Source organism: Triturus cristatus, chromosome 4_2 (assembly GCF_964204655.1).
Source record: "Triturus cristatus chromosome 4_2, aTriCri1.1, whole genome shotgun sequence".
In the NCBI taxonomy this organism is placed as follows: domain Eukaryota; kingdom Metazoa; phylum Chordata; class Amphibia; order Caudata; family Salamandridae; genus Triturus; species Triturus cristatus.
This window is the reverse complement of record NC_140586.1, coordinates 190,067,147-190,139,235: the sequence shown is the minus strand read 5'-3', so window position 1 is coordinate 190,139,235 and position 72,089 is coordinate 190,067,147. Positions and strand designations below refer to the sequence as shown.

General features: G+C 47.7%; 1 protein-coding gene across 1 annotated transcript; it reads right to left on the bottom strand.

Moving 5' to 3' along the window:
* Window positions 1-13,322: 13,322 nt before the first annotated feature.
* Window positions 13,323-71,578, bottom strand: PHETA2 (PH domain containing endocytic trafficking adaptor 2). Its single transcript, XM_085601096.1, has 3 exons — window positions 71,415-71,578; window positions 46,588-47,442; window positions 13,323-14,487 (listed from the first exon to the last, which is right to left on the bottom strand). The coding sequence occupies exon 2, from the start codon at window positions 47,419-47,421 to the stop codon at window positions 46,630-46,632; it is 792 nt and encodes a 263-aa protein (XP_085457222.1). The 5' UTR covers window positions 47,422-47,442; window positions 71,415-71,578; the 3' UTR covers window positions 13,323-14,487; window positions 46,588-46,629.
* Between the last annotated feature and the right edge of the window lie 511 nt (window positions 71,579-72,089).

Below are 72,089 nucleotides of genomic sequence, written 5' to 3'. Positions count from 1 at the left end.
GAGGGCCAACAGCGATCGGAGGAGATAGTCCACCTCCAGCAGGACGTTCTTCGCCTCCGGGAACAGTGTGTGGAGCTCCAGGCCCACTCTGAGGACCTTGAGAACAGATCTCGGAGGAACAACATTCGAGTGCGTGGTGTGCCGACTGCAGACGAGGGGTCCGATCTGGGGGGCTACCTGCGGGCCCTGTTTCGAGAGATCCTGGGGGAAGCTGCGGACTTTCCCATCAGCATTGACAGGGCGCATAGGGTTGGCCGGCAGCGCCAGTCATCGGCACCTCCACCGGACATTCTGGCCTTCCTGCCCGACTTTCCACTAAAGGAACGCATCATGGCTGCGGCCCGCAGGAAACAGCCCCTGACTTTCCGGGATCGGCCGGTGGCGCTTTACCAGGACCTCTCCGCCATCACTCTGCAAAAGCGCAGGTCCTTTAGGATTGCCACTGACTTTCTGCGCGAGCATGAGACGCCGTACTCTTGGGGTCACCCCTTCCGCCTGATTTTTCGGTGGAACGGAGTGTTACACCAGCTACGCTCCTTGCAAGACATTTGTGGGGTTCTGGGGCTCACGGCGGCGGAGGAAGAGGGAGCTACGCCGTCGTGGAGGTCCTCGGAGAGACGGAACCGGCGGAGGTCATCGAGGCGGCGCTCAGCGACCAGTGTGGGGCGCCCGGACTCCCCTACCATCAGAGCGGACATGGCAGACGCCCTGAGGGCGGCGGCCGGGGACTCGACCGGCTCCTCTGGCGTGGCCTTGACGGCCTAACACACACTCCGGGGGGAGATGTCTTTAGCTTCTTTACTTGCTTGGTACGGGGCGGGGGGGTTGGGGGGGAGCGGTTGGAGGTGAGTGGCTGGACGTCCACTTTGCTCTTTCCTACGGACTTGCCCGTTTTGGGGCTTGACTGAGACTATGGGGTGTTTGAGTTTGGGGGTGGCTAGTTGCCAGGGTTGTGTTTTGGGTGGGGGGGGGGTTGTTTTGGGGTTGAGAAGGTCCCGTCCGATGTTGTCTATGCCCGCTTTGTTCTGGCTTGTCCTGCGCTGCGGCCTCGCGCGCCCCACCCGTTGATTCCCTGCCCATTGCATGGCGCTCCCGACCCCCGCGAGGAATGCCGGGCCTAAAGGTTGTGACCCTTAATGTTCAGGGTCTGAACAACCCGGTGAAGCGCAGAGCGATCCTGTCGTTGCTGGAGAGGACGCAGGCGGACATTTGCCTTTTGCAGGAGACACACTTATTGCCCCGAGATTGCCACAGGATGCGCTCTGCTAGGTTCCCTACCCAGTTCTTTTCCTCGGCAGCGAACAAGACGGCGGGGGTAGCTATTCTCCTAGCGAGCTCCTTTCGGGGGGAGGTGTTGCATAAGTGTGCTGAACAGAAGGGGAGGCTCCTTGCGTATCGCATGCGCCTGGGAGGCATAGCATTTACGGTCGGCTCCGTTTATAGCCCAAACGATCACCAAGAGCGCTTCCTAGATTCCGCGCTGGTGGATGTCACTGCTTCCCCCGACCGCCACGTTATCTTGGGGGGAGACCTCAACATTGTCTTTGACTCTATGATGGACAGATCGGCGCAGCGCTTCCCGCAGACGGGGGAACTGTCCCAGGCTGGGAGGGCCCGGATTGCGGAAATGGATTTGCACGACCTCTGGCGCTTCATGCACCCCACGGATAGGGACTACTCTTACTTCTCGCACGCACACCGCACCTACTCACGGCTGGACTACCTCCTGGTGAGTGGACCGATGCGTGCCGCTGCCACGGCGGCGGACATCGGGGTCCTGACCCTGTCTGACCACTCCCCAGTCACCGGCGTTTTCCAGTGGCCGGCGGCCTCCCCCTCTCGGGGGGTGTGGCGCCTCCGGGATACACTTCTACACAAAAAGTCGGTGGTGCAACGCATCGGGGAGGTCATACAGGACTATCTCACCCACAATAGCAACACTGACACCTCGCAGGCGACACAGTGGGCAGCATTGAAGGCCGTCCTTCGGGGGGAATTCATCTCTATCTCTGCAGCTGAGAATAAGGAGCGGCAACTGAAGAGGGAAGAGCTGACGGCTCAAGTCCGGGAGCTTGAGCAGGTCCACCGCCGTACGGGGGCGCCGAGGGTGTGGAGGCAGCTGAAGGCAGCGAGGAAGCTCCTGTCGGCTCTGGATCTTGACAGGGCGGAGTACGCTGCCCTACGCTTGAAACATGCCTACTACACCGGGGGGGACAGATGTGGCAAGCTCCTAGCACACCGGCTCCGGGTCGCGCAACAACGCAGCGTTGTGAAAGAATTGGTGGGCGCGGACGGGGGGGTTGTCTCCGGGGACGCGGAGGTAGCGGAGTCTTTCCGCGGCTTCTACGAGGCGCTGTATGCTGAGGAGCCCTCCTCGCCACGGGATGCCGACGGCTATTTGGAGTCGGTGACCCTCCCGGTACTGGATCCGGCTCAGGCTGACCACCTGGAGCGGGACATCCAGGTTGAGGAAGTGATTTCCGCTATCGCGCGGCTGAAACATGGAAAGGCCCCGGGCCCGGACGGGTACACGTCGCTATTTTACAAGACTTTTTGCACGGCCGTGGCCCCTGTCCTTACTCGGCTATTTAACTCTTTCGCCGAACCGGGAGCCATCCCTCCGGATCTCCTGAGAGCGACGGTCGCAGTAATCCCGAAACCTGGGAAGGACCGGGCCCTCTGCGGCTCGTACCGACCCATTTCGCTTTTAAATGTCGACCTCAAGTTGTACACGGGGATTCTCGCGTCCAGGCTGAGTCCACACCTCCCCGATCTGGTGGAGGCGGACCAGGCTGGTTTTGTGCCCGGCAGACAGACGGTTGACAACACCAAGAGGGTGACGCATGTTCTGGAGAAGGCCTCAAGGATCTCGGGGGAGCGGATGTTGCTGTCCGTTGATGCGGAGAAGGCCTTCGACAGAGTTCACTGGCCGTATCTTGAGCTGGTCCTCAAGAAACTGGGAATCGGCGATAAGTTCCGCACCATGGTATTTAACTGCTATAAGCACCCTTCAGCGTCGGTGCGGGTCAATGGGTGTAGCTCCGGTGGCTTTGCCATCGAGCGCGGCACGCGGCAGGGCTGCCCTCTTTCGCCGCTCTTATTTGCCCTCTACATGGAGCCGTTTGTTCAGAGGATTCGTAATAATCCGGATGCAGTCGGGGTCCGGATGGGCCAGTACGTTCACACCGTCAGTCTCTACGCGGATGATGTCCTGCTGACTTTGGATGACCCTAGGAGGTCGCTGCCTGCTTGCCTCCGAGAGCTGGACACCTTTGCGGGGGTGGCCGGCTTCAAAATGAATATGAGCAAGTCGATGGCATTAGACGTGTCCCTGGCTGCGGAAACCAGGAGGGATCTTCAGCGGCTCTTCCCCATGCAGTGGACCTCGTCCACGGTGCCGTATCTGGGGATTCTGCTGGCGCCCACATTACCGGAGATGGTTACGGCCAATTATGCCTCCCTCAGCAGGAAGATCAAGGACGAGCTTGGCCGCTGGAACAAAGGCCTGCTGTCCTGGCTGGGGCGAATCGCGGCGGTCAAGATGACGGTGTTGCCCCAGATACTATATCTTTTTCGGGCCCTTCCGCTCCAACCCCCGGTGGGCTGGATACGACAAATGCAGGCTGACATCTCCCGCTTTGTCTGGCAGGGCCGCAGGCCACGCATGAAGAGGGTCCTCTCCACGCTTGCTCCGGAAGCGGGGGGTCTCGGCATTCCGGACCTCCGTAAGTACTTTCAGGCGGCGCAGCTTCGCTATCTGGTGGAGTGGAGCAGGTGGGAGTCCGATAAACATTGGCTCTTCCAAGACCAAGCAGTGGCGGGCCGCACCTTACAAGAGGTTCCATTCCTGCGCCGCGCGCACCGCCCCCCCAATCTTTACGCTTCCTTTGTTACGCGGGTCCCCCTGCGTGTGTGGGACGCGGTCTGTGAGGCCCGGGGCCTTACCACCTTCCCTTCGCCGCTCACGCCCATTGCGGGCAACCCGGACTTCTCCCCAGGGATGGAGCCGGGGGTTTTCTCCCACTGGGTGCAAGCGGGCTGCAGGGCACTCTTCCAGATTTATGGCCCGGAAGGAGTGGTTCCTTTTCAGCAACTCCGCCAGGAGTTCGGCCTGACGGAGCTGGACAGATTGCGCTACATGCAAGTCCGGCATTGGGCCCTCCAGCCCCAGGTGCGTGCCACCGCCGCCCGTCCAATTACACCGTATGAGAGGTGGTTGGCTACGCGGACCTCCGACGCTAAATTGATCACCGATCTGTACAAATACCTACAACCCCCGCCGTTTCACTATTACAACCCGGGGAGGGAGCGTTGGCACAGGGAATTGGGTAGGACACTTAGCCACAAGGAATGGGACAAAATTGCGTATCGGGCGCGGCACTCGGCATATCACACGGGCCTTACGGAGACCTTTACTAAGGTGTCCACATACTGGTACTACACCCCGGAGAGGCTGTATGAAATGCATAAACACACTGACAGGGGGTGCTGGCGGAGCTGCGGGCAGGAAGGTACCCTTACACACATTCTGTGGGATTGCCCAGTGCTGACCGCCTACTGGAGGGAAGTCTTGGACGAGGTGGATAAGCACTTTGAGATAGAGCTGCCGCGACTCCCGGCGTATGTCCTGTTGGGCCTCCCCAATGACCTAATGTATCCACTGAAGTCCCGTAGGGGTAGGCAGATCGCAATCGCGCTGGGGTCTGCGGTTCAGAACATTCTAATCCACTGGCGCACAACCACCGTCCCCTCCATCACCGGTTGGTTGCATAGGCTCTGGCATGTGCTGGGGATGGAGAAGCTGTCGCTGACGGTTGCGGGGGAGATAGACCAATTTGAAGAGCTGTGGCAACCCTTTCTAGCGCTGCTGTCCACTGAATTCCGGGAGCTCACCTGCCCGAGGTATCTTAGGCTTCTTAGGCTGACGCCGCCGGTGACCCCGGCGGACTAGCTTACATGTGAGACGGGGACCCCCCCAGGGAGGGGGGGGGGCGCGGGGCTTCCTGGTTAGGATCACTCTGATGCGGGACCATAGGACGGGGGGGGGGGGGAGTGTTGTTGTTTCGTCACTGGGAGGATGGGGGATGGGAAGGGGGGGGATTGTGTTCTGCTGAGGTGTTGATGGGGGGGGGGTTTTACTGCTTAGATTTGGGGTGTCGGATACGCGTGCGGGGATTCCACAGCTTGTATTTCTAGCTTTCATTTACTGTGTTTTTTCCCCTGACCCACCGCGCTACCTATTGCCAACCCTCTGGAGTTGCACCCTTTTTCTTTGACTGTATTCCATGTATCCTGCCCTCCTATCCCCCTCCCCCATGGTTTGTTTTTGTCTCAATAAAAACGTTTTAAACATAAATGTCAGATCTCTGGTTAAACATCAGGCGGAGATCTTTGACATGGTCACCAATGACTCCCCTGACGTGATGTTTATGACTGAGACATGGTTACAAGACGATGACACTGCGATTTTAAATCTTGCCTTCCCCCCTGAGTATACCGTGGTAACGCTCAATCGCGGTTCGAGAGGCGGCGGGATCGCTATGGCAGTGAAACGGCGCTTTCCATGCGATTGGAAAGCATTAACACTCCCAGGTTGTGAATGCGCTCGCTTCAGAATTTCGCTATCTCCTTGTTTTAGCTTTTCTGGTCTTTTAATTTATCGGCCTCCGGGCTGCGATGCGGCATTTAGGGCTGCTCTCCCGGACGTCATTAGCTTAGAAGCTCTCGGCTGTGCAAACTTTAATGTGGTTGGCGACCTTAATTTGCATTTCGACTGTCCCTCCCAAGCCTCCATCAGGAGTTGTCTAGCAGATCTGGAAGCTTTGCAGCTTACACAGAGAGTGATGTCCCCCTCCCATTCTGGGGGCCATATACTGGACCCGTTTTTTACTTCCTTAGAGGAGATTACTCTAGGCCACCCTGTCCAGCTGGCCTGGACAGATCATATGTTGGTGAAAGCAGTTCTCCCGGTGGCTGATCCTCTGCACGTGACTCAGAATAAAACTTCTTTGTCCCGCCAGTGGTGTAAATTAAAGCTTGATGATTTTTATAGTTTTTTAGGAAACACTCCCCTACCCCTCTTCGCTGACGTGGACAGTGGGTATGATGCATTCTGCACTTGGATTGAGTCTGCTTTGGACTCTCTTATTCCCTGTGTACGTTCCAATTGCCGGACTAAGGCCCATAGCCCGTGGTATGACGAGACACTGGCGTCTCTCAAGAGAGAATGTAGGCAAGCGGAAAGGCGATGGAGGAAAGCCTATGATCCCGCGCTTAAGATCAGCTACCTCACTACCTCCAAGGCATATCACAGAGCGGTGTGTCGTACACGCGCAGCTTTCTATGCGCAGGAGTTTCGAATAGTCCGAACCCCTCCAAATTAATATTTAAGGTCCTAAAGGACCTTATAAATAAGAGGACCCCTGCGGCTGAAATATGCACGGATTCCCATTGTGAGCGCTTGGCCTTGTTCTTTGTGCAGAAGGTGCAAGCTATCTATCAAACCTTCCCTATTGCCATGCACAGCTCCAAACCAGCTGATTGCCCTGAGTCTAAGGATGTGATCCTGGACTGTCTCGCCCCCCTATCAGAGGAGGGTTTTGACTTCTTGAGCCAGAAAATTAAATCTGGCTCTCCGGCAGACCCCCTCAAACCGGCCCTATTTAAAACCCTGCAGGATACTTGTCGTGCTCCCTTGCTTTCCCTCATTAATTTGTCCCTGGGGTCAGCGACTGTTCCTACCAAGTGGAAGGAAGCGGTAGTCACTCCCATCCTGAAAAAGCCTACCCTCGACCCCACTAAACCTGAGAACTACCGCCCCATCTCCTTGTTGCCGTGGGCTACTAAAGTCATCGAAACTCATGTGAATGGGATCCTGGCGGACCATCTGGATAAAGCTAATATCTTGGACCCCACGCAAAATGGTTTCCGTAAAGCTCATAGCACGGAGACTGCCCTGTTATATATGGTTGAACATCTGCGCTCCGTGCTGGACACCGGACACACAGCGGCACTCCTTCTGTTAGACCTGAGTGCCGCCTTTGATACGGTGTCCCATGACATTTTGCTGCGGCGGCTAGAGGAAGCTGGGGTTAGGGGTTTGGCATTAGGATGGTTCCGCTCCTTTCTCTCCAACAGATCCTTCCGGGTAGCAATACCACCCGGTAAGTCCACCTCTCACCAGCTCACGACTGGGGTCCCTCAGGGCTCATCTCTGAGCCCCACTCTTTTTAATCTTTATGTGAGGCCGCTGGCTGCTATTGTCAAAAGCTGGGGCCGGACAATGGTTTCCTACGCGGATGACACGCAGCTGGCGGTCACACTAAGCGGGGACTCAGCTATGGATGCCCGCAACTTCTGTGAGGGGCTGCGTTCGGTGGCCAATTGGATGAATCAGAACTGTCTCCAATTGAACACCAAGAAGACTGAGGTGATGGTGTTTGGTACGCGTCCGGGCTGTTGGAAGGAATGTTGGTGGCCTTCTGAGCTAGGTGTGCTCCCCTCTCCGGTATTGGAGCTAAAGAATCTTGGGGTATGGCTTGACCCGGCACTTAGTTTCACCTGCCATACGAAGAAGGTTGCTGCCTCTTGTTTTGGCATCATCAGGAGCATTAGGCCGGTGCTCAAATTTTTTGACGCCAGTACGAGACAGCTGGTGGTCCAGGCCTCGGTTCTATCTAGAATAGACTATGCTAGTGCGCTGCTCGCAGGCACGAACAAGGCTGAACTTGCGCGGCTACAAAGAGTGCAGAATGCCGCCGCAAGAGCAATATTTGGGTTGCCCAAACGCTGCTCAGTGTCCGGAGTGTTAAATACTCTTCACTGGCTACCTGTTGTGCGGCGTATTGAGTTTAAGGTGTTGTGCCTGGCCTTCAAAATTTTGAAGGGCTTGGCCCCTCCTATCCTTATGAATCTCCTTACTCCGTACATTCCCTCTCGCTCGTTGAGATCCTTGGGCCAGAATTTGGCGGTGGTCCCTCGCTTTCGGTTGACCAGGACGGGTGGCCGCTCCTTTCGAGTGGTAGCTGCCCAGCTCTGGAATGCTCTTCCCGTTGATATCCGTGCTGTGGATAATCTAACCAGGTTTAGAGGGGCTATTAAAACGTTTCTTTTTAATAAAACAAGGTAATCCCACTGCATACTGTGTTGTTGTGTTCACCTTTGGCGCCAGGACGCCCCTTTGCTGGGGCAGCTGTGCGCGATACAAAAATCAGTAACATAACATAACATAACATAACATAACACACCAATATGTCCGGAAGGCAAATAGAAGTTCACGGCCAAGAGACCCAAGAAGGGCAGAGATCCCAGAAGGGCCCAAAACCAAGAAATGAGAGTGCAGCAACCCAGACCCAACACAGGCCCGGAAACCAACTACCACCAGGCGAAGGACCCAGGAGCCGAGGATGGCGTGAGAACCAATCCGGCCGCTCACCGTGAGAGAGGCAGGATGAGGCAAAGGCATCGGGAAGGGCAGCACCAGAAGGCATATGCCGGGAGACTGCATAGAAGGAGTGCCACGGCCAAGACCCCACCCCCGAAAGGGCTGGGAGGAACCCTGCACAAGACGGGGGATGACCAAAGGCACGCCAGCATGAGCCTGTGTCACCAGAGGAACAACAAAAAACAGCTCTGTGGGGCCAAAGCCCCGACTCCATAGAGGAGGCAGCAGAGGTGCTACTGAGAGGCATCCGCCCCCAAGAGCACACCAGAAGGCACGGCGAGCGTATCGGAACAACCAGACAAACCCACCCCAGCAAGCCCGGCATGCGACAGCAGGACAGGGGCACAATAGAGGTCATGCTCCTACAGAGAGAGAGGAAATCTGAACCCGTGGAAAAAAACTCAGGACCAAAGGGACTCGCAGTAATGAAGCCACCACCACTGAAACACCAGGGAGCGAACACAAAACCAAAGGGGAAGAGTCAGAGACCACAAGGCCACAGTGACACAACGAGGTGAAGCAGACTGTGAAACCTGCAACAAAGCAATATGAATACAGAAGAAGCAGCGGACACCCAAAGCTGGATGAACCGGACTGAGAGAAGTACTCCAGGAGGTAGAGACCGTAAAGAAAGTATTATTGCCTGTAGTATCACCTCAGAAACAACAACCATTGAAACACCAGGATCTTAACACATAACCTTTGGAAGAAGAGTCAGAGACCTTAACCACTAGGCCACAGTGACTCATTTCCTGTGTGAGCCTGTGCTAATCACATGAAAAACAGCGCAAAAAGTAGCGCAAGGCCCCCTGACTGGGGTACGTGCGTGCACAAAGAGACAAAGCAAGGCATAATGTCCGGTGATTGCTAAATTTACATCAGAAACCAGAACTATGGAGTACATAGTCATTGGAGTAAGCTTCTTACATATATAAAATGTAACAGGATGGGATACAAGTCACAGGGATTTTAAGTGCTGAGACTCGAACCCGGCCTCCCAGGGGGAGGTCACAGCCCTAGCCGCTAGGCTGCATCCACTCCCCACTCTGGCAGGACGCGAACCGATACCCTGCAAGAAACCTTCACCATATTGGGAAGCTGCATGGGAGCCAATCCGACCATGGCCAGCCATGCAAGAATGCGGACCAACACCGAGCCAGAACCCAGTGGGACAGGCCAGAGTCAGCGAAGAAAGGCCATGTGGGAGGGCAAGCCCGCTCACCACAAATCCACGGGACAAGAGCCGAGGAGCCAGCCCCCGCCCCAAGCAGCACAGCCGCCTGCTGGGGGACCAACAAGACGCCCAGCATTCACGAGGAATGGAAAGGTGTGCCCCATTATGTTACAACAGATAAGTGCGTAACTTATCTCTGGGAGGCTATATGTAGATTATAGACATTCAGCCGAGACTCGCCCCGGGATGTTCCACTCCCGATCAGCAGTCCCGGCAGCTGAATCCGGATTTGAACTGGGGACCTCTTGATCTGCAGTCAAATGTCAGCCTCCATGAGGCAGTAAAATAAAACGCTCCAGATCGCTCAAGGGTAGGAGCGTTAAAAGCACCGCATGTAGGCGGAAAACGCCACCAACCCAGCACCGCCGTACCCCAGATGCTCAGCGCGGGAGTGGCAGTGCAAATACATTCAAAATGCCAGGTAAAGTGGACAGGCAGCTGCCCCCATTGCTCAGCGCGGGAGCAGCACCAAACAAAACCGCCGCCCCCTCCAAACAATTATGAAAGAAAGTAACACTTACTTCATAGTCCAAAAACTCACATCAAGTGAAATTCAAAAGTAGGAGGGGAGCGGCGGCTGTTATACAAACGTGGACGCTAGAGCAGACCACGGAAAATAATAAAGTAAAGATACATTACCGAGACCGGACAAACGAACCGCCTCGGACACTGTAGATGGGTGTTCTGCAGGAACACAGAGAAAAAAACAGGGTGTTTCCTGTGTTGGTCCCACCCTTATAGGTCAGGTGGCAGGTAGTTCCTGTCAAGCGGCCATATTGGGTGAGGACCTTTTAATTTATGGGTAAATGCTGTGCCTGGAACACGGGGTGCTCCTTAGTGACTGTGACGAGGAAGACGGACGAGGATGGTAATGGTCTCTTCCTCTAACGGCATGGACAAAAGGTCTGAAATGGGCTTCAGAGCACCCTGGTGGTAACACACTCAGCTCCATGACTTAAAATCCTGGGAGGTGTTGGAGTTCAGTTGAAACTGTGGCACAACGCACCCGTGCAGGAGAGCTATTTGAACTTTTTCAGATACAGTCTGACTTATTTGTTGCGTTTGTACCATCTGTCCTCATGAAGCCTTTGCAGATATTCTCCAGAGTAGTGGCAGGGGTAGCGCCTTCACTCAGGATGTAGGGAATTGATGCAATTTCATACTTGGTCTACTGGCTGGTGAATGCTGGGACCATGACGCCCGTCTCAGAAAATCATTGCAGACCATGACCCAGCTGCACAGTCAGGGCTTTACTATCAAGTGGCATCTCAGCCCTATGCAGAGGCTGCCTATTGAAGGTGCACTGTGGCACATAACCTAAATTAAGGTGTTTCTTTCTCCTTAAATGATTGCAGATATTCGGGATGTGATTTTGATGGTTCTGAATCTGACCCCACCTCTGGTAATGCAAGTCCTCTGCCTCTTAGGCCTGATAGCCTTGTGCTTCCTATTGGTGATGTATGCCTGTTGGCATATGAGGGCCATCCAGATACTTTAGCTGTTGCTGGCTCCAAGTACAAGGGATTCTTTTATCTCAGTTGTGGATGTTCCAGTCTACTTTCCTTGACATCCACTGGTCAAATTCAGCCTTACTGTGAGTCGCCCATTCAACTCTCCATAGTTGCAGGCTCCCGTGGTTATGGAAGCCTTTTCATTAGGCTGAACTGTTAATTTGGGTGACATTGCAGCGTGGGGCCTTTGTCCCCCTTGGCGGAGAGGCTGCACATAAATGTGTTTGAGCTCCGGGCATTCTTCCTTGTCTTGAAAGCTTTTTGCCCCTCCATTGAAGGGAGACCCAGCCATGTCATATCAGACAATGCAACCACCACCCACTATATCAACAGGCAAGGAATGTATATTTCTGGACCTTTTGTTGGGAGGCTTTATGCTTTATGCCCTGTGGCGGTGGATCCTACAGGGGTCGTCTTCCCAGTTGCTGCTCATCACGGGCACTGTCAGTGTCTGGGCAGCTGCACTGATCAATCGGTTTCTAGAGAACCACATATGGGAACTCTATGTGACCTACATGACAGTGTTCGGATTTAAATTGTCCGTGAGTGGATCTGTTCAACATGGCCCTGAAAGGAAGTGACCTTGGTTTTCTGGCATAAACTTATGCATTTTTAGATACTCCCTGATAATCGTAAAAGTAGACTATTCCCATCCATGTGCACAGATCTCAGGAGCACTTCATTTCCAAAATTAGCATGTACAGTCATAGGCGGTCCAAAGGTGTCATTTCCCTAATGCAGGCAAAACATGCATTGCATTAGAAGGCTTCTTGATTTCACTAATTCTTTCTTTTATTTTAAATAATAAATAAGGCAGGATGATCTCAAACATATTGCAATAAAGGAAATAGTCCATACTTATAGAGGAAAGAAAGCACATAAGGAAAATGTATTGCACCATAGGCTAAAAGTACAGAGAAATGAAAACATGCACTGTTCCAATAAGGAACCAGCAGCTTCCATATACAGCATGCATTTTACTGGCAGGTCACAGGGTCAGTTCTTTTTTCAGCTCATGTTGAGAGGAGCTCTGAATACTTCAGGGTTTGTCAACTTATTTAGTAATTTTATTCCTCATATTTCGATTTTATTCACTCATTTGACATCTAAAACATATTTAAAGACTTTTTACCCCCTTATTTCAACATCTGAAAGAGAAGGTTGTTGCTATGCCTTCAATTCTTGTAAAGCGTCCCTCTTGTGAGATGAACATGACAGCCCTGGCCCAAATAATTGATGTGTGGTTTGCTTACCACCTTTAGCTTCAGATAAAGTATGCACATCTTATTTTCTGATACTTTTGCTATGGTGCCATTGTGACTGGAATTTGCTGGGTGGCCAGTTGTTTTTCCTTACATACTTTTGCAAAACATTATTGCCTCAAAATCCAGACATGTTATAACAGATATCTTTCTTGCCAGGCTGTGTTGCATGAATTCCTTGGTTTATAGGCACTAATTAATCCTACCACCCGGAGGGTGTTGCTTTCTGACTCATTCATAAGGTAAGGAATCGTTGGGAAGAAGTATCCATGACAAGAAAAAGTTACTACCGTTGGTATGAATATGTCTTGTGAATTCTATATCTTTCCATAAATTCCTTACCGCCCTCTCCCCTCCATTGATGAGTTACTGGCGTTATTATTAAGATACGAGTACATGCAAGTTAGCGCTCTCTTGGTTTCTCCTGGCATGCCCTGATGTGGTGTGGCAAAAACATACTAGGACACTTGAGGAGGCCTAACAGATGGTTTTCCACTGACTTTGAAGACCACTTCTTGGTGCACATGGAGCAGTACGTGGTTTTAATGTGGATTTATGACTTTAAAAAACCTAAACTATAATGTCTAGCCAACTTTGACGATTCTTGGCTCCTTTTCAGGTGGCATTAAGTGGAAATAAAACAGTAAACAAGAGATTAACAAAATACAAAAATATAGGTGTGTTCCATCTGAGACTTCCAGCCAGACAAGGCATTTAAAATTGTATCTGTCTCGGAAGATCAATGCAAAGTAATAAATGTTGGTGCACAAGGAAAGGGCACAAGAAAGCTTGCTGCCTTCATAGATTCAGCGCTCAGTCCATCATCTCCTTGTGATTGCTTCATAGATTGTGCAGCACATGAGGATAGTCTGGTGAATTCTACAAAACTACGTTTAATCATTCAAAACGGTAAATATGTAAACTGTTACACAATACGGTAGATGTATAGACTTCACTGTACATTAGGGTATATAACAAGTGAAAAAGAACACTGGGTAACTTTAAGGAGGTGCACATTCATGGGGCTAGTTGTCAGAGTTAAGGAGGGGGGAAGGAGCACTCTAATACTGTGAGGCCTTTTCGCTAAACACACATGTCAAAATAAACACAGAGCAAGGGATAAGTGGAGTGACCTACCCACATCACCGGGCAGAAAACCCTTGGTAGCTAAAGGAGTTGGCTGGACATGCCCTGCTTTCACCCTCTCCCTCCTTTAATGTATATATGTACTTTTATATTTTCTAAAGTGTAAATATGGTTGCACAAGCACCTAAAGCTGTTTGTTAAGTATGCAGATATAAGGCACGTATCATGGCATAAGCTACCTTGGCCGTGAGAAGTGGATGTAGGCTTTTGGTATAGTCTACTCCCCTGAAGATCTCTCTGTGCCATCCTAGAAGATTCAAGGTTTGTGTGTGTGTGTGTGTGGATGGGGCACCTGGGAACTCCTAGCTCCCTACCCACAGTACTGCTGAATGTTTATAGGGGTTGATGGAGATGGTCAAGTATATCTCGTTAGTTACTTTTGAGTGACACACATCTATGCCGCCTCTTTGTTCCAGAATTTGTGCCCATTCAATATAGAAACCTCATTCTACCTGGGCAGGTGTCTGGCTTCTCTGTCCTACAGAGGGACATTTAGTTGGACAAAGATTCTTTCAGTGTGGCTAACACACTGGGTGGGAGCTGCTGATGCCCTGTGCGGCCATCCTGTAGAGTTTGTCTTCAAGTTTTGCCTATACACCCCATCCCTTAATCCATTACTGGGCCTGATTACAGATGGGGATCCGCCCTCATCCCTCCTGAGGCAAAATTATGCAAATCTCTCTGGCAGTAGGCATCCGTCAGTGCAGGGTAAGCTGCGAATAGTGTCTACGTATTTATTGTTCTACTGTATATCTGTGCTCACTCCAGGTTCTCTCAATACAAGTTTATCTTCCATTCCATCATCCATTTGAAGAACAGGGACATCACATCAGGGTCCCAGGACCCAAAGATCAGAATACAAGTGCCATCCTTTAATAAAGGTCTCTGTACCTGTTGTAAAAAAAGAAGAGTGGGTTACTAGGGTCTGCATCATGGCATCAGGAATCTCAGTTGTGACATAATGTACTATTTATCCCAAAAGGATTCTCTGTCTGATGCCCACCCCAAACCATCTTCTTGTATTCCTGAATTAACTCTGTAAATGACCTTGTGGTTGATCAGGTAGATCAGACTGATTGCTTTAAAAAAAATAAAAAGTGGGACTATCTTGACTTTTGAAGTAGTCAGGCGTTGTCATTACTCCGGGTAGTGTAATGTGCAAATTTCAGCACCTAACTGCTGCATTCACCCTTAGTTCTATAGTTTTTTTTTTATTTCTAAACACAAATAGTAGTTGTATATCAGAATATCATCAACAAAAATACTGTACTCGAAATATTTTATATCCTAAACATTGAATAGTAAATACAATATTGTGACCACAAGTATATGTTATAGATTTTCCTCTATTAATGATACATTATGTCATTTGAAGATATATAGGGCCTGAGTCACAAAGGTAACTTACACTTTTGAGTAAGTGTACTACTTTCGGTATTCACAAACTCCGAGTATAAACTTACTACAATAGTGTAAATGTGTAAGCTACATGGTTCTACCACCATATTAATGCAATTGGCTTACTCTTGTTGGGGAGGGGGGCATCCAGTGCTTAATTTGAACCAGTTGTTGCTGGTGGGGTGCCACAACACACATTTTTGGGGATCAGCACTTATGTTTTTTCCATCAGACATTAAGCTGAGGGAAAAAATCATAGATTTAAAAGACAGAGGAAAAGTAAGAGGGCAAGACCGTCACAGCGGGAGAAAGCAGAAACCTGCAAGAGTCTAGATAAAGAGAGTGTTTGGTAGTGGATTTAAGAGGCATGAAGTGGATTTAAGACTACCATCCCTGGTATTTGGCAGCCGGATGTATAATTGCACCGGCTGCATGCTTCTGGGCAGAGCTTCGGGCACCGGCACTCGTTCTTTTACAAGCTAAGCACTGGTGACGCCCGGCTCTAAATCCCTCCTTGACCCTTGGTAAACTTCTTTTACTCCTCCCTAATCTCATCCCCTTTCATAGTAAGTCTGCTCCCTTTTGCCACCCACTCCCTCCAGTACCACCCACATTTACTGCTAAAACAAATACTTATGTGTGCGTGAGCGGAAACTGCATTCGGGGGGGTGGGGAGAACTCCACACACGTAAGTATAGGTAAATAGATAATGCGGAGGCAGAAAAATCTGCACATAGCTTGTGAATTGCAATTTGTAGTACGTTTTTTAGTACTCCAAAACTACAAAGTACAGTTTGTGAATTAGTCCCATAGTGTTAAAGCACTTAGATGTGGAGTTAAGAATAGTAAACAGATACTTAAATATGCTTACTTCTATGATATTGTGTCAGTCTATATTCTGAAAATGATATTTTTATAGAACAATATTTAAAACATATCCAGACACACCTGCAGATGTCGCGAGAAGAACTGGAGAAATAGCAAATCCTTGGAAGACTGCACCACCTACAAGAACGCCATGACAGAATACCACCACTGCATCAGATCCACCAAAAGGACCTTCATCCAAGATCCTCACCAACGCCACCAACTCCAAGGAGCTCTTCAGCATCATCCAGGAATTCACCAAACCCCCCAGCGAAACCACAGACATCTCCGCTTCCCAGGACCCCTGCAACAAGCTTGGCTCCTACTTCCATCTGAAGATCAACGGCCTCTACGACAACTTCAGCGACCAGACACCTGACTCCAAAACCACTCCATCCTCCAGCAACATAGGCCAGTCCACCTTCTCCTCCTGGACCCCAGTCACCACTGAAGAAACCGCATCGACCATGAAAGACATCCACTCAGGATCCCCCACAGACCCCTGCCCGCCGCACATTTTCCACAGAGCTACCGCCGCCATAGTTCCAGAACTACTACGCACCATCAACGCCACCTTCGAAATCAGCACGCAGAAGTCAGGCCCCTACTCAAGAAGCCCTCAGCAGATCCCACGGACCTCAAAAACTACCGGCCCATCTCCCTCCCTCCATTCGTGGCCAAAGTCACAGAGAAGACCGTTAACATCCAACTAACGAAATTCATTGAAGACAACTCCACCCTCGACCCCTCCCAATCCGGATTCCGCAGCAACCACAGCACTGAGACTTCTCTACTCGCCGCCACAGATGACATTCGCACCCTCCTTTGCCAAGGACACACCGCAGCCCTGATCCTACTCGACCTCTCTGCAGCCTTCGACACCGTCTCCCACCACACACTCACCTCCAGACTCCACGAAGCCGGCATACAGGGAACTGCCCTCGACTGGCTCTGCTCCTTCCTCGCCGGCAGAACCCAAAGAATCAGACTTCTGCCCTTCCTCTCCGAACCTGCACTGGCTCCCGTCAAGAAAAGAGTAGCTTTCGAGATACTCACCCGCGCCTACAAATGCCTCTACAACACAGGACCCCAATACCTCAACAACAGAATCTCCTTCCACGTACCCAAGAAGAACCTCTGATCTGCCGACCTCGCGGAACCCCTGCACATCCGCAGAGCAAAAATGGGTGGAAGAACCTTCTCCTACATCGCGGCCGAGACCTGTAATGAGCTGCTGATCAACCTCAAACGCGCCCCCACTCTGCACATCTTCAGGAAGACCCTCAAGACCTGGCTCTTTGACTGACCGGAGCTGCCCCCCCCCCCCCCCCCCCCCCCCAACCCCAACCCCCGGGACTCTCACCGGTGAGTAGCGCCCTTAAAAGTTCCCTGATTGATTGAAAACACCAGTTTTTGGTAGTACACTCAGTGGTGCACCTTGCAATCCCTCATTTTCATATTATGACTGAGTAGGAAACATGATAGTGAAAGTGTTCCCACTTCTGATTAATTGACTTAATACTAAAGATAGTTATTTGCTTTAGTGCGTCAATGTGTGTTTTCTGCTTTTTAAAAATGGAGATTGCATATACCCCCTGCCCCTCCAGAATTAGATCTTGGATAGATTAAGATGCTTGAATCACTTCCTTTGCTCAGGCTTGGCATCGCCGGTAGTTTGAACATAGACAAAAGACTGACAATTATTTAGTAGCACATTCACTCTAATTTCAAACTGTCAAAACTCCAGCCACAGAGGTAAAATTACTATGCACTCTCCTCATTCTAGAGGTCATCATAGTACAGATTTCTGTAGCACATCAAGTGTATTGGAGTCCCTGGCGAAAGACATGCTCTACCTGCTTCATAGATAAGATCTGCCCTTTCAATTACAGATTTTTCCCTAGGATTAAAACTACCAGGTTCAGGTTTCACCCCGTAATTTTGGAGTAAGGGAGACCTTGCTTTGCACCGTGACTGACACCTCGCTGAGGATGAAGAAGTCCTTTTTAATGGCTATTCCACTTGTCATTTTGACCAATGATCCGAACTTAGTGCATTGACTCATTTCACCCCACCACATGGCATCAAAATATGACATTTGTAAGGCATTCTCTGCCAGGGCTATTTTATGTGGAGATAGATGTCTGGCCTTGTACTTTAAAGATCTTAGTAAATGGACACTCTCTTTGGGGTATGATTTACTTTAAAGTGCAACCCCTACCACTTCCACTAAAAAGTAGCAAAGACCAAAGCTTTAAGTGTTGCATAGACTGGAATTTTCAAAAGAGGTGCTGACTTTCTTTGGCTTCTTATGACACAAAATCTTCATCTCCTCAGATGTTTTGCCCAAAAACTCTAAAAAACAAAACAAACAAAAAAACCTTTGGACCCGCAAAAAATAATGAATAAATATAGTTCTGAGAGGTTTTACCAACTTTGTTGCAGAACTTGTTTATCCAAGGAGACCTCCGTCAGCACCTAAGAAGTCTAAAGCCATGTCCTCAATCCTGCCCTCATCAAGTAAAGGTGCATAATCCACAACAAAGTCTCATTTAGCAGCGGTCTATCAGTTGGTATTGTACTTGTCAACAACCCGCTTCTTTCGAGCCCAGGTTCATGCTCTGCTGCTGATGACTCAACCTCATCTCATATGTGGGAGTGCCGTAGTCCTTCATCATTGCGGAAATCTTGTTGAGTTGTGAAGTTGTTTGTGTTGATGATAATAGAGAAAGCTCAGTCCCTATAGCTTCCTTCAGGTACTAGATCCAGCAATCTCCCAGTGCTACCGGTGCCATGCAGCTACCTCTGAGTTCCGCAAACAAGATTACAAATCAGCTACTGGCCCAGATTCTGGATACAGAAGAAGAAATTGAGAATGGTAAGCATGAACACCACTCTGAAGCTGTCCACACTTCAGACAGACAATGTTCAAAATTTGCAATCAGGGTGGCAAGAATAGGCAGGAGTAGGAGAGCATCTACCTCATTTTGTAGTTATATATCTCATTATGTTACCCATCAGCAGCAGTACTGTGGTAACTATCTGCCTCCCCACAACCCAAGTCTATAACACCAAACCTTCACTGGTCCTCGTTCCAGTGGATTTTCTGCAGCCTCAGCTGCATATGATGGACATATTCTTTGACATGGTGAGGAGAAAGAGAATGCAGAATACAATGAACAAGGGAGGGATGATGTTCCATTGGTAGAAGAGGTGAATGAGGACGAGGACAACGATGCTAAGGCAGAGTGGTGATACTACATGGTTCTCAGGAGTAGCAGAAGATGCCGCTTCAGATTGACTCTTCTCATGGTAATATTATGAGATTTCATACATTGGTAGAGCCTACAAAAAAGTTTCCTTGCCTGTGATGTCTGAATAGGAAAGTGTTTTCCATACATTTGAAAAGTGCAACCTCCGGAATCGATCAAATTTGTTCCCATTTTAGATCACTTGAGAATTGAAGGGAAGGGGCCCGTGAGAGACTCCGCAATGATGCTGCCCATCACCTAGAGAAGAAGTATTGAGCCCCAGACAATACCCCAACATGCCGCAAAGGCCACCCAGAGTCAGGGTCAATTATCATGACGGTGGCTCTGTGTCGTTCATACAATTTTAGCGCTCCAGGCTCAGCACTGCCAGACAGATGGCAGGTAATTCAATGCTCGTTTAATTAGAGAGAATTCCCCTACTGCTGTCAGTCAAGTTTGAGAATCCTTTGGCTGTCACTGGGGAGATGCTGTCATCAAATGCGGAACATCTCCCCATTCATATTTTTCATTCCTGAAGGCAGGCGAGCCAAGGGGGAGGCAAAGGCAATCCTCTGTGGAGGTACAAATGCTTCTACTGTGATAATCAACACAGATTTAGACTTTTCAAGTGCAGGTTCCACCAGCTAGTGGGTGCTTCTTTCCTATGTGTACTAAATTACAAACACCAGACATTTATTTGGGCTGTAAGGGCAGATCCCGATATTCCTTCAGAGGAGGGTAATCTTACTATAAGTGTCAAACAGACATCAAAGGAACAGGGCTATTTGATATCAAGAGACAGTAAAAAGAGTTCTGTGGCTGTTCAATGCGGGAATGAAGAGGCACCTAAGACACTGCAAAACAAGTCTGGCTTCTCAATGCTGGCAACCACCCCCAGATCCCAGATGGTGGTGGCAGGATCTCGGACGTTGTTTCAGAATGGATAAAAGTCACTACTATTTAAATGGTGCTTCAAGTAGTGGAATTCATGCAGAAACAACCAGTGCAGAAAAAACACTTTTGTCTGGCAGAATTAAGGAAGAAATTATCATTATGCTTCTGAAAGTGACAATATAATTAGTCCGTTAATCAGAGCATCAAAAGGTTCCTTTCCTGATTTTGTTTCTCATTAAGGAAATGCCATGCCACTGTAGGCCCTTTCTGGCCATTAGGATGTTCAACAAGTTCCTCGAAAAGCAGGCCTTTATAACGGTCATCCTAATGGAGGTCAACATCTTGCTGGACAAATGAGTATTCAATTCAGCATGTGTATTTTCAAATAGTAATTCATTCCAAGCACTGACAATATCCTTGACAACATCCCAGACTCTCAGTGTATGGTCAACTTAACCAGTGCAAGGCCCTTCCCTTTAGCTGCAATCTGTCCTAAGAGTATTCATCAAGTTCCAGCTCATCTGAGGAAGAAAGATCATCACTTTTCCCCCTACCTAAGTGACTGTCTGTTAAAGGGGCCAAAAGCACATAAAGCACTTAAATCCAGAAATACCTGCCGGATATACTTTTGGCACCTAGGGTTTATCCTGAACTAGAACAAGGCTAACTCACAGCCATCCAAGAATATTCTCATTCTCAGGGTAGTCATAGGCATTAGATCTGTCATCCTGCTCATCATTAATTTCTGTCTGCCAGCTTTGAATGTGCCCTGTTCAGCAAGAATTGTAGCATCAATGGCAACACGCCTAGGGATATTTGGACAGTGTGATAGGGATAACTTGCCGTCTTCAGCAAGTTCTTCTCTAGTGACTGATGCCTCAAAATGTCTGAGTGGGGTGGCCCTTCCAGCCTCTGGAACCCTTGACCCTGATGACAATTGATGCCTGTGATCAGAAGAGGACAATATGTTTCACATCAATGCCATAGAGTTGAGACTAATACAGTGCAAACTTCAGGCTTTCCTTCTCCAGCTACAAGGACAGACAGTGTTGATAAGGAGAGGCAATATGATCTCAATGTTTTATGTCAACCAAAAAGGTCGAACAAGTTTGTACATCCTGCCCGAAGAGGCACAGGAATAGTGGGTATGGCAGACAACAAAACGTTGTTCCTCTCCACAAAACACGTTGGAAGCCTCAGCAACTACAGGGCAGATGTACCAAGCTGGTGAGTGAAAGACTGCTGCAAATGGGACCTGCATTTTGATCAACTTCATGCAATCTTCAGGTGATAGTTTCATCTTCAACTGGACCTTCTTGTTACTCAGTTAAACAAGAAATGGTGGCCAGCAGGCATGTGCAGTTGGACTTCAGCCCAGAAAGGAGGTGTCTTAGATATTTGTTTACGCCTTTCCTCCATTTCCTTCAAGCCCCTACGAGCCATAAGCAAAGTCAAGAAGGAATCTACACTCTGGCCCAGATAATATTGTTTCCCCAATCTGCCGCTTTTCTCTTGCTCTATATGAGCACCCTCAAAATCAAGAGGGCACGTCTTTCAAAACAGCAAGGCCGTCTCATCCAATGTGACCTTAAATCTTTAACCCTACCGGCATACCTCCAGATCACATTAATGTCTACAATATGGATATTTCACTGGAATGCAGGCTAAACTTAGTGTGGTCTTGTGCATCTCCACTACAAAAGTAATGTTACAAATTCATTCTTCTGTATTTGAGGGACACAGCCTGACTTGCATTCAGTATGTACACAGCCACACCTAATGATCTGTTACTTCTTACACCTACTTGAGGAAGATCTCAATTACGCATCATGATTCATGTTGCTGCCGTAACAACATACAGATGGAATTCTCAACAAAAATCTCTTTCATTAAAGGATTTTTTTTTTTTTTTTTTTTTTATAACAAACTTTATTGATGACTGTAGCAAATTTGAAATGTATCAGTCAGTCAACAGTGACAAATGCAAAAACAACAATTGATGGACAGAATGCAGAACAATGTCATACATTCACCCCAGTACAGAGATCTGGGCCTAAATCCATCGTTTTTTTGCTCACCATGCCATTCCAGTTTGAACCCAGCCATATGCAAATCAGTCTTGACCCTGTGCCCCATGGGAACAGTCCAGCCCGAACTGCCAAGCCAGGTCCTCCCTGGACTGGAAACAAGCATCCTAGGACCGGTTTCAGGCTTTCAGCCCTCGTCAGCCAGGATAGCTTGATTCCAGTGGCATGGAGAGCAAGGGACTCACGTCTGAGCATACCCTTCCCACTCGGGGTGACAAATGCAAAAACAACAATTGATGGACAGAATGCAGAACAATGGCTTGGCAGTTCAGGCTGGACTGTTCCCATGAGGCACAGGGTCAGACTGATTTGCATATGACCATGTCTGAACTGGGGTGGCAGAGTGGGCTAAAGAACGGTGATGGATTAAACCCAGATCAGTTGACTGGGGGTGAGTGATTGCAATGTTCAACACTCCGTCCATCATTTCCTTTGGTTTTGCTTTGTTCGCCATAAGTTGCCAGGGTATGCTCAGACGTGAGTCCCTTGCTCACTTTGCCACTGGATTCAAGCAAGCCTGGCTGAAGACGGCTGAAATGCCAGAAACCGGTCCTAGGAAGCTTCTTTCCGGTCCAGGGAAGACATGGCTTGGCAGTTCAGGCTGGACTGTTCCCATGAGGCACAGGGTCAGACTGATTTGCATATGACCATGTCTGAACTGGGGTGGCAGAGTGGGCTAAAGAACGGTGATGGATTAAACCCAGATCAGTTGACTGGGGGTGAGTGATTGCAATGTTCAACACTCCGTCCATCATTTCCTTTGGTTTTGCTTTGTTCGCCATAAGTTGCCAGGGTATGCTCAGACGTGAGTCCCTTGCTCACTTTGCCACTGGATTCAAGCAAGCCTGGCTGAAGACGGCTGAAATGCCAGAAACCGGTCCTAGGAAGCTTCTTTCCGGTCCAGGGAAGACATGGCTTGGCAGTTCAGGCTGGACTGTTCCCATGAGGCACAGGGTCAGACTGATTTGCATATGACCATGTCTGAACTGGGGTGGCAGAGTGGGCTAAAGAACGGTGATGGATTAAACCCAGATCAGTTGACTGGGGGTGAGTGATTGCAATGTTCAACACTCCGTCCATCATTTCCTTTGGTTTTGCTTTGTTCGCCATAAGTTGCCAGGGTATGCTCAGACGTGAGTCCCTTGCTCACTTTGCCACTGGATTCAAGCAAGCCTGGCTGAAGACGGCTGAAATGCCAGAAACCGGTCCTAGGAAGCTTCTTTCCGGTCCAGGGAAGACATGGCTTGGCAGTTCAGGCTGGACTGTTCCCATGAGGCACAGGGTCAGACTGATTTGCATATGACCATGTCTGAACTGGGGTGGCAGAGTGGGCTAAAGAACGGTGATGGATTAAACCCAGATCAGTTGACTGGGGGTGAGTGATTGCAATGTTCAACACTCCGTCCATCATTTCCTTTGGTTTTGCTTTGTTAGTCAACAGTGACAGTCTTTTACTTTTATATGAATAACATTACAGATATGACTTATAGTGGCAATGGGCGGCATTTCGTAAACGATGAAATCGAAGACAATGATCTCCAATGGCGTCGTTAACATCAAAGTAAGTGATCTGACAATATAAATCGACAATAAGAGACAACTACATTCCATGCAGCAAGCGAACTTCATGAAACCATCCCCTCCCTCCCTAGCCCGCCCACTCCCCACTCCTGGTCAATCAAGTTTTGGTTTCATCAACTATCACTCTGTGGCATTACAATAAAGGCCACAAAAATAGCATTATCCTCGGGTGTAGCACAGCTGTGTGACTGAGTCCTGAGATCTATCACAAAGAGACCGTATAGGACTCCTGTGTGCTACGGGGTGGGGATAGTCTGCGGGGGTAATAGATCGAGCGACTCCAGCTCGAGCAGCAGAGCCTCCCAGTCCATCGAAATGGGTTGTTTCCTGAGCCCCCTATCCTCTTCTCTACGAAGAGCTGCACCCTCCGCCTTCCCCCACTGCACCATGCCGCCCTGCCACGTGTACACCGCTGGGCTCCTAGGAGATTTCCATCGCATGGTAAGGACTCTCACTGCCACGATAAGGGCCAGGTCTACGAACCGTTCATTAAAGGATTTTAAAAGAGTTCACGAAGTTACTCTTTAGAACTTTCCATTCGGTATGTAGTCTACATATACATTGGGAGCTAAATACTGTTCCATATCCATGTCTCTTCCTTTTGAATCTATCTCTAAATCATAAATTAAGTTCCTATCCTGGAAACTGGTACTTTATCAAGCTTTGAAATCGTGAGGTAAATAGGTGAGAGTCAGGCTTTCACAATCTTTATTGCCCTCTACCAAGGAAAAGGACATGGTACTAAGAAGTCCTAAATTCTTGTCAAAGGCGCCATCTAATTTTCACTGAAGTGAGACAGAGGTGCTCTCCTTTGACTTTAATTGTAGAACATTATTTATGGTGTTTCGTTTCGAGAGGACCTTGTTTTTTAGTACCTGTCTCTGTGAAAATGTAAAACTCCATTAACTCGCATTAGTGTAACTGCAACTGGCTTCAGCCATTTTCTTGTTCATTCTAGCATTGCTCACAGCAAGGTCTGTCTCTGATTTTGAGCAGTTCCCACCCCTTGACTCCTATGGCATAAGAACAAGGGATAACGTGCTCAGCCAAAAATATTTGCATATTTATTTTACTATTCGAAGGTCATTTCAACCGTTCTCATGAGCTCACACTAGACACTGCTTGTTTATGAGCTTTGCCTATTAATTAATCATGTGTTCCCATTCAAAACATAGGAGCACTAGTGCACACGTGTGCTTTGCCGCTGTTACATTTACCAGTGCTAGGGGAAAATCTGACTCGTTTATTCTGTGATCCACAGAACAACATTTTTTTTAGCAAAAAACCTTTACAGGTTTCCATTGGCATGTATAGAGATTTTCTTTACCAATATCTTTGGAATACAATTGCTGTGCATTTCATAGTTTGCTGGATTCCTTAATCTGCTTCAGAACCCGTGCTGACTTCTGTTTCCTTTGCCATAGAGCACCTAGAGCCACTTGTTGGGGTGTGTGAGTGATTTATTTGGGAAGGACTTCAGGGGTTACTCAAAGGACAGTCCAGGATAGTCTTAGTAAGAATACTAAGATTGGTATCAGTTCCTAAAAAAGAGGAGACGCAAAGGGAGAGAGAGAAGACACACAACAACCAGGTCGGTTGTGGGTGTTACGGAATGTCTCCAAAGTAGGTATGAGTATGCAAAGAAAAAGAGAGTTACTCCTGTGAGGTGCTAGTTGTGCCCTCACACACCCTTGCGAGTGTTTAGCATCATCATTGGGCACTGCTCCTCGTGGGGGTGGCGCTGCAGTCCCTCACGGGCCCTACTAGAGGGCTCTCTGACGGAGATCTTTTAGGAGTTGCCGTATTTGTGCATGTGGGTGTGTGGGTTAAAAGGTGAAAGTGGGTGAAGAATAAAATAATCCAATAGGTACCCTAGTCTATTTATTCGGGGGTCCTCTGGATTAGACTAAAATATTATACACGGGGCTGGAGATGCAATTTATGCACAATGAGAGGGGAAAGGTAGGAAATCGATCCCGCTGCTCTCAACCCGTGTGGGAGTGTCCCTAGTGAGATAGATGTGAAAAAGGGGTCGACATGTTTCGCGCTGTGAAATGGTCCCTAGTGGATCCCTGAGCGCTTCATCAGGACCAGTATAAAGAGTAAGAGTATATGAGAATCCGAGAAGGAAACGCCCTATATTCTCATGACGCCTATTAGTTGAGGTTGTAGTTGAACAAGTACTGTTGCTGGGATACGTTCTTATACGTATATCCTGTTCACAACCCTCCCCAGATTCAAAGTGGGCTGCTTCAGCGGTTGCTCGGGTCTATGGATGAGATTCTCGCCTTCCTTCCGTAAACCGGAGACCCACCCGTCTTCCGGGAGCGCTGGTCTTAGTAAGACCCTTGTTCCTTCTTATTCCCAACTCCTGTTCTCACTTTGTTGTTACTTTCCATCCTGATACCTCATCGCAAGCCATCGTTTCTCTACATCTGTTTTGGAGAACCTCATAATCCAGCGACCAAGGCCAGTCGCTAAGTTATTTTTACTCAGGATTGGCATCGGAGTTGGGTGCGTATATTCCTGGGTTTCTGTGTCAGATAAGCGCCTCACAGCCTGAACCTGAATAAAGTGGCTGAATCTCTGTGGACAAGTAGTACTGTGTAATCTGTTTGACTAAAGGTAAACCTGCTTTCCACTTGCGTATTTGCGCAGTTACTACTGTATTTTGGGTCTAGGTACACAAATATATGAAACATCCAATGGTGGAACCGAAATGTTAATCACTTGTAGCTGCATTTCGGCATCGGAGGATGTTCATTGAAAGTCATAAATGCTGAATAATTCCCTGTTGCCTTTGTGGACCCCCGAACACCTTTGAAAACAAAGTTTAAAGTTTAATGGAATCAACAGTAGAATGTTCTACAACCAAGTTAATTTATAATGAAAATCCAATGTTAGACTGTCAAGAGATGTCATTTTCCTTCTGAATGAGGGTAAATCTTGATGAAGATGAATAACTTCTTGAATTTACATGATCTTCCATGGAAAGAGGCTACCTTTTAACATGTTAAGCATGAAGAGAATGTGCATTCTGATAGACGTACAATGAAATAAGAGAAAAAAGAGACTGTCCCTTTAAGAACCTGGGAGGAACCCCCTACCCACAATGCCTTGTACTGATAGTTGCCTTTGAGAATCAATTCTTATTTCCGGCCCCTTGAGGTAGGATCTCATAACACCTCAGATGCTTTTCATATCTCTGAAAAGGATTTTTTTCTATTTAAAAACCTTTTCACTTGCCATATTTCCATCTCTACTGTCGAGTAAACTTCCTCTGACACATTTTTGTATGTCAGAATGCCTTCTTTTTTTTCCAAATGTCCTTCTTGTGGAAGGAAGAAGGCATCTTCTAATGCACACAAATCTGTGGGTTATGCCTGTCACCATCTCATCAGGCAAAAGGATGTGACATTTGTAGCAAAATGTCATAAAGGACTCTTAAAGACAGAGAGGGCATCAGATTAAGAGACTTGATGCAGGATATGAGAATAGAAGAAGAAAATAAGAAGATTGGAAAGATCTGCCTCTCAACCTTTCTCTGTTAAAATTCACAGATCTGGTAAAGACTCCCACAGAGTTATCTACAAAAAAAATCACCTTTAAATCTTCGCCATCTACGTCATTCTCATCGACACTGGTCGCTGACGTCAAGACCAGTGACATTGCCATCAAGAGGTTCAGTGCCACTTGCTCTCCTTTGAAAGAAGATTCAACGTCGACACATCACCGGCAACGCTCGCTGTCAAAATAGACTTCAAGAATACCTGTGTCTCTATCAACGTTGATGCCGAAGATCTCAATGGCACCAGCTTGTTCACTGGACATTGTGAAAGAAAAATTTCTTAAACCATCCCCTGTTAAAGACTCTACTCCAAGGCATCTAAAGAAATTCAAACCACCCCAACAAGATCCTGATTTTCTAAGAATGGATCCCAAACCTGATTCAATTATTGTTACAGAGGTTAGACGGAAACATGTTTCTGCTCTAGAATCCACAGCTCTTCCTGACGTGGAGAGAGCAAGAGATTGGATGCTGTGGGGGAAAAAATCTGTGGTAAAGCTTCCACTTATTTAAAAAATGACAATGCAGCTGCTCTTCTAGCGAGATAACATAGAGAGATTTGGGATGGTATGAAATCTTTTGCCTCTGATTTATCATCACATAGGGAGCTGGATTTTCTTGAAATTGTTAAAGAAGGCTCTCTTATCTAGAGCCAATCTTTCAGTGCCGCAGTTGACTCGGTTGACCTCTCCGCTACATCATTCTGTCGTGGGATTTCACTAAGACTATTGTTCTGGATTTGTTTATCCTCCCTAAAACTCATTTAAAAATTGCAAATGTAACTTTTTTTGGTTCCTCCCTCTTCACACAAAACACTGAGGAAGAAATAATCAGAATGAAAAACAAAGCAGAAGCACTCAAAGCTGTAGGATTGGAGGAATAGAATTCTTTTTTTCAAAGAACAATACTAGCCCAGAGACAGGCAGTATTACTATCAAAGCGTTCAATCTCCTAAATGGCCATTCCAGCCGCAACACAATAAAAGCAGAACAAAAAACAATACTAGAGGAGATAGCAGAAAAGAAAGTCTACTCCTGCATAATCCTCCCATTCCAGAGGAAGAAACGCCTTAAGCAACAAACAATGAATATCTGATCCCCCTCCCCTACAGTTCCCAAATCCTGTAGGAGGAGCGATGACTATCTTTCTAGAAGTGTGGAAAAATATAGCCACGGACAAATGGGCTCTAAACATCGTACAAATTATCAAACCACACAGCTGTGGAATGGTTCTGACGCTACAATGAAAAACACTGGTGTTTTATCGAGCAGGCTGCCGCGGGCATCCACATTTGGAAGCTGCCCTGGCTCTCGAAGCCTCATAGGCCAGCAAGAGTCTATGTTCCCTTGGTGGTGCGAGCCACTGTGGGGGTTTGGGATAGAGTACAATTGAAACATGGCCTGTCTACTCCCTTATCCCCACAAATATCGTTGATAGGCAATCCAGATTCCCCGCCAGCTGCGAAGGGGACAGCGTTCACAGTCTGGCAGGAGGCTAACTGCAAGTGAATAGGTGATCTTTTTGATGTAGATGTTCTTTTGGTTTTCCCAATGCTTGAGTCAGTTTATGGTCTCCCCGACACGGCGCGCAGATAATATTTGTCAGTTTCTCAATAGGTGATGCAGCCCTGGCTTCGCCCACATGATAGCCGAGTGGTCACGCCATTTGAGAAGTGTTTTTTTACTCCCTCGTCCGATAAAAAAATTCTGTCTGACATATACGCCTTTCTTCTTACTCCTCAGACTCCTTTGAAATCCACCGTGCACACTAGATGGGAGGGGGAGTGTGACCGTACTTTTACAGACAAGGATTGGAATGATATTTTACACAGAGCTCGAACTTCCGCCCTTAACACCACTAGCAAGAAGATGTTCCTGAAGATTACCCACTACTGGTATTTCACCCCAGCGAGCATCTCTGTATGGGATCCAAGCAAGGACGGAAATTGTTGGCGTCAATGTGGCCAATAGGGTACCCTCATGCATTTGCTATGGCAGTGCCCCATACTGGAATATTTCTGGGGAGGGGTACTGGAGGCGATTAACACTATATTCAATACTGATATCCCTAGTTTTCCTAGCTACGGACTTCTGGTTGTCCCTAATCCGCTCATATATCCATTAAAATCCTGTAGAGGCAGAGCGATTGCCCTTACACTTGGAGCCACTAAACAAGTTCTTCTCTCTAAATGGGGCACGGAGGTCATACCTGCACACTTAGATTAGTTGCGCAAATTATGGGAAAAACGGAGAATGGAAAGGTTAATGGCAGTTGTCACACACCGCCTGCCCCTATTTGACAAAATGTGGCAACAATGCATTCAACACCTCTCTGAGGAATACTGTGAATTGTCCTGTCTGCTTCATTTGGGAATATTCTGAATAACCTCATCTGCTGACCCCTCTTCATAGTGAGTTGCCTTTGTGACAGCTATTACACTCATCTCTGCCAGTACAGGCCCTGAATGGTATCATTCCACTTTCTACACCCAGTACCCTTGCTGTCCTCCCCTTCTGGCTTCATCACTTTTTCAGTCCTCCCCTCCTATGATATATGTATGCCTTATAGTTCACTGAAACACCACTGGCCACTGGATGTAGGAGGGCTGCTATTGTATCCCCTACCCTTTCAGTTGATAATAATAAAAAGGATATAAAACCTACATCATACAAAATCGATATTCAATTTGATTTATACAAATTCCTCCGCCTGTCACCTTAAAACCAGCAACGAGCTGTCATCTACCTAATTTGCAATACTAAACTTGTATACTATTACAAAAATTAGATATTTTCTGGTCCAAAAGAAAAGTCAAGCCAGCCAATTTCGACCATTGCTAGATGTTCAGTTCGTCAACAAATGTATCTCCAAAGAAAAATTCTGAATGTTCACTCTTCATCAAATCTACCCACACATAAGAAAAGATGATTGGCTTGTGCGATTGATTTACAGGACGCTAATTTTCACATTCCACTTTCCCCATTCTCACCAGAAAGTTCTTAGATTCCTGGTAGGAAACAATCACTATCAGTATGCTGTACTCTCCTTTAGCCTAAAATCAGCTCCTCGAACCTTCTCAAAATACATGGCAGTGATCACAACTCACTTCAGAAAACACGGAATATTTGTATACCTGTATCTCAACTATTGGCTGATAAAGGCAGATTTATGGTCAAAGGCGAATCAAGACTTCAAATTGGCAAAAATATTACTGACCAGTCTATGTCTCCGAATAAATCAAGTTGATTACATCAACAATACAATGACTGACTTTTCTTGGCACAAAGATAAATTACCAAAAGGAAAGAGTCTATCCTTCAGAAAAGAAAGTATCATTCATACAAAAGAAATATGCAGATCTGATCCAGATGATCAAACCATCTGGTCATCAGATCTCATCAATCCTAGGATCCATGACGTAATGCATATTCGTAGTCCCAAATGCAAGACTATTCTTGAGACCTCTTCAATACTGTTGCCCAGAGGCCAGAAAGTACGGTTTGTGGTGTGACCGAGGGCCGCACTGATGCCAGCAGGATGGTGGTAGAGGGCCCGGGTGGGACAGGGATTGTGTAAGGAGCTCTAAAAAAAATTAACTAAATGGGCCAGCATTTATTTGCAGGTTAATAAATGCTTGCCCGTTTATTTAACATTTCTTTCTGAATGTTAGTGCTCAGCAACTAAAAGCAGCTTGTGCTGCTGTTCACCAGAGGGGCTGCATGTAAAGGTCAAAAGGGCTGCTTGTGCTCCCCGGGCCGTACTTTGTGTATCACTGGTCTACAGGATCAATGGTCACAGAAAACAGGAGACTGAGAAGATTATATTTACTTGAGAGACAACACTCGACAATCTCTGACCTGGTGGTCCAAAGCTCAAAATGTACTATTGGAAGTGCCTTCCATTGCAAACCATCATCACTGATGCCTCCCGATCAGGATGGGATGAATATATGAATCATCTAATAATTTAAGGTCTATGCTCACTCAAGGGCAACTCTTACCATTTAAATCTTTTGGAACTGAAAGTGATACATCTGGCTCTCAAAGCCTTTCTACCATCTCTTTCCCCGAAGAAATTTTAATTCAAACAAACACACAGTACAACGCCAGATGTACTTCATCAACAAACAAGGAGGAACAACATTAAGGCAGTTATCAATTCAAGCTCAAATAATGTGGAACTGGGGGCTAGCAAGAGGCTTGTCACTCACAGCTATTCTTATACCAAGAGTTCAAAATGTCGAGGCAGATTTCCTCAGTCGTTATCATGAAGAAAATCACAAATGGGTTTTCAAGGGGAACAACCTTTACAACGCAACTTTTACAACGCACTGCACTTACAACGCATTTTTTACAACGCAACATCCACTACAACGCATTCCATTACATAGCATGACACTACAACGCATTTTTAAAAACTACCTTTACAACGCATTCCATAACATCGCATACTACCTTTACAACGCATACCATTACAACGCATAATATTATACTACACTATCCAACACTTACCCTACTGTTGCACCCCCTGGAGTTAGAATAGTAATTTTTACCCCTATACTATCCAACACTTACCCTACTGTTGCACCCCCTGGAGTTAGAATAGTAATTTTTACCCCTATACTATCCAACACTTACCCTACTGTTGCACCCCCTGGAGTTAGAATAGTAATTTTTACCCCTATACTATCCAACACTTACCCTACTGTTGCACCCCCTGGAGTTAGAATAGTAATTTTTACCCCTATACTATCCAACACTTACCCTACTGTTGCACCCCCTGGAGTTAGAATAGTAATTTTTACCCCTATACTATCCAACACTTACCCTACTGTTGCACCCCCTGGAGTTAGAATAGTAATTTTTACCCCTATACTATCCAACACTTACCCTACTGTTGCACCCCCTGGAGTTAGAATAGTAATTTTTACCCCTATACTATCCAACACTTACCCTACTGTTGCACCCCCTGGAGTTAGAATAGTAATTTTTACCCCTATACTATCCAACACTTACCCTACTGTTGCACCCCCTGGAGTTAGAATAGTAATTTTTACCCCTATACTATCCAACACTTACCCTACTGTTGCACTCCCTGGAGTTAGAATAGCAATTTTTACCCCTATACTATCCAACACTTACCTTAAATGCAATTTAATATTATGCGTTGTAATGGTATGCGTTGTAAAGGTAGTATGCGATGTAATGGAATGCGTTGTAAAGGTAGTTTTTAAAAATGCGTTGTAGTGTCATGCTATGTAATGGAATGCGTTGTAGTGGATGTTGCGTTGTAAAAAATGCGTTGTAAGTGCATGCGTTGTAAAAGTGTGCGTTGTAACGACATACATCCGGTTTTCAACAATGAAATAACGCAATATATTTTTGCAGAGGGGGGTACTCCAACATTAGATTTGTTTGCCACAACCAGTAACGGTTTCTGCACATGAGCGGACAAGCGTCGCCCCCCTCCCCCCACTGCTGCAAAAGTGTGAAAAATAAAATGGTAATAAAATGATTTTATTACCATTTAATATATTATTACCTGTCTGCTGAACAGCGTGTGAGAGGCGGGGCCAGTGCATCATTGATTGGCAGCATTGAGGAGTGGCCCCTTCGGTTTGAAGTGCACTTGTGGGTTTTGCTGGCTGTCTTGCTACGGCCAACCCGACATGCGCAATTCAAAAACTCTTCAACCAAGCTGTCTTAGACAGCTGGGTTTGAGAGCAGACACAGGCCTCCAGTGCGTTTGTGGAGCACTAAGCCAGCCTGCTTTAGCCAATCCAGACCCTTTATTCATACTGATTACTATTATAAGCCACGTGATAGAAGCTCCTGGATTGGTTAGTTTGGGAATGGGGTTCTGCTCTGGGACGCACTATGGGAGCCACAGTCTGACGTCGTTGAACGTTTTCAATTGAACGTTTTCCCATATGGTCCTGCAAGTCAATATGATTTAAGCACCTTTAACAGCGCTTGCTGTTCCCTGTATAGCTATGTTGGAGAACCCACTCTGAAGATTTTCTTCTCCGTCAGCCACTCTTTGCTATTAGTTTCACCTTCTGCTTCTTGTGCAATGTCATCTAATCCTGACAGAATGTCTGCATTTTCAAGTGGGCTTCAAAAGCTCCCAGGCCGCATGACATTTGGGCAAAAAAACAATGGGTCGAACATTTTTATTGGGGTCAGCAACTCTGCAGGTTTTGATTTTCATCAGGTGGGTCAGCCTCACCCCTCCTCATCCGGTGGCCGATTACAATGAGTTTGACATCCAGCAGATGAGAGCAGCTCCATAGGCTCTCTGTTGGAGATGGTGTAGGTCTGCCTGTTCAGCATGTTCTGCTTCATCTTCTGCTACATGGGAAAAGAGTTGCCGGCCAACTACAATGAGGTGGAATACATACCCTCCAGCCTCCTTGTCTACTTCGTTGCTTGGATTGCCTTCTTCACAACCAAAGTAATCTACAAGGGTAAGTACATAGTGTCAAAGTCCTCACCATCCTGTGCAGTCTGTGTGGCATCTTGAGTGAGCGGTTAAGTAAATGAAAACTAATAGTGCCGCAGTGGTAATGAGAAAGAGTGAGCAATATCGGCACTTTAATGAGTGAAATGTTTGGGAGCATAAAACAAGTTCAGTGTATTTGTCACCTTTCTACAGAAAGCGGAATGCCAATTATGACCCAGTAATGCAGACTGTTTTCTTCACAATGAGGGTTGATTTTCTCTCTCCTTATCACGCACTGAGATAGCTTCATTACTGAGCCATTTCATTAACTGTTTTTCATAGCTGTCGGGGTGGGTTAGGCTTCAGTAACAGGCTGCATCTGACAACATTTTCCATTTTAATTCTGCAAGAATAAACAAGCATTTACAATGCAATAGGTCTCGCAACTGCGAGTTTTGGAGCTATTGGCATTGTAAATGGCAATGCCTTTAAAAAAATTAAAAGGCATTGTCATTTACAATACCAAAAGCAACACCAATTGCATTGCAGAGCGCGGTGTCTGTGAAGACGGCGCCGCGCTTATTAAAGTTAAAAAAAGGAAAGAAAAACAAGCGGCGGCATAAAATAATCAAAATAAAGCTGACAACATTCTTCTTCACAAGCATGTGCTGCATTTAAATGGCCTGAAGCCTCAACTCCCTGATGGGGCTGCCTCAGCCTGTGGTGGGCCTCCCCCAGCCTCGATCTAGGGCAGGGTAGAATGTCAGATGGAAGACGGTGAAAGAAGTTAAAAAGAAGGGGCTAGAGTTCTTTCCCCGTATATCTAGTGTTTAGGCGCTCTCGATGTCTGCCACACGCCGATGTTTTCGGCAAGTTCGCCCAGCCGGTTCCCAAGTCCCAAACTCTGACAGGGTCTGCGCCCCCCTCATGGAAGACATTAATTAAGCTGGGCGTCCTCTGCCCACTTCCGGGAGCTCTTTTAATTCTATATGTGTTCATTCACATGACTTCGGAGGGCAGCCCGGGTCACCCCTCTCTTGAGCACCGCGAGGAGAGACCAGTCACACTGCCGACAGACAGCCTTTATCGCCGACAGACTCCAATACCGCGGACACAAAACTATTTACATGCTGTATAAACGGGCATTTAGCAGACCACCCGCCTTACACTCAAATGAATGCGACACAAGTTGTGCAGAAAGTGCAATAAAGTGTCCAATTAAGTCCCTTACTATGATGTTACACGTAAGAAGGGGGTGGCATCCTGAGCACCGCGAGGAGAGACGGGTCACACTGCCGACAGACAGCCTTTATCACCGGCATACTCCAATACAGCGGATACAAAACTATTTACGTGTTGTATCGTGGCCCTGACCACACAGCAGAGGAGACCAGAAGACGAGCAGGAGCACCAGAGCACAGCAGTGAGCAAGGGACACAGCTACACTTGTGACTCTCAGCAGTAGCTGCACCAGATCCTCGGGGCACGACCCAGTCTGCGCTGTCACAGCCTGCTGGGAGCTGAAGTGCACTGGAGCCACACCTAGGCGCGGCAGGCTGTATGATGAATGGAATATTTTTAACTGTAATTGACATAATGCGAGAGAGAGCGGAGAAGGACAGATTGCTGTGTTACTCTATGCGCTGAATACAGCTTGACGGGAAATGTAATTCTACTGCGTGTTTCCGACTACAGTGCCGGGAGTCTGAATAGGCACCAAATGTTAAAACCAGCATCTTCACCGCATTTGGCTGTGCCTTTGTGGAGAGGCTGTTGCACTTAGCCTGGTAGGGGAGGAGATTTACGGGGGAAGAGCAATCACTCTGCCGGCTCCCTTTCTCGCTGCGTTCAGGGGATAGGACAAGCCGCAGCCAATTACAGAAGCACGATGCAAGAGCAGAGCACGCAGCGAACACGAACCTGAGAAGTGGTGGAACAGACGTCAGGGGAAAACAAAGATGGCGTGCGTTTGTCCGGATTGGCCGTCTTAAAAGTCCACAGGGCGGTAACCGAAAGGGCGAAAGCTAATCGCAAGCCAGCGATTACCATAAAATCCGACGGGAACGAATTGCAAATATGGGCGGGGCTTAAAGCCCCCTTCTGAAATATATTGTTAACTATAGCTCTCGCAGGCGAGGAGCGCATGCGCGCTCCACCACCAGGCGAGACCTAAAAAGGAGGAAGCAGTAGGAGATATGCCCGTCAGAGTGACTAGTTGTGTTTGCATAACAAATACAGATGTAGGATAGAACTTTTTTTTTTTTACTAGGAAATGATTCATCTTGTTTTCATAAGAGAAAATGGAGCATCAAGAACTCAGGCAGAATGCGCAGTAATTTTGTGGCATACGAAGAGAGACTGACTTCTCTGGTCATTCACTCTTAGTGTCAATAGGAAATATTTAAATTGACAATCCTAGTACAGGAAAGCTTAAGCAAAAAAGTGAAATGCTAAAACAAACATCAAAAGAATCCAGCTCCCAAAATTTGATCGTAAGAAATCGTGCTGATGAAAAACAACCCAATAAAAAGTGATTTGAAACACCAGATGAAATGTTCTAAATGTGAGCAGATGGCACGCACTTTCTTGTTAGTATTAGTAACTGAGTCGCACCACTTGAGAGTTTTGGGGCTGAGGGCACTGCAAGTTTCTCACCGTACCTGTCAGTGAGTGAAAAGGGTGTTCAGAAATCTTGATGGCCATCCAATCCTGGACCTCTCTGCAGAGCGCACACGGCAGTGCTCACGTACTCCAGTTGTAATTGTGATTCTGTGCATATGGGTTTGATGAGGGTACACTTTTTTCAAAATAATGACATGACAAAAGTAAAAGAAAATTTAGTGCCCGCTCGCTACTTATAAGTCATCCCTAACTTTTACACCCACTGCTTTCAAACGTCACCAGCCCCCACTGGCCACAGTACAAAACCAAAACAAATGCAGAGACTTCGCAATCAAGTTACCAGAACCACTCTCGGTGGGCAATGCCCTTTTTATCAACTGGTCAACTCCATTTGCTTACGCAATTCCGCCAATACCACTAGCGATCCACAATTGCGTAAACTGAACATGAAAATGGTCCAAATAGCACTGGATTGGCTGAGACAGTTGTGGTACACGGGCCTTCTTCAACTATCCAAGAGACACCCCAAACATCATCCTCTCAGACCAGATCTTTTATCCAGACTTCAAGGCCAAATTTTGCATCCAAACTAAAATCTTTGAATTTGGCTGCTTGGCTCCTAAAATCAGACAACATGGTCACTTAAATGTTTCAATTGATTGTATAAACGTTCCTAAAGAATCAAATGCCCTTCCACAAGATCATGTTACACACTTAAGTGGAAGAGATTATGTATCTGTTGTCAGAACAATGGGTATTACCCTACTACTGGTCAGGAAAATGTAATTCTCCCATAAATACTTCATTTGGTTAAATTCAAACTACAATTAAATAAAATTCAACTAGCAGCCATTACTGCATACAGGAAATCACCGCATTAGCCATCCTTCTTCAAAATCACTGTAATGGAAGATTTCCTCAAAGTAATTAACAAGGTTTTCCTTTAATTAAAAGACCTTCGCCTCCATTGGAAATAAATCTAGTGCTTTCGAAACTAATGGGTCCACCTTTCGAAATGATTGATAAAGGTTGGTGCCTTTTAAAAATAAATTTTTTTATTAAACATTCATCGACATCCAAAAAATGATACAGAGGAATCAAGTACAATACAATCAGAGAAAACAGCATTTGATAGCTTTTATGCAAGAGTACCATGGGTATAGATTATGGGGTGGGAGGATCATCAGTGCCAATGTTAAGCGGAGGGTTACATATATGACCACGATAAGTGTTCCAAGGGTCCCATATTTTGGACCACTTTCTGAGGCAACCTCGGGCCGTATAGACTGTCTTTTCCCTATACATGCACCAGTCTAGGTCTTCCTTCCATTTGTCCAACTTTGGTGGCTGCGCCGCTCCCCACTGTTGTGCTATGTTCCTTTTCGCCAACATAAGTCCCAGCGTTGCCCATTGTGTTTGGTGACTATTCAAGTCGGTGGGCTCCCATACGTTTAAAAGGCATCTACGTGCATCTGGATGAATGGTAATGGCGAGCACTTCGCTTAACACGTCATGTACATTGCGCCAGTATGCCTGTATGTATTCACACTCCCATAGTATGTGTAAAAAGGTTCCTTCCTCACCACATTGTCTTCTACAATCCCCCCTATCTGTTCTACCCATCCTTACCAGATTAGGTCCTGTGATATATACCCTGTGGAGAATTTTGAGTTGGACTAGACGGAGTCTGGCCGAGATTGCTACTACTCTTGGTGAGGACACTGCTTCCTGACAGTCCTCGTCATCCAATTCGAGGCAATCCCCCATCCATTTCTCACGTAGTGGCCTAAGGGGGTCTGCCATATTGTTGATCTGTTTTTTATAGGTCGGTGATATGGCTTTCTCAGGTAAGTGTCCGTCCAGCAATCTATCTTCCAGCGGAGAGGGTTCTGGGGGGGAGGAGCCCTTCGGGAAATGGGATTTTAGGGCGTGGCGGATTTGTGCATACCAAAAGTGTTCTGAGACGGCCAAGTCGTGCTGTTTCTGTAACAAAGCAAATGTTTTCACTTCACCCTTTTCCCACATGTCTCTGATCTGTGAAATCCCGATGAGGTCTCATTTATCAAATCCCTTCGATGCCCATAGGTTGCCCAGTTGTTCGGAGTCCCACAGAGGGGCTGCTAGAGTCAGTTTCCGCTCCCTGCCCAGGATTTTAGTAGCGGCGTACCAGACTCGGACCGAGTGGTCAGTTGGTCCAGTCAAAGGGTATCGTTTGGGTTTGGAATAGAGAGCTCTATTGTAATTCCCTCCTGGTAGAATCCATCTATCCATGGCATAACCAGGATCCTCAGGTCGACCATATATGCCCTGATTGATGGCTGTTAGGTGTGCTGCCCTTGATATCTGGGAGGCTAATCCCTCCGTCATACCAATTTAACTTGAGCTTGGTCAAAGCTATGCGGGGTTTCCCATCCCACAACAGGTCTCTCTGCAGGCCCTCGATCTCTCTGAAGTACTGTGCCGGGACCGGGTCTAGGGTGTTCTGCAGAGCGTAAAGAAACCAGGGCAGTGACATCATCTTGAAGAGGGCTGCCCTGCCCAGCAGGGAGAGAGGAAAAGTTTTCCAGTTGGCTATGTCACGTTTGAGCCTCTGCAATGAAGGGAGAAGATTTTGAGTAAAGCGGAGTTTGGGGTCCAATGCAATGTAATTCCCCAAATACTTGAAGCCAACCGAGTTAGTTTGGATTGCACAGCCAATTGGAGGGGTAGGTGGGTCCCCTTTGAGGACATATAGGAGGGATTTAGCCCAGTTGATGGAGAATCCTGAATATCTACCAAAGATTGCCAGGATGTCTAGAACACACACCAGTGACTTCCTCGGGGAGGCCAGGAACAAAAGGATGTCGTCTGCGTAAAGGGAGATACGGTCCTCCCACCCAGGGGACCAGCACAGACGGGTCTTGACGAATCCATGCCGCGAGTGGTTTGAGGGTGAGAGCGAACAAGAGGGGGGAAAGGGGGCATCCCTGTCGGCTACCTCGACTCAGAGTGAATTTGTCTGATTTCTTAATATTAACTACGACCTGCGCTTGGGGCTCTGAATATAGAATCCGCACCCACTTGATGAATTCCGGGCCAAATCCCAGCTTTGCAAGAACGGCAAGCAGATAGGGCCATTCAATGGTGTCAAAAGCCATGGTTGCGTCCAATGATACAACCACGGCGTCTTCTTGAATTGTAGCTAGTCTTCCCAGCACCCCGTGCAGTCTGCGCAGGTTGAGTGCCGTATTGCGGCACGGCATAAAGCCCGATTGATCAGGGTGGACTAGACCTCCAATTACTTTGATTAAATGGTTCGCTAGGAGTTTGGCCAGGATTTTGGGTTCTGCGTTCAAGAGAGAGATCGGTCTGTAGGAGGCACAGTCAGTTTTGGGTTTACCCTCTTTGTGAATAGTGACCAGTGTGGCCATTCTTTGATCCTGCGGGAGTGTACCCACCTCCTTGCTCTCTTCGAACATGGCTTTTAGGTACGGGGCTAATTTGTCGGGTTTCAGTTTGTAGAGCTCACTAGGTAGGCCTTTTGGGCCAAGGGCCTTTCCAGAGCGCAGTGATCTAATATAGCCTGTGCTATTTCATCATTAGTTAGGGCACTGTCCAGGAAGCGGTGGTTCTCCTCCGACAGGGCTGGGAGCGTGATGTCACGTAGTAAATCCTGGGAGTCCTCTGTCGTGTATGCTGCATTATTAGTATAGACTGCCAAGTAGTGGACGGCAAAGTGGTTTGCTATTTCCTGAGGGTCGGTGGTAATTTCTTTGTCCGCACCCACTAGCGTCAGCACCAATCGACTCGCCCATTCATTCTTGTCGAGTCAGGTGATTAGTTTCCCTGCTTTATCACCCAGGTCATATATTCTACCCAACTTTTCTTTTCCTAGGAGTTTGGCCCTGTCTGTTACTATAGCTTTATAGTCCTCCTGTTTGAGGTGTAGTGTGTGGAAGTTTCTCTCGTGTGACCCCGGCCTCCAATTCGCCCTCCAATTTGCCAATTTCTTCCTCCACTTTCACAATCTCTTTCTGCCTATCCTTCTTCATACCGGCGATTAGTGACAGCGCTTGACCCCGAATTACAGATTTGAACGCCTCCCACAGGGTCTGGGAGGATTCTACCGACCCCTCATTGTCTTGGAAATAAGCATCGATCGCAGTTAATAATGCTTTTCGGATTCCAGGGTCTCGGAGATACCACGGGTTGATGGGGGCGACTCTCCCCACCTGGGTTTGGCCGAGAACTAAATGGACCCAGACCGGGGAGTGGTCAGAGATTCTCCTTGCTAAGTGTTTGACTTTGTGGATGTGGGCAGCTTGTGACGCCGGGATCAGGATATATTCAATACGAGAGAGACTATGATGGACCCCGGAGTGGAAAGTGTGTTCAATTGTCTCTGGGTGATGTGACCTCCACCCATCAACCAGCCCCAGTGCATCCAGAAAGTTGGGCAGCCACCTGTTAGAGGACCCGAGTTCACGCGGTAATGTGCCTGATGCCACTGAATTAAAGTCCCCCCCAACCACCATGAGACCGTCCGGCAAAGAGAGTAGGAGAGTGCCTAGATCACTGAATGTGGTGCGTTGAAGACCAGGCGGTATGTAAACTGACAGAAGCGTGAGCGTGTGGCCTTCCCAGGCACCTGTAACTCCTACACATCTGCCCCTGTTGTCTGCCCAGTTTGAACTCATAGCTAAAGGAAAGGAAGCCTTTACCATGATGCCCACTCCCCGTGAACTGGTTGTGAACCCTGCATGTGCTATTAATTTGTATCCCCATCTGTTGAGTGCCTTACAGTAGTTACCCACTAAGTGTGTTTCTTGGAGCAGAACTACATCGGGGGGTGTCGTTTGATGTACTGCAGCACTACACAGCGTTTGATTTTGTCTCTAGGTCCATTAATGTTCCAGCTCAAAATCTTAACACTTTTGTCCCAGTGCATACTCATTTGTATCAAAGTAAAGTCCAAGTTCCTCTGTGAAATTGTCAGTTTTTTGGGTCGATGTAAATCCAATAATGTTAAACAGTTGTGCCGTCCCGATCCAACACCCCCCACCCTTGTCCACACTCCCTCCTCCCACTAACCGAACAACCAAAGAAAGGGTAGTAAACAATCCCCACCACAACACCCCCCACCCTGCAACCCTGCCTTGTAGGTTTAGAACTACCCACATCCCCAATGGCAGAACGCCTGTCGCCCTAATGACTGACTTTCTAATGCGGGGCTGCTCGGCACAACCACCCAAGCGTGCTCTCCCCCCCGGGCCCACAACTCCACCCTAGCACCTGTGAGGACTCTGGAGGCCCATGAGGGCGTTGTCCGCTCAAGTGTGTCCCAGACTTTTGCTTCTGTATTCTAAGGGTGTTAATCCCCATCAACAAAGGAAGATCTATACCTTAGAGTCACCAACAGGCCCGTAGCAGTTTACTCAGCAAAGTCAATCTCTCACTCCCGGGATTGGCTCGTGCCCCCAATGGGACTTGCAGATCGGGAGCCTCTGGACCAGGATACGGATCTCATCCTGTCTCCGCCGCGGTCCGAGGGCACAGGAGAATGGTGTCTGTGTTCCCGCCAGTTTGACTCCTCTCGCTGCCGGTGTGTTTGGGGAGGACCCTCGTCCAGCCTCTGTTGTACCTCCACCAGCGTCGTGAAGATTTGTCGCCATCCACGAACTTGAGTTTGGCCGGGAAGAACATCATGTATTTAATCCCCTGATCTCTGAGGGCACGTTTCACTCCTTCGAATGAGCGTCGTTCTCGTTGGACCTTCAGAGTGAAGTCTGGGAAGAACCTTATCATTGTGTTCTCGTTGTGGAGGTCGAGGTGAGTTCTGGCCGCCTGCAGGATTGCGTCACAGTCCCGAAAGTTCAGATACGGGCAATAATGGTCCGGGGAGGGGCCCCTGGTTTTGGCTTAGGGATCGGAGCTCTGTGCGCCCTCTCCACCGAGAATAGTGGGGACAGTCGCTTAGACTTGAGGTAGTTTAGCACGAGGTCTTCATTAAAAGAGGTTCATAATCGGGCCTTCTGGCGCCCCCACTACCCGGAGATTGTTTCGACGGGCCCTCCCTTCTTGGTCATCTAGCTGCAGGGCCAGTATATTATGTTGGTGCGTTAACCTTGTCACTCGTTCTTCCATCTTACGCGCTGCTGTTTGTAACTCCCCGATATGTTCTTCGGTCACAGTGACCCGTTCGGACGTTTTCCGCATGTTGGTCCTCATGAGATTCATCTCGATTGTTATTTTATCAATTTTCGTCTCCAGGTTTGTCCCAACTGTAATGAAATGTACTCTCCTTTCTTTGTTTTAGTTGTTAACACAGCGTGAGTTCTTATAGCGCAAGTATGCACCCAAGAAGATAAGAATGTATTGGAGGTAGCCAGCCCTGGAAATGCCACCTCCAAGGGTCAGGACTTACTGCCTCTCCGACGGTTCCAGCGTGGCATGCAGATCGCACGCAGACTCGCCTCGTCGTCTGTTGAGCAAGCTACCCAAGGTCCAGGTGTCAGCCTGGCTCCCGGCACCCGACACGTTCTCCTGCGGGCAAGGGCAATCCAGTGCTCAGCACTCACAGACAGGCAAGTTGGGGCTTCAGTTAAATGTTCTTCCAATGCTGCGATTCTGCCATCAATGCAGTGCGGATTTCTACTCCGAGCGTATCCCCGCAATGGAGCGATAATGTGGTTGAGGCATCCAGCCTCAGACACCTTAAATTCTCCCAGGAGGGCAGCCTCTGTTTGATGGGACTGTCAAGAAACGCCGCCTCCCGGGACCCAGACCTGCCTCATCCTCAGCAGTTCCAGTGCGGTTCACCGACCGTGTGCTGGATCTTTTCGTTATTCAGGCAGCGGCCTCCCCAGGCTCCAGGCAGCACGTCGTCGATAGTCCCTGGCCGATTTTGCTTACTTGGGGTCACCATCGGGTGTCGTCTCGTCTTCCAGCGTAGTGGACCTCGATCCTGGTGCGGGCGCTGCTGAGGCTCGACTCCGCCCCACGTCGCTTCCGCTGAGCGCTCCGATCAGAGAGCAGGCCCCTCTAAGCAACTCCGGCTTCACCACTTTATCCGGGGAAAGAGTCACACCTCCAGCTGCGGGAGACCGTCGCGGGGGCACCGCAAGTAGTTTTCGTCCTCCAGTCACCAAATAATGTACGGATATTAGGGGTTTTGTCCGGGGCCTGGGCAGAGCCCACAAACTATTCCACCATCTTGGCCGGTGCCAAGCTACGCCCCTCGTTGGTGCCTTTTTAATAGCTATTACCTCTGCACGTAGAGTTAGTGAACTACAAGCACTTTCAGCAGTAGAACGTTTTACTGTCTTTCATCATAATACAGTAGTATTTACATACTCATCCCTCTTTCTTACCAAAGGTAGTGTCTGATTTTCACATTAATCAATCTATAAGATTACCTACACTATTTCCTAATCCTTCTATGGAAGCGGAAAGATCTCTACATTTTCTAGACATTAAAAGGGTTCTCCATTTGTACTTGGACAAATCAAAAGATGTTAGGAAAACTCATCAACTCTTTATAAACTATGGTAATCTACGTCGCACTTTTTCACCATAGCATTTGCGCCGTTTGAACAAAGTGTATATTCATGAACTCTGACAGCCGTGTAATGTCAGTTCGACACCATAAAATGTAAACGAATATATGGATTTTTCCATAAATACAGACTGTGATTGGATCAAATTTGGTGTGTCAGTGATTAATTTCTTCTCCTTTTTCATTGAATATTACTGAAAGGTTTGAGTACAGTTGTTTTGCATTGGTTATCATTGAGTATACCAAGAATCATTTTTGTTACCCGACAGAACCAACTTTCTCCACATTGCTAAACACCCAGGTTCTGAGGGGCACTAAAGGGAGTCTTTTTCTATGGCAGATGATGTCAACTCAAGAAGTTATGCATCTTCATCAAGAGGTACCAGCATTGAGAAAGAAAATTACACCTCTGACAGCCTAGCATTGAATTTTCATTGGAAATTAACTTGAATTTTGAACATTCGAAAGACTTTGGGCCTGATTTAGATCTTGGCGGATGAGTTACTCCGTCACAACAGTGACGAATATCCCTTCCCCTGAAATATAAATCTGTTATATCCTATGGGATTTATATTTCGGTGGTCGGGATGTCTGTCACCGTTGTGTGTGACGGAGTAACCCGTCTACAAAGATTTAAATATGGCCCTATATTTTCAAAGGTGTTACGGGGTCCGCGCAGGCAGCAGGGAACTATTCAGCATTTATTACTTCAAAGAAAAGTCCTACAATGCAGAACTAGGACCACAGGTATGTAACCTTTCCTTCTCCAGTGTTGGTATCTTTCATAGATTCACATGGGACTCTCTCTCTATCTCTCCCCTCCTGAGTCAGAGGCTTTTTTTATTTGGTAATACATTTACTCTTGTGCTGTGATGTCTGAGCAATTGTGGGCCTTTAGGGGATTTGGAGTACTGAGCACTTTCATGTCATTGGTTGAGGTTTGGTCAGTGTCCAGTGAGGTGAATCTGCTCTTAAATAAACATTGCTTTGCATTTGATCATAAACAGAATACTGTTTACTGCCAAGGTAAATTACCCATGATTCCCAGTCTGACAAGGAGAATGTCTCAATAATATAAATCTATAAATGTTTCCAATATTGTTGCGCTGTAGTAACAGGTAAGTATGTTATTTTTAACCTATTGCAATTCATTGTGAAGGAGAGCTACATGTCTGATATTTTGTATGGGTCCTGGGTGGCTTGTTTGTAGGTGAACAAGGATTTTACACCACCTTGAATACAAAACAAGATTACTCCATGAGAAGAGTTTTTTGAGTGAGAAAACACTACTGACTAAGAAATGTGTAGAAGTACACAATATTCCTCTTTCTGTACACACTCTGGCATCCTAAATGTGGCCTGTGTAGAGGTGCTGTGGCTTCCTCTGACATGAACAGGGATGGATGTACTGTGGCATCCTCTATCCCTTCACCATAACTAAGGGTTTTATAGAGGTACTCTGTCTTCCTCTTTGTTAGAAAGTGCTAACCTTGAATTGTGGATCCAATGAGAGAAATGCATGCTTCACACTTCATCATATCCACTACAAGCCCAACAGAATTGCAATATGTTAGTTATCTGTAGACCTGGGGATAGTGAGATAGAAATGAGAGAGCAAACAGAGACAATGGAAATCACCACTCTGACTTGTCAGTTCTGCTGGACATGGACTTCAATCGGTCATAGTGATTATTTTCAGATTGTTTCTATATCTCTCCTATATTTCTGACTGACTCTCGTGTAAAGTGGAGCATCTGATATTTTTGAAAACCTTAAACATAGTTACACTTTCAATACTTTATGTGTAATATGAATTTCTGTGAAATTACACATCATAAACATCATAAACATTATATACACCTGGAAGATTTAAAAGTATTATATTCATTAAATTAATTGCAAAAAAATCTCAATCAGTTGCATTCAGTCCTTCATTTCAAATTCAGGAATTTATCAAATGGAATAGTGTCTTAAAATAAATGCTCAAAGTCACTTCCTTAATACAGTAGTATCCATGGAATAATCCCCAGAACATAGTGATGGCTTTCAGAGTGTGAAGAATCTGTGAACCAACACAACACGTTGCTGTGGATTCCAGAAGCCAGATCCCAGCTGCAGCAGTAAAACATCATGTTTGCCTAGATGGCTGACGCAATTCCCTCACAACATGGGAGTTCAGGAATTGTGGGCAATGTAGTTTGTGCTAGATGCTTTCACATAGTGTGGCATCCAGGGCTCAAACCCTATAGCCAAGTAGCGCCAATATTTCTTGTAAAGATCCAGGCTTTTCATTCTTTGAGCTAACGTAAGTGCACTCAAAGTATGATGCTGACGGACCCTTAGAGTATAGAGACGAAAGCCACTGTTGGCGGCACTCTCGACCTACACTACTTACTTAATTCGGACTTATGAAGAGATATTTTAACATCTGAAATCCTTGGATCTTTTACTGTGGCCTGCAGATATGTATACTGTATTTCTCTATCCCTGCACCCAGTCTAGGACTTGTATGGAAGAAAATTGACTTCTGCTATCCCTACAACTATGAATAGGGTCTGTGTATAGGTACTATGACATTATCTATCCTTGTTAAAGGTATTATAACTTCCTCTATCACTAGAGTCTAGTCTGTATCTAGGTATGGCTCTGATATTCCTGTACACCTGATTATATCTATATACACTGACCCACCTGAGTTGGACCTGTTAAGAGGGACAGAGTATTGTTCCCTAATGAGGGGTTTCTTACCTTGTACGATTTCATGGTCATTTTGGCCTGCTACCCAGCTGATTACACCTCTTCTGTTGCTTGGTTCTCCTTCCACTGCCTTCGCACTTCCTCTATCTCTTTTCCATACCACTCATGTAGTTTTGAGAAGCAGACGGTTCCAGGGCACACAGGACTTTCTAGCACTAGTGGAGTTGCTGTTGCCCCACCAGCTACTGTCATGCGGCGTCGTGGAGGTAGTGGCGGTGGTGATGCGCTTGGCTCCCAGCCACTGTCCTCTCGGTAGTCATTAGGCAAAGTCTTGGTGGATCCATAGGCGTTAGAGGGTATGTTTTCACCTTCTTCTTCTACTAGTCTAGTTCTGTGTCCAGCTGTGCGGTGAGCTCCGGGTGGAGTGGAAACAGGACGGCGGCGACTGATTGCAACTCTGCGCTGGCTCCTTCTCTGCATGGCTGGCCCTCGCTGCACCCTCCCCAGCTCCTGCTCCAGCTCCCGCACGACCAGCCTCATGTAGTCAAAATTAGCTCGTGACAGTGTTTTCACCCAAGCCTCCATGTCCTCCTGAGTTTCAGCAGCCAGCACATATCCACGTGCTCCCATGCCTTGGAAGCGAATGGCAAAGGCAAAATCATCAGTTGAGTCACACAGCTCTATGGTGCATCCTTCCAGCACAATGACGCCCATAGGTGCTCGCGATGTCACCTCATCAAAGTAGAAGAGCAGGTTGCCCTTCAGCACAAACCAAAGGCGGGTATAAGTACCGTGGCGCTCCCCCTTCTTGTACAGTAAACCAGTGCGGTCTGCTGGTGAACCACTGGTGGCATAGTAGGCCAAGCTCCGTTCATTTAACTTCATGTTTGGTTAATCTTACGCTTCCTGCAAAGAGAGAAGAGAAGACAGGTGTAGATATGAGGTGACACTTCCTTTCCCATCAGATCCCCTGGGAATCCATGATGTTTTATATTTTTAAGCTTTGTTTGTACTTCTTTATCATCCCTTCAACTCACATCCCGAACCAGGAGCTCAGGTTCTGGTAGTGTAGACATTTTTAATAGTGTATGAATCTTCGTTCCCTAGAAATGTAGAAATGACTTTTATATTCAGCCAACTCGATTCCTAACCTGTAGTAATTACCCCACCGTTTGTCTGGTGCTTGAAGTTAGCTAAATTGGTAGTGATACATGAATAGCATGTTCTCTTGCATCTCCATCCTGCTTGCATCATCTATACCTTTATTTTTTTCACTGGATTTGTTTTAAAAGTCCTAGATATTTAAGTGGGAAGATAAAGACAACTTTCCATACTTAATCAAATCTTTTTTTGTTTTTAGTGGGCTTGTGGCTCAGGACTCAAGGCTGACTTCTAACTCCTACATCATGAGTGCCCCCAGATGATGGTGTGCTATGAATTGCACAAAATAAAATGTAGTACTCTTGGGGAGTCTGAACTTATTGAGTGCAATAAATGGCACCTATCACAAGGCTTCCCCTAATATTGGTAAATAACATACAGACGTTGGTGCTTTTTGGTGAAATTCTGAGCATCCAGACTGGTAATTAACAGGTGTGGTAAAATCTGCACCTCTTGTAATTGTGATGCCTGCACAAACATGAATTTGCACATTGTTGACAAAATAAAGAGACATTTGTAATCAAGGCCTAAATGCAGTGGGATTTTGTGGTTTTGCTCCCTTATCTGACCCATATGGAGCCTCTTTTAGACCCTCCTGTTTCATAAAGCGTTCTGATCACTGGCCATTCACTTCAGAAGCAAACCCACTTAAAAGGTAATATACCATTTACATCTGCAATCCCAGAGGTAAGTGAAAGTGGGTAAAAATGATGTTACTTGGCCTGCACCATCTATCTGTACTTACCTGAATCTGACCCGAATTGTGTCTTTGCAAATATTCCACCTGGAAAGCAGAAGATGTATCCTCTAAAACTATGCTGCTACATTAGAGAAGTTGTTTGGTATGGTTGTTTGATTTGTTCAATTCAGGATGTGGTTCCGATAATAGATGGGGTGGCAAAGTAACTTCTTTCTGAGGTCAAGTAAGATTCAGACACATCCCAGATGTTGTTGTTATTATTAAATGTGAGCCTGCATTGTTCAGTAGTAGTACCTCTGATGACTAAAGCGTCATCATCCCATCCTGGGACACAAGATCAACGGCAATAATTAGATCTCCTTCTTCAAAAGACCAAAACACAGAACTTACTAACTATTGTCTCAGGCCCATCTTTGACACTGCACATGTGGTTGGCAACCCGCCACAGGCATCAATGACATAAAGGATGATCACCTGTTGGGTCTTCAATAAGCAGATGTACATGCACCCTGGAAAATCCTTTGGATTTTCCACCTGTATCATGTTTGAGGTGACAGCCATCTGTGCTTCTGCGTGTGATGTGTCTCACACACTTGTACATTTTCTGATACTGCCACTTGTCCTCAGTTTGTTAGATAGATTCAGGGACTAGGAGGTGAGATACAAATCCTGCAGCAGCACACGCTGGCTCAGGATATGTGGTGAAAGCTCTGCCATCCTGTTGAGTGGAGAAGGCCCAGGATCATCACTCCTATGTGGACTTCCTGCCATAGCAAAGGCAGAGATAGGTGTTTTTCAGATACTAGCAACCATCTTGGTCAGTTGTAAGGCATCCACATGGTCTCCTCTCATAGCTTCTGGAAGCACCACTTTTTAGAACCCAGCACTCTTGTTAGGGAACCAGCAATGCCTGAGTGGTACAAATAAGTGTTTTCACTAGTACTAAATCATAGCAATGGTGTTAATTGTAATACTGTCCCCTATGTGGTGATGGTATCATGTACAGTATACAAAGGATGTTGAAACTTGAGAGCCACAGAAATGACTGGAGTTGGTAAACAGCTTTGTCTTTCTAAGCTGGGGTCAATACTCTGAGACTGTGCTGGTCTGGTCACCTGCACAGGCCTTCACATATAGAATCTGCCCACCTGTTGCAGTGAAAAAAGGCAATAGGGGAGGTTGAGTGCGAAAGTGGGAGAAAACGTTCGACAGTATTGGATCCTTCATAGATTCACATGCTTGAATCATTCCCCGTCTTCGAAGTGGGAGACCCATGGAACCATAGTAAAGCAATATGTAATAGTATTATAGGCTATAATGGCAATGGACAGTCAGTTTAATAGTCTAGCTGTGTTCTTTTTAAACAGGACCAAACTTGAACTATAACCAATCAGGCGACAGCCCCCTCTAGAACACTCTCAACAGAGGCTGATTACCTCAGATTTTCTACCCCACGTCATGTGAAGGGAGTCTTCCTGCGCTCTGGTCAGCTTTTTCTTTATTTCAACTTCTGAAAAGCATCAAGATATCTGATACTTCAAAGAAAGGACTATTTAGATCCTGTAGATCTTGTTGGAAAAAGAGATTACATGTGGGTGACCCACATAAATACTGCCTTTATTGCCTCCATATGACCTCAGCATAAAGTTAAGGATTGCAAGGTATGTCACACTTTTTCATCATCTAAGACTCTGAAAGACAAAGAGGAAAGACTTCTGCTATGGCTCCAGAAGCTAAAAAATACCTCTTCAGGTGAGGAGAGTGATGCTTCTGATAGATATCACAAGAGGAAATGGTTCTACGACCAGGAAGGCAGAAAGACCTAAGTCTTCCGAACATGGGTTGCTAAAAGATAGTGATAAAAAGGAGAAACCACTAAAATTCTTCTCAGAATTTTCTTCCTGTGAGCCTTCCACACCAACTCTCAAGTCTTCTGACTGTCAGTATACCTCTTCAGAACCATCAATGACTAGATTGACTATCAGGGTAAAGGCACTGTCGACGAAATCTCCCTGACAACCACTACAACGAAGGTTACAACTGTCTAGATGACGAGACCTGTGTCAACGCAAATGACGACCATTTCCGCCGTCAATGCTCCAATCCTGTTGAGGAAGACTGTCACGTCACGGCTCCTAGTATACCGTTAACTAAGCCATTGTCGACTAAGCAATCATCGTCGGCACCACCGTCGACGGCACTGTCTTCGGCGTCACCACCGTCGACGAGACTATCACCGTCGGACACACCACCATCGGCAACGAACCTGCAGGCAACCGATCCCTATATTCCATCAACAACATAGTCTACGACACCGTTGACGATGATAAAGGTCACAAAGACCTTCTTAAGGCCTCAAGACACTTTCCCCTGCAAGGTTTCACCATCTTCTCCTAGTAACTGACTGGATCTGGACAATTCAGAAGATGAAGGACCATTTTGCGACGCACACAGTTCTTCTGAAGTTCAAAGGCAATATCAGGATAATGACGATGAGGAAGGAGAACTGTGTTATTATGGACATTACTACAGTCCACAAGCAAAGCACAGGTACCCATACTACCATGATTATCCACCCTTGCCTAGTGAAGTTCAAGTACATCTTTCATTGGTACAAGATTGACAGGATATGCTACAGGATTACCATAGAAGGGTCCTGGAACCTACCCACAATCAACCAGCACTACCTCCTCTACCCCACCTGTCCCAGCAACACCAGCACCTCCTCCCCCACCAGTGACACTAAGAATGACACCAGCCTCTAATATTGCCTCACCACCAAGGGATGATCCATCCTCATTTGACGATGACAGGGAAGAGAGTGAGATTCACTACACCCATCAAACTCATGATGAGTGGTATAATTATGTGGTGCCCAGTCTGTCGCCACCAGCACCACATCCCTCGAATTCCCCTCCTGAGGGCATCGGGGGTTTCCATAACTTAATGGAAAGAGCTGCAGCATGGTTCGACTTGCCTGTTTCCGTGACGCAATCCGATTGCTTCCTTTATGACTTTAAGGAGCAAGTACACAAGTCTGTCTGAGCTATCCCAATAACTGACCAAATTTGGGAAGAAGGCATTAAACTAATGAAGACCCCGGCATCGGTAGCAGCTGTAGTGCCATGCATCGACAAAAAATACAGAGCGCCAAAAGGACTCTCCCGCTTGCCTCATTCCAAAGCAGATTCAGTGGTTTTACAAGCGGCACAGCGACTCTCAAAGAATTCTACTCAGATGCCTAGATGACATCAGGAAACACTTCTCCACTATGTCTGCCATTACACTTTATGCTGCCAACTCTTTAGCCATCTTAGGCCATTGATAAATGTGGCCCAGCATTGGCACCTTGATGGATCTAGTTCCTGAAGACAGGAAGTCTGCGGCGCGGATAATACTGCAAGAAGGTGTGTGCACATCTTCTGAAATTAGTGATTGTGTGATGGATATTGCTTCCATTGGATTTCAACACTTGGCGGGAGCAGCCGTTTTTCGGAGGTAGGGCTGGCTAAAGTCTACATCGTTTAGACCAGAAGTCCATTCTAAAATACTTTACATGGCATGTGACGGAGACACATTGTTCAGAAAACACATCGATGATGCGCTGCTCGCCATCAAAACTGACACAGACACTGGAAAATCGTTGGGTACATTGCAGTTCCGTAAATTTACCTTTTGAGGAGCACATGGCAGAGAAGGTTACCAACATTACCATCAATACCAACCCTTTTGAATCTCAGTTTAGAACTAATCAACAACAGCAATATACTGTCCTCCACCTTCAGCGGCCTACACAAGGCAGACAGCACTGCGTAAGCAGCCCACCCATTCCAGAGACACCGCCCGTAAACAGTGATCTCGATCAGGTGCCAGCTACATTTCCCTTACCTCATCCTGTGGGTGCAAACATTTTGAACCCTCTTTATCAAGGGAGGGAAATTACTAAAGACAAATGAGTACTGGATCTGGTGACCTTTGGTCATACCCTTGAGTTTATACAAACACCTCCAAACTGACCACCAAAAGATGCATACCCCTATCTTCACTTATTGTTGAAAGAGGCCCTCATCATGCTCGCAGAGGGCGCCATCGAGTGAGTACCCTTCAATCAGAGAGACACCGGTTTCTACTCCTTAAGAAGAAATCCAGAGAGCGGAGCCCCATTCTGTAGCTAAGAAAACTCAACAAATTCCTCAGAAAGCAATTGTTCTGTATGGTCACTCTATAAGACATCCTGGATCTTCTAAACCATGAGGATTATATGACGACTCTCGATTTGCAGGAAGCATATTTTTACATTCCCATACACCTCAAGCATCGTAAGTACCTTCGCTTCACTGTAGCTGGCACCCATTACCAGTTCATGGTCCTACCATTTGGCCTCAAATCCACCCCCCGAATTTTCACCAAATGCTTGGCACCAGTTGCAGCCGTCCTCAGGAGACGCAGTCACCAGGTGTTTCCCTATGCGAAGGACTGGCTGCTAAAAGCACAAACACCTATGCAAGCCTCCAAAGCTACACAAGATTGCATGGCACGGTTTCACGAATTGGACCTTACACTGAACTTCAAAAGTCATTTACTGTTCCGCATCAGAAGATAAAGTTTCTACCCTCAATCATAGGTACCAGGCAGGCCAAAGCCTTTCTTTCTCTAGAGAGACAACAAAGACTAGTTCAGCTAGCCCTCAAAATTTCCATAAGAAGGTCTGCTTCAGTGCATTAGTACAAATCATTGCTAGGATTTATGTTGTCTGCAACAAATATTGTACCCTTAGTACACCTGAAGATCAGACCTTTGAAAGAGGAGCTAGAACACCAATGGATCCAGACAGAAGGGTCTTTCGATGAAATCATCAAAATAACTCCAGAATGGTCCAAGCTCTGAGCTGGTGATCCCATGCTTCCCACATCTCCAAGGGCTTCAAATTTCCGTTGTTAATACCAGACTTCACCATAAAACCCGACGCCTCCCTAGAAGGTTTGGGACCGACATCTCTAGGATCTGCAAATCCAGGGGAAATGGTTTACCTCCCAAATTGCCATACATATTAACATCTTAGAACTCAATGCCATTTTCCTCACTCTCCAGGCTTTCCTACCTTGCATACAGGGATCATCAATGCCGGCACGTGCAGACAACACGACCAGCGTGCACTATGTAAACAAACAAGGAGGGACAAGGTCCCTGGCTGTCTCCCAGGACGCCCAGGACCAATGGCACTGGCTGACAACACACAACATCACCCTCAAGGCAGATCATGATTACAACTAGCAATACTCTGGCAGACACGCTTAGCAGATCCCGTGAATGTTGCCACAAATAGGAGCTGAACCAGGAAGAGTTGAATAAGATTTTTCAACTTTGGAGCAAATCGGAGCTAGACCTCTTTGCCACCAGCGAAAAGAGCAAATGCCGATTTTACACCAGTTGGTACCAACTCCCGTCATCATAGGGAAATGCCCTTTTCATAAGATGGTCCGGGATATATACGTGCGCTTTCCCCCCATTCCTATGATCCCGAGGGCTCTCAGCAAGATGAAAGTGCAGAGATGCCATTGATCATCATCGCTTCCAGGTGGCCCAGGCAATACTGGTTTACCAAGCTCCTCAAGCTCCTCATGCTGTCGGAGTCCAAGCCGGTCCAACTGCGGACCAAGCAAAAGCTTTTGACAGTGAGACAGTGCCAAGTTCTACACTCAGATCCACTCTCTCTCCGGTTATATGCATGGCTGCTGAATTCTATGAATTCCAGAAAGTAAACATTCCCCAAGAATGCAGGGTTAGTCTGGCAAGTGCAAGGGCAGAATCAACCAATAGATTCTACAGGCTGACATGGAAAAGATTCTGCTTATGGTGTCAACATTGCCATCTGCACCCGCTGGAAGCATCACCGGAGCAAATCATACATTATCTTCTTTCTCTGGCTCGTTCAGGTTTAATGCATGCATCTGTTAAGGTACATCTTGCAGAGATATCCAGATAAGGAGTTCCTCTCAAGCTCCTTCACTGTGCTCCACAAGGATAATCAAGCAATCATGAAAGGACTTTTCCAAGTTTTTCCTCTGGACCGACCTCCTTCTCTGGAGTGGCATCTCAATGTCGTTCTTTCCCAACTCATCATACCACCATTTGAACCAGACCACAAGGTGGATCTAAAATACCATACCTGGAAGGTAGCTGCTCTTCTGATACTAAGATCCGCTAGAAGGGTGAGTGAGATTCAGACGTTCACAATCAAAGAGCCTTTTCTCCGATTCCCAAATGAGGGTGTTATTCTACGGACTAATCGAAAATGTATTGCAAAAGTACCTTTGCAGTTTAACCTTAATGAGCCTGTCATTTTATGAACCTTTTTCCAAAATCCAACAACTCCATCGGAGCAATCTCTGCACACACTAGACATTAAGAGATGACTTAAGTTCTACTTTCATCATACCAAACAGCTTTGTAAAATAGAACAACTCTTCGTTGCCTATGGACCGACTCAACAAGGCACACCAGTTACTAAAGCAACCATTGCAAGATGGATCTCGGCAACTATACGATTTTGCAATTCCAAAGCAGGCAAACCACTCTCCTCTCAGGCGAAGGCACACTCTACGAGAGCAGTCTCCATAATAACCGCCTTAGTCACAACTGTTCCTTTGGAGAAAATCTGCTGTGCTGGAATGTGGAAGACCATCCACACTTTCACTCAGAACTATTATCTGGATTCAGCACACTGCAGTGATGCAGCAATCGGACAGACAGTGCTACAGCAACTATTCCAATGAGTTGAGCCTCTGTTATTTACAATGCTTTCTTACTTGATATCTGGTCTCTGACAGCACATTATATTTATATTTCGATGCATTACAATTTTCATTATTATTATTGTGATTATGATTATAATTCTTGTTATGCTCATTAAGTTACTACCCACAATCCAGAAGGGTAATGAGACCACACTGCCTAAAGTTTACATACTGCTTGCTATTCTGATTCAAGCTTGTGAATCTATGAAAGATCCAATACTGGAGAAGAATATAAGTTACTTACCTGTAACTACAATGCTCCAGTATTGGTATCTTTCATAGATTCACCTGCGACTCACCCTCCTCCCCTAAGAGGCTCCTCTCATAGATCGGGATAATTGGTTCCCACTAGTGCTCGAAAGTCTGAGGGAATCAGCCTCTAGAGGGTGCTGTTGCCTGATTGATTAGAGCTCAAGTTTGGTCCTTTTTAAAAAGGACATAGAAAGGCTATTAAACTGCCTTCCATTGCCATTATAGCCTATTTTTACTATTACATACTGCTTTACTATGGTACCGTGGGACTTCCACTTCAACGACAGGGGATGCTTCAAGCATGTGAATCTTTTGAAAGATACCAATACTGGAGACCTGTAGTTACAGATATATAACTTATTTTCTTCTCCTGTGTTGTTGTGCCTGCACCCTTAATCCTAGGCTGCCTCATCAGATGCATATTTGAGGAGATGGCCTTCCTCTGTAGCAGCCTCATTCCAGTTTTGGTACTGGCTAATGGGTAGTGATGTTACTACACATGTATATCATAGCAAGTGCTTGAGTTTCCAAAAATGCAGGTAACCTAACCTGCCCTCCCTCCTAATCGGGAAACTGTGGTGGAAGAGAGGTTTCTCCAAGAGACTGTCTAAGGGGAAGGGATGTCAGTCGACCAGCAGCCAGGTGTAAGAGTAGAGAATACGGACGCCATCAGCTTATGCCACAGGCGGTGTGGAATGTGTAGTATTTTACTTAGCATAAGCGACAGCCATTTTGGCTGTGGTGTCCATTTAGTTTCCTTCGTAATTCTTCGGTCCTCTGCTGCTCGTCTTTTTCACTTTGCTTTTGTTATCTATTTTAGTTGACTTCCTGACTCAGCTAAAGCAATGTACGTGCTGGGGGTTTGTAGATGCCAGTGCACCTGGTCTCAGATGTTAACTGTCGACCATTTACTGCTGCCATAAGCATTTCTGCTCCCCCTCCCACTTTGCTAACCAAGTGGTTATTCATCTGCCCTTGTTTGCTGATAGCTATTTCTAAAACTGTTCTTTCCATTTCTGTTCACATGCTTACATTGCAGAAAACCGGTATAAAAGGGACGATGTTTTGTGAATTCAGTGTACTACCTCCTGCAGCACTTGAGAGTGTTATGTGGACGTGGTCCCACTCATGAGTGATTAATAAACTTGTTATTTATTCCAACTCCAGTGCCGATCTCTATTTTGTTGGTCTTTGGACCCGTGGACAAGAGGGTGACCCTGCACCAGTGTGCCCACTTTTAGGCACATTTCCACAGTTGGTGCCCACACGTGAGGCCCCATCGGAGACGCGGCCGTCCGAAGGAGTGGTCTTGACGGAGAATCAAAATATTACTGAGGATGCGCACTGCATGAGGAGACCCTTGTCTTTGCAGGCCGACGTGACTGTTCCAGTTTTCCCGATTTGACCCTCCAGGTGGTGGCTGGTCTCGACTGGGGTTTTCTTTGGCGTAATTTTGCAGTGACCATTAGGTCGAGCAGAGATCGGCAGGTGGGAGTTGGAAACGTCTGTTTGGTAAGGTCGCTGAAGCGACAATCTTGATTTGTTTGGCCTAGGTCTTTTGGTTTGGATTTGTTATTCACTTTTTGCAAAAATTGAAGGCAGGTAATATGGAGATTTTTCTCCTTTTGGAATATTTGTTTCTAGTAGTAATATTGTAAAACATGCCTTTTCTAAGCACACTCCGTAAGTGGTATTGCTGCTCTTGTGGTACAAAGGTTAGTTTTGAATAAAGTCAGCCGAACCCTCCAGAAGGGACCCCTTACAGGGAGATGTATAGTAAATATGGTATTTCTCCCATAATGTACGGTTCATTGTGGAGCAAATACACAAAGAAAGAACTCGACTTACAGTGGCCATTAGATGTAGCATTAAGAATTTTGAGTCCATAGTTAGATTATAAACACTTCCATTCACATTACTGTGGTAGTCGATATGCTAGCTAGGATATTTTTGTTGGATTCAGTTTTTGTGCACAACTGACATACATCTGGGTGCTTGTTGTCTGTATGCTTAGGTGCTTGTATGTGTATGTTCTGTGTGAGTATAAAAGACTGTATTTGTCTTGCTTTGTTTACATCGGTGCATTTGACTCTTCTTGTTATTGGCCTCTCTCTCTGTGTACTATACAAAATTGAAACCCATTGGCTTTGTTGCTGCTTGTGCTGACTGCTGCCTATTAGGACAGGCTGTGCCTAAGTATGCCTGTCATGTTCTCCTCTGGATACTTGGTAGCACTTGAATAATAATAATTTGTTGAGTGTACTTTTGTCTTTGCTAAACCCTGCGACGGGTGTTACTATTACCTGATTTAATGGTACTCAGTTTTTTTTTATTTGGACGGATGAAAGTTGCGTTCTCCAGGCAGATAAAACTTCAGTATATTTACGTAACTGTTGTCTTTTTTTACCTACACTATGCCCAGTGATAGCAGCAAGGCTTGCTTAGTATTATGTGTGGTACATGCTCCATAGTGATACGTTCAAGCAGCGTGAGATGTGTTAATACTCTTTAGGTCCTCTGCATTACCAGTAATTATAGTCATTTACCTAGTAGGAGTCTTAGGCGCTCAACAGGAAGCATTATTTGAACACTGGTGGAAAATGCAAAATACTGCTTGTTTTAAAATACCACCCATCTCATAAGTGAACTTCCTTTGCTGCCAAGAAAAAATAAAAAACACTCCGCTGGATTAAAACCAGCAGTAAATGCATTACTGTCAGTCTGACCACAGCATTAAAATAAGACCGTCTAAAATGACAGTATGAAGAATCGAAAATAAGTTCAGGTCTGAGCAAATCTTAAACTGGGTAAAACCGTAACGCGACACCTATACCTGAAGAGTGGTCTAGGTATGGTAACAACACACTCTAGTGATGACAAATTTCACCACAATTCCTGTCACTGCCCTTTTAATTGCTTTTATTTAATGTTAGCCTGTGGCATTTTCTGCTGTGGTAAAAAGTTACAACAAAGGTAAAAAAAAATATATATATATATATACTTCTTTTACTGCAGAACATTTGAATTTTCGCTGTGATATTTCTACCACTATACAGTAATAGCATACTACCGGTTGTAAAAAATACCAATGACTCCAAAATTACCACCATCTTTAGTGGTAATCTCTGAGGAGTAATCATTTAACACTTGTAGCATTTCTACAGACTAAGGCCCCTAGGTAGCTAATACATGTAGGACTTATATTTTTTTCAGGCCTTTGAAAATGAATTCACCCATCACATGCAGGAGAGCAGTACTGAAATAGCGCATGTGTGTTGTTTAGCAGTGGTAATGCTTAATTTGCTATTTTTGGTGTTGCATGACTGCGGTTTGTGTTTATACGCCTCGAGAGCATTGAATCACTTGGGAAAATGATGTTGTCACAAGTCTCAAGGATAGCCATTTCACTACTATGAAAGTGTAAAATAATGTTACTGGGGAGATGTTAATTGAGGCACAGGCGGCGAGGCGTAATAAAACTCATTAGCAAATGACCGCTCGGGAAGGGACAGGGCAAAGCCCGGAGATCAGAGAACAGATATGGCTGGCGGCTTTGTTCCTTCACATAAAGATATACTAAACACCGTCAGAGACACTGCATAAGGTGGGCTCCTGCACCATGTTACACAAAAACTTAGGAAAGAGGCCTTGCATCCTTAGTACAAAGACATGCTTGGTGTCTGGGTTGATTTAGTTCTTTGAAGCCATGGACCAAAGAGTCAGACACCCTTTCTGAAAGGGCAGTCGATGAATCGGCCTCACGCTGTCACTAACAAGAAGGGTTGGCAAACAGGCCATGTTTGATCGGATTTTGAAGAGAGGTGGACTGGTCAATAGTCAATACAGCCGGGCTTTGCACTTTTGAAGCACGAGGGTCAGGGCAGCTAAAGCCAGCGACACTAAGAACATAGGATGGTAGTGGTCGTTACTGCACATATTGGCATTTTCAGCACCACTTTATTTACTGCTTGCCATGCAATTTTTCCCCGGTAAATGTTGTCATGGTCAAACCTACCATAATTTGCTTTGTGAAAATGTGCAATAAACGCATGCACGTGAAACTCTGTGTTGTGAGCATCAAGTTCTACATGTCATGCCCCATTTTTCAATTAAAAGCTGCTAACAGGATGTATTTACCACAACTGGTAAAAATACCTCGCTCCCATCCGACTCATTTGTAATCAAGGGATAAAATAAGTAAGTCTTTCTATGCTTGGGGCTCTGATAAAATTGCAGTCCTACTTTTATGTTCATACTATGTCTCGTTTTTTGCTTTACTCCAGACTTCAGAGGAATTGGTAGCTAGTTAGGGATTATTACTATTTCTGGCGTAGTTGAATTGACTTTTGCAACCAGATACTCCTGAGCAATGTGAAGAAGGTACACTGTTATTGTTATTATTTCTTGCATCACATAATCACAAAGTCTCTAGAAAGAAATTGCAATTTTGTAGACAGCAGGTTACCTATTTAGGTCACCTCCTGTCTAAGGAGGGACGTGCACTCACATCAGATCGCATTCAGACTTTTTTAGATACTCCTGTGCCCCGTACTCAAAAGGATGTCCGTGCACTGATTGGCCTTACTTCTTTTTGTAGGCAGTGGATCCCCAGTTTTCACACATTATTAAACCTTTGTTGTCCCTTTTTGACTAAAGACACTCCGATGCCTTTCCCATGGACTACTGAATGTCCGAATGCATTCCAACAGTCACGCCAAGCTCTTTGTTCTGCACCAGTATTAGGAACTCCGGACTACGCTCACTAACAAGAGCATGTGAGCTTCGTACAGACTTACTTGTCAATATTTTTACCGACAGCCAGTACGCATTCGGTGTGGCACACAATTTTGGTCGCTTGTGGAAAGAAAGGGGTTTCCTCACCTCATATGGGACACAGATGGTGCATGGAGAATTAGTGCATAATCTTCTTACTGCCCTAACCTATCCTAAGAAAGCGGCAATTGTTAAATGTAGTGCACACAAGAAAGTGACTGATAAAATAGGAGCAGGTAATGCATTTGCGGATCACACAGCCATTGAGACCGCAATGCAGCGAAGTACCACCTCCATGTATGTGGTGAAGTCACAAGCTGAACGTTGGCATGATGCCAGGCAGGAAATGCTGGACATGCAACAATCTGCCTCTGCTGATGAACTAGATCAACGGTCTAAGTAGAGAACACTGGATAATGAGGGCTGTTGGAGGAATAAATATATGACCAAATGGAAGTTACCCACAGCCTACCTATATCCCTTGATTCACATGGCACATGGGCCGGCACATGTTGGTGCATCCTCAATAGCAAAACAACTCATACAAGTTTGGGATCATCCTGAAATTGCCGGCACTACTTAGTACCACATAAACGATCTGGCCTTACGCCGCATGAAATAGTTTTTGGCAGGCCCATGAATATTTGGGGGGTTCCTAAGCCTCGCCCTATACATGATGTTCCCCACGTGTTGATGAGTGACTATTTGTCCCAGTTAACTGACAGCTGGTCTTCTTTTTATCAGCAGGTATGAGAAGCTCTTCCAGACAGGTCGCAAGGTGATGGACACAATTTGCGCCCTGGCAACCAGGTGATGATCAAAGTCTTTCAGCGGGTGAATTACTTGGAACCTCGCTGGCGTGGCCCAGAGCAGGTCCTTGCTACCAGAACTGCAGTGCGAGTGACCAACAGGAAGAACTGGGTGCATGTTACACACTGCAAGAAAGTTCAGTTCGCCTTGGTGGAACCTACTGCGCTAAAAGATCACCACGACATTCTGATTACCGAGAAAGGGCGAGCTGCATCACCTGAAGGACCTGAGGAAGTCTTCCCGGACCACTCGATCCCTGGTACATCTAGATATCTCCTTCGATCCAGGAAAAAAGACATTTCATCGCAAAAAAAGACTGTTTGAGCCACTGTCCTGGGTGGTTAAAGACTGACTACTAAGGAGGGTAGCCTTTTAGTGACTACTCGTCTCAACGTTAGTGAAGAAACCAACACCTGCCCAGGACCTTAGGGCACCATCTGTTCTGTTGTTTGCCGACGAGATGAACATACCTGAGGAGAAGAAATCAAATGCTGAAAAAAATCTGTAGCAAATACACAGTATTTGTTGCTGGACTAACTTCGACTTCTGTTATCATTGCTACGATAATGTGGGTTGTGGAGGAAGTAGCTCCGGCTCAAAACTTACTGACTGCTACTACTCCTGTCCCAACTGAACATTAATATTTTACTCTTCTCTATCATGAGAAGAAGCACCGAATGTCGTATCTCAATAACACTTTCATACAAATGTTGCATCATACTCATAATGCTAAGAACACTACCAACTGCTGGGTATGTGGAATGATGCCAACTCATCAGAAGAAGGGAGGAACGCTTTTCATTCCCTTGCCATTCTTGCATAATGGTTCCTGTAGAGCCTGGCTCGCACTGTTGTGGGCCTCTGAAATTGCTAATATTACTCTAGCTGATGTAGGAGGACTTAATGCAAAACTTAATAAAGTTTGTTACCCCCATGAGGAAGGGGACCCACAAGCCGAAGGAACTGTATGGGAAATGGAGGAGTATCGCAAAGGAAATTCCTCCACACATTATGTTTTCCCCAACACTCGAACGGCCAAGGGTAACAGGCCTTCTGTTAGAGCCCGAGCAAATCTTTGTGTGAGCAGTTTTGGTAGTATCCCAGTGGGAAAAAGTGACTGTACTACAGTATTGAACATTAGTGGAACAAACAATAGCAGTTTTCTATCCTCACACAACACTTACTTCATTTGTGGAAGTAAAGGTTACTATCATCTACCAATCGGATGGTCTGGCATATACTGTGTATCCTTCTTGCTTCCTCCTGTGTTCTTAGCAACTGCATCTTATCATAAAGATCAAAAACTGTTTAATGACATTTCCTTGAACCGATTCAAAAGAGCTATAAATAATGATGAAGTGGATCAAACTGACACTGCATTACAGCAATATGTTGACTTTAATTTGGGACTCTTTTTCTTTGTTGGTGCGGCTTTAAATAGTAGGAAGATCAGACGCTAGACCCGTGTAGTAGAAGCTGTGACTAATCAGACAGCAATGGCTCTTGGAAATATAACAGAAGAACTCCAAATTATGAGAATTGTGACTTTGCAAAATAGAATGGTGCTAGACGTTATTTTAGCTGATCGTGGTGAAGCATGTCGCATTATCGGTAGTAGCTGCTGCGTGTTCATACCTGACCACGCCCCTTCTGTTTATGATGCTATTTCCAAAATGCATAAAATAGCTACTGAGATACATCAAGACTCAGGAACATGGACTTGGGCTGGATGGTTCTGGAACATATTTTCTGTATGGGGTCTGGAAATATTGTCGGCCTTATTTATAATTATTGCAATTCTCTTCTCTTGTTGTTTATGTATCCAGTGCGGGCCAATGCTTTGTTCCTTCTGTATTTCCACTTGTACTACTTGTCTCCCATCTAAAACGAATTTCCAAAATGTAAATGTCCGTTTAGCAATAGACCGAGAAGTCAGCAATATGATGCTAATTGATATACATGATATTTATCGTACCCCTTTTGAAGCATAAGAAAATGTCCTAGCTTATGCTAAAAGGGTCATCTGAGGAAATGTGTAATATTTTACTTAACATAAGCGACATACATTTTGGCTGTGGTGTCCATTTAGTTACCTTCGTAATTCTTCCGTCCTTTGCTGCTCGTCTTTTTCACTCTGCTTGTGTTATCTATTTAGTTGACTTCCTGACTCAGCTAGAGCAATGTACGTGCTGGGGGTTTGTAGCTGCCAGTGCACCTGGTCTCAGATGTTAACTGTCGATCATTTACTGCTGCCATAAACATTTCTGCTCTCCCTCCCACTTTGCTGACCAAGTGGTTATTCATCTGCCCTTGTTTGCTGATAGCTATTTCTAAAACTGTTCTTTTTATTTCTGTTCACATGCTTACATTGCAGAAAACCGGTATAAAAGGGACGATGTTTTGTGAATTCAGTGTACTACCTCCTGCAGCACTTGAGAGTGTTGTGCGGACGTGGTCCCACTCATGAGTGATTAATAAACTTGTTGTTTATTTCAACTCCAGTGCCGATCTCTATTTTGTTGGTCTTTGGACCCGGGGACAAGAGGGTGACCCTGCCCACTTTTAGGCACATTTCCACAACAGCAGAACAACTACTCGGGTTAACAAAAACATACAGTGGAGCTAGTCATCCGGTTCCATGGATCTTACAGCCTCAGACAGCAGAGCTGCCCTACGGTTACACAGATTTACCAAACTTTGACAGCGTAGCTTACCTCAAATTACAGATGTTACAAGCTCAGACAGCAGAGCCATTAAACAGATTACACTATTTTAGAGGCCTCAAATAACTGAGCTATCCCCCATTCTAGAGAGATCTTACAGTTTCACATTGCATATCCTATGGGTACCATGAGATACTCTTCTTATGGCTTCAGAATTCAGAGTTTGTTCCCCCGGGTGGACAGAGTGTACAGGTATCGCAGAGTATTGCTGTCCCTTAGGTTAAATTTGCCTTACAGGCGCAGACCTCACTAATGAAAATGATCCCTTAGGTTACGCACTCCCCATCTATACAGGCCTCACACAGCAGATATATCTCGCAAGTTACATAAATCTTAAATGGCAAAACTGCAGAATTAGTTATCCGTTAACTTACATCAGCCACACAGGCCTAAAACAACAGAGGCCTCCATTGGGTTACTCATATCTTTTTGTGTCAGACTGTGTGACTCAGGCCACATAGCTTTCCCCGCCTTGCGCACTTATTACAGACAGGAGTGCTGTCCCCAAGGTTATATAGATGGCACAGGCTCAGACACCAGTTTCCCCTAGGTTTTTTGATAACCAAGTTTTTATTATTTTTAGTGACACAACAAAAGAAACATTGAGCCTGTCGAGTCGCCACTTTACAAACGCACAGCACAATACCACGCCACCCCCCCGCCCCCACCCAAAGCCCCCCCCTCCGCCTCCTCCCCCCCGGAACCACATCCTCATAAGACATTGCCCAACCATTTCCCCCAGATCCTACGGTATTTCTTAAGGCAGCCCCGCGCCTGATAGAGAGTCCGTTCCTGTGCCGCACACCAGTCCACTCCAGTACTCCATTTGGCCAAGCTAGGCGGTTGTGGATGCTTCCAGGCCGCTGCAATATCCCTTTTTACCACCATTAATGCTGTCATAAGGAACAGCTTCTCAGCACGTGTGCCATCGAGACCGTCAGTGATGCCCAGAAGAGTGTGTCTAGGGTTATGTGGCACCACCCAGCCCAAGACCTCCGTGAGATCGGCTTCTATGCCCCTCCAGTAGCCCCCCAAATCCGGACACGACCACACCATATGAATAAAGTCGGCCGGGCCAAAACCGCAGCGGGGGCAGGCCGCGTCAGCGGAGAGGCCCGCACGGTGCAGACGAGCCGGTGTGAGGTAGGCAGTATGAAGATAGTAAATTTGAATAAGCCTCAATTTGGCGGAGGCCGTCACCAGCCTGGGGGCCATAAGGGCATCCCGCCAGTCGACCTCGTCCAGGGGACCCACCCACACCTCCCACCGTTCCTTCAGGCCTTCCCGGGCCATGGGGGTATTATTAATAGGAGAACGGTGTATTCGGGATATGCCCCCCCTCCCCAGGTTGCCCAGCATGACCTGCGCCTCTGGGGGACTGTGGTCCGGCAGCCGAATGTCCAGAGGAGTGTAGGTGCGTATGGCGTGTCGCAGTTGGAGGTACCTATAAAATTGAGAGGAGTGGAGGGAGAAGCGCGCCTGCAGTTCCGAGTACGAGCACATGCGTCCCTCCCGCCAGACGTCCCCCAGCTGGGAGATGCCGAGCAGGTCCCATGATTTAAAACCCTCCAGAGCCGCAACGTCTCGCAGCCATGTCCCATGCCAGAGGGGAGTGGCGCGAGCCAGCCTCCCAGTCCACTGGGTATGGCGAAGCGCCGCTCGCCAGGCCAGGAAGACCGCTTTGGTGATGTCTGGGCAGGAGGCGGGATGGGGGCGCCATACAGGCGGTCTAAAATAGAGGGGAAACCCAGGTCTTCCAATTCCACCCTGTAGGCCGGATCGGACCATCCCCCTCCAAACCAATCATGAATGACCAGGAGGCGGGTGGCCAAATAGTAGAGGTAAAGGTTGGTCATGCCGAGCCCGCCATCAAAGGTGGGGAGGCGACACGTCGACAGGGCCAACCTCGGTCTCCCACCACCCCAGAGAAACCTAGTCGCCAACCCGTCCAGCTCGCGGAACCAAGGCCTCGGAAAGGACACGGGAGTGTTCTGCAATACATAAAGGAACCGGGGGAGAATCATCATTTTGTAGAGCGCCACCCTCCCCAGCGGATTGAGCGGGAGCGACTGCCATCGCGCCAGATCTACCTTGGCTTTCTTGACCAGGGGGGCCACATTGAGAGCCCAGCTCAGTTCCGGGAGAAGGGAGACCCAGATGCCCAGATACTTGAAGGACAACCGACGGAGGGGAATATTGTCCTGCCAGTCGAAACACTCCCGGGAGGGGTGCAGAGGCACAAGAACCGATTTTTGCGGGTTTAAATAAAGGCCGGAGGCGCGGCCAAAGCGGCCCAAGATATGGAGTGCCCGGGGACCCGAGCGCGCCGGGTCACTAAGATACAGCAGAACGTCGTCCGCGTAAAGGGCTATCCTGTCCGACACACGGCCCGGCCACTCCCAGCCCCGAAGGAGAGGATCGGCTCGGATCAGGGCAGCAAGGGGCTCCATTGCAAGAGCAAAAAGGAGGGGCGACAGTGGGCACCCCTGCCGCGTTCCCCGGCCGATCCGAAATGGCCTCGACAGTGCCCCGTTAACCAGCACTCTGGCGCGAGGGCGCGCGTAAAGGACCCGCACCATTCCAACAAACTTGGGGCCGAAGCCCATGTGGGAGAGGACCTCAAAGAGATAGGGCCACCCAACCGAGTCGAAGGCCTTCTCGAAATCGGCAAGCAGAAGGGTGAGATACGGAGAAATGCGATGGCGGTGAGCCAGGGCCACGTGAAGACGACGAAGGCAATGGCGAGTGCCGCGGTCCGGCATGAAACCGCATTGGTCCGGGTGCACCAAGCATGACAGAAAGGGCCGGAGCCTCTGGGCCAGGACCGCCGCATAAAGTTTGATATCAGTATTGATAAGAGAGATCGGCCGGTATGCCGACCGATCGCGAGAAGGCGGCGTAGACTTGGGCAGGACCACAATCGTGGCTATGTCGGCTTCCGGAGGGAAGGAGCCGTTCTTGACCGCCTCAGCATAGAGGGCACCCAACCGTGGGACCAGGTGTTCCTTGTAGGTGGCATAAAACTCCTGGGGGAAGCCGTCCGGACCCGGAGTTTTCCCCGCGGACGTGCGCCCTATCGCATCCCCAATCTCCTCATGAGAAATGGGCACCTCCATACTCTCCCGGTCGCTGGACCGAAGACGGGGAAGCCGTAGGTTACTAGCGGCAAGCATTGAAGCCAAGGAGAGGTCCGACACCCGGGCCCGATATAGCTGCGAGTAATACTGAGCGAAAGCGTCCGCGATTACCGCGGAGGAAGATTGGAGCAGGCCGGCAGAGTCAACCACCGCCGGGATGATTCGCGAGGCCCTGGGGTAAGTGGCTAGCTGATGCAGCAGCGCACCATTCTTGTCGCCCCACCCATATACCCTCGCCACCGAGGATTGCCAGAGGAGCTTAGCCGCATCAAGCGACCGTTGACGGATCTCCTCCCGCAAAAGTCGCAGTTGCCGAGTCCCGGCCGGATCCCCGGTCTCAGAGAGGGATTGCTCCAGTCGTAGTGCCTGGGCCTCACAGGCAGTGAGCTGCTGGATTTGCGCCTGGCGGTGCCGCACCACCTGTGCTTTGGCCGCCCCCCTGACGGTGGCCTTACAAGCCTCCCAAAGGGTACCTGCCGAGGAGACCGACCCGTCGTTGTCGGTAAAATACTGCGTCAGTGCGGACCCCACCTCCCTACGGAGCTTCCTATCCTGGAGGAACCAGGCGTTAAGGCGCCACATCTGGCGGGCCCCACGAGGCGGGGGGCCCAGACCCAGGAGGACTGGAGAGTGATCGGAAATCCCCCTGGGAAGGATGCGGACATCCTGGATGCCTACACAGTCGGCGGGGGGGACAAAGATCGCATCAATACGCGCGTGGGTGTGGTGGGCGTCCGAGGTGTGAGTATACTGCCGTGCGCGTGGGTGCCAGATCCGCCATGCATCGCATAAGCCCTGGGCCTCCGCCCAACTCGCCATCTGCTTCGCTCGCGCGGCGCTGGGCGCCGAAACTGGACCCGAGGAGTCGAGCTGTGGAGCCGAGACAGCATTGAAGTCCCCCCCCAGAACAATAGCGCCCGGCGGGAGAGTTGTCAATAACGATGCGGCGTGAGACAAAGCCTGAGATAGCCCGGTAGGCGGCGCATAGAGTGACAGGAGACTGAGCTGCCGACCCTCAAGCGTGCCGCAAACGGCAATCCCCATCCCGTGGGGGTCGTGAATCGCCCGGGTAAACACAAAAGGGAAGGAGCGGCGCAATAGGACGGCGACCCCCCGCGATCCGCGCGATAAACCCGAGTGCCATACCCGGCCGTACCCGTAGCGCGCCAGAAAGGGACATTTCTCGCCAAGCAGGTGGGTTTCCTGAAGCAAGAGCACATCAGCCTCCGCGCGCTGGGCGTACTTAAGGACGGCAGTGCGCTTGAGTCTATCTAGTAAGCCGTTCACGTTCCAGGACAGGACGCGCACCTGAGCCTTGGAGGCTAGGTCATCCATGGTAGTGGCGGGAACGAAGCGTGCTGGGAATGGAGTAGCCAGGGGAAGCCAGAGCTACGGATCTCTCGCTAGGGGAAGCCAGCGGGCAGCGCAGGAGGGCAATCGACGGCGGTGCCTGTGTTGGTGGTGGCATGGAGAAGCGCGGTGACACGCGAAATGAGATGCTGCATAGGAGGCTCAAAGAAAAACAGACCCAAACCAAACAAAACAGTCCCCCGAGGAGGAACAACCCACAAACATCAAACCCCAACCCCCCACCCCCCACCCTACACTTCAAGAATGGAAGCATCTGTCGCCCTAACTAAACCAACAATTACAAGACCCCAAGCCTAAGCGCTCGGGTGTAAAGAGCGTGGTGGACCCCTCCTGAAGCACGGATTTCCAGTGTCTCGTCCCAGGTTGCTGCCGGAAAGCGTGAGATTGCAGAGCCCCCCACCCCCGCCACCCGGCAGGGACGCCGCCTCCCCCTGTGGATGCATGAACAGACTGTGAGTCATATAGCAGGACTGTGGGAGAGGTCTGACAAGTCAATTTGCACATTGAGGGGGGTTTGAGACCCGGCCGGACGAGGCGACAGACGGCGCCGGGACCCCCCAGCCGCATGGGATGATGTGCCAGAAGAGGCGGAAGAGTCCCTCACCCGTCTCCAAGATGTACTCTCAGACCGGGTCCGAGCCGTCGCTGCGCCTCGGCGTTGTCGTGAGTGCGTGCGTTTCCTGCGCCGCGGTCGCTGGGACACAGCTGCACCGTGGCCCCGGGGCACAGTATTGGAGGACGCCCCACCGGGTTGGCGCAGGGGTCTTTCCTCAGTAAGCCATGTCCAGGCCGCCCTGGGAGTGTCAAAGAACAGTGTCGTGTTCTGGAAAACGACACGAAGGCGGGCCGGGAATTGGAGCTGGTATTGAAGGCCCAGGGAACGCAGCTTTTGCTTTACCTCCGTGTAGGAGCGGCGTTGCTCCTGGACCTCCCGGGTGTAATCTGTGAAGACCATAATGGTGTGGTTGTTGAAAGTCAAAGGGCCACTCACCCGCGCCTCCCGCAGGATAGCGTCTCTGTCCCGAAAGTTGAGGATCCTAAGAATAAAGGGGCGCGGGGGGGCTCCCACCGGAGGTTTGGCCGCCAGCGACCGGTGCGCCCTCTCCACCACGAACCAGGTTGACAGACCGGCCGCCGGCATCCAGGACTTGAACCACGTTTCGAGGAAGTCATCTGCTCGGCCGGACTCGACCCCCTCCGGAAAGCCCACCAGGCGAAGGTTATTGCGACGGGCGCGATTTTCGGCATCTTCTGCCCGCCTGTGCAGTTCCTTGGAGTGGGTCGTGAGCTCCCGGACCTGGTCCTGTAGCAGGCGAATGTCATCCTCCGCCGTAGAGATCCGGGATTCCGTTTCTGTTATGCGAGCCGTGGCGTTGCGGAGGTCCTGCCGCAGGAGCGCAACATCGACCTCCACCTCCCCAACCATCCCCTCCAAGGATGTGCGAGAGGCCTCGATGGCCTGGAGGATGACGGCCAAGTCTTTGTTCGGGGCCGGCGCCCCCCCTCCACCCGCACCTGGCGGGTCAGAGTTGGCAAATTGGTCAATCCGCGTCTGGTGGGACGCCGCTGGTGGTTTGGAGCCCTTTTCTTTGCCCATGTTGGATCCAGGGAGCACGTGCCAGCCACGAGGGTGGGCGCAGTGGACCAGCAGGCGGCCCCCACCCGCCAAGCGGAGCCGCCCCCTGCACCAGGCCAGAAATGGGGGGATTCGAGGAGAAGGGAGAGGGCAAAGGCGCGTCTTATCCCCAATGATGGAAGGCCCAGAGCCCGCTCGACACGCACCCCCTCGGGCGGATCTGGGCCGTACCGCACTCACCACGCCGCGGGCCTCGCGCCACGGTCTGCGCCCGCGATGGTCCTCCGTCTATGTCCAACGCGTAGGCCCAAGGCACCAGGGGACTCCGTATCCATTCAAGGCCCGGGTCCGACGGACCAGGCACAGCGCCGGGGGGGACAGTCAAGGCGCGGCAGGGGGGGGGATCTCCCGGCTGCCAGCCCCTCAAGCAGTCCCACGCAGCTCGGGCCGATCCGCCCGCCGGACAGGGCCGCCTCACCACCGGGGGGCGCTCACCGTCCGCCGCCCCCCCAGCTCACCCAAGGCCCGGCACCAGCCCAGGCTCCGCTCCGCAAGTCCTCCGGTCCCCGGACGGCCTCTGGTGGTCTCGTGGCCTTCGCCCCTCGTGGCGTGCTGGGGGCTCACTTAGTTGACACTGCCGACCGCGGAACCAGCTGGGCGCGTCCCGGCTACCGGTGCAGCTCACGGGCTGTGTATCTCGGCTCCCGCTGCAGCAAATCGGCTAAAAATCGCACCGGGGGCAGGGCAGCAGCTCCTCAACACTCGGCTGTCATCAGGGGACACCTGGGACAGCCACAACGGATGTAGGGCGGATGCGAGGGGTCAAGCATCCAGGAGCCTCACCTCAGCACGGCCATCTTGGCTAGCGCCACCTAGCGCTCTTTCTTCCCCTAGGTTTACAATGATCTCAGACCTCATTAAGCAGAGGAAGCCCATAAGTTACTTAATTCTTACAAAACTCACTCATCCCTCCAATTATAAAGAACGTGCAGAGCTGAGAGAGTAGTGCTACCCCTCAGGGTACGCATGTTAATTGCAGAGCTCAGGGAGTAGGGCTACCCCTCAGGGTACACACAGAACTTACACAGCTGAGAGAACAGAGCTACCCTCAGGGCACACCCAGAACTTACAGCGCTGAGAGAGGGCAGAGGTACACCTCAGGGTCGAACGGAATTGAGAGAGCTACCTCTCAGGGTGCCCCCAGGATTTACAGAGCTCACAGAGCAGAGCTACCCCTCGGGCTACACCAGAATTTGCAGAGGTCAGAGAGCAGAGCTATCCCCCAAGGTACACACCTCTTCTAGGTTTCCCCGAGGACAGCTGTTCCTCAGGTTACATAGCGCTTAAAGCCCTTAAAGCCCCCTGACAGCAGAGCTATCCCACTCTCAGACTGCTTTTGCAGCCTATGTCAACAAAGCTATCCAGCAGATTACACGGATTTCAGAGGCCTCTTAACAGCAGTTACTCTTCGTTACACGCCTTAGAAGCAGAAGATGTATGCTTTTAATTACACCATTCTTAAAGACGCAGACCCGAGACAGGATATTTATCCCTTGAAGGCATCTATCTACCTCTCACCTCTGCGTGTAAGATTGTCAAGCAGTTTGTTGAAGTTCCTGCGGTGTTCCAGATGAGCCGACTCAGTCTTTCATTCTTCCAGTATGGTTAAAATGCGCACCCCTTCCTCGTCCCAGCTGCTGCGCGGTATCTATTGTTTTGTTTGTGTCAGCCCCTCTTTCCATGGACTTTAACTCCTCCCGGGGGGAGGGAGCGTGACTGTGTATCCGCCCAGCTTTAAAACCACTGACTACTTCCAGATGTGCACTTCTGGCAAACCTTATACAGCAATAAGGCGGGATCAGGAATACACAGCGCGTCACTCCCAGAACTCGAAGGGCTCACGTGAACTGCAGTGGTACCACGTCTGGCAGACTGATGGGATTATCAAAGGGGCGCAAAGCTTGTAGCATCAAAAATTGAAATCTTTGAGATTGGATGGGAGTGACTGTTGATTGGTGCGGGGCTTTTCGCATTTTAGTCTAAATAGGTTTAGGGTACTGACAAAGGGGTGCGGAGCGTAATACCCACTGGGATAATTGCGAAAGCGATTTGGCACAGGGGTCCGGAGCCGTCACCTCAAGGGCTGGATGACTCACGGCATTGACACTAGCACCGAGCATGTCATGTGATGGGTTGTGTCCCACAGGATGCCAAAGAAGACTGCCACAGGACAAGAGAGCCTGACAGCTCTGG

Bases quoted from the DNA above. Each gene is read 5' to 3' on its own strand.
- PHETA2 (XM_085601096.1), bottom strand. From the start codon at position 47,421: ATGAAGTTAAATGAACGGAGCTTGGCCTACTATGCCACCAGTGGTTCA.